The sequence below is a fragment of the Triturus cristatus genome, chromosome 5_2 (assembly GCF_964204655.1).
Source record: "Triturus cristatus chromosome 5_2, aTriCri1.1, whole genome shotgun sequence".
Classification (NCBI taxonomy): domain Eukaryota; kingdom Metazoa; phylum Chordata; class Amphibia; order Caudata; family Salamandridae; genus Triturus; species Triturus cristatus.
Window position 1 is genome coordinate 737,168,776 of NC_140588.1, and position 72,089 is coordinate 737,240,864.

A 72,089-nucleotide genomic window follows, 5' to 3' on the forward strand; every position below is an offset into this window, starting at 1 on the left:
AAGTGATCAGCAGATAGGCAACCAGGCTGCTTAATTTAGACCTGGGTTGAAGTCTGCATTTTGTATCACTAGAGAGAGTGAGAGAAGCAGTTCAGTTGCGGTCTCCCGAATATTATGTTCTCACACAGAGCAACTGCTGGTATCTGTTTCCAAAATTGTTCAACAGATTTCCAAAATCAAATATTTAATCCTATGCAACAGATGTTATTCTAATGCATAACCATTGTAGATGTTAGGATATCCAAAGATATTGGAGAAGACGCCTCACTCACTAATAGTGACATGCTTCATGATTGGCGTCTTTCCACACCCAGGTAAGATGGTACTACCTGGGCGGACTCAACCAAAAGATGTTATGGGAGTTCTTATATCAATTTTTTCTGGTCATGCAGGGAACCAGGTAGGTGATATATTTAAAAATACCTACAGGTATACCCCAACGCTTTGCTTTATTCGTAGGGTACCTGGGGTATGAAATAAAATCTTAGGGGCCGATTCACAGAACAAACTTAAGACAAAATTCTAAACTTAGTACCATTTTGGTATTCACAGAATGCACTTACTACTTCTGGTATTCACAGAATGAACTTACTAATTTTGCGATTCACAGAATAAACTTACTACTTTTGCTATTCACAGAATGGATTTACGACTACTAAACTTACGTCCGCACTCGGGCCGGAAATTCCGGCCCGGAGGCGGAGCTTCCGGGCCGGAGGCGGGGTTTCCGGGCCGGAGGCGGAGCTTCCGGCCCGGAGGCGGAGATTTTGGCCATGGCTAAATCTCCGCCACTGGCCGGAATCCCACCTTCGGGCCGGAAGCTCCGCCTCCGGCCCGGAAGCCCCGCCTCTGGCCCGGAAGCCCCGCCTCCGGGCCGGAATCTCCGCCTCCGGGCCGGAAGCTCCACCTCCGGGCCGGAATTTCCGGCCCGAGTGCGGACGTAAGTTTAGTAGTCGTAAATCCATTCTGTGAATAGCAAAAGTAGTAAGTTTATTCTGTGAATCGAAAAAGTAGTAAGTTCATTCTGTGAATACCAGAAGTAGTAAGTGCATTCTGTGAATACCAAAATGGTACTAAGTTTAGGATTTTGTCTTAAGTTTGTTCTGTGAATCGGGCCCAGTGTGTTTAATGGGGTTCTTTTGATCTTATTTGGATCAAATGTACCCACTTTAAAGTGCCAACATGTTTCGGCCCTCACCGTGAGCCCTTCCGGGTCTGGGGCCTTCTTCAGGGCTGCAATATCTACTCTTCGGAGTCCCTGGCTTTTATTTGGCAATATATTTAATGCAAACATAAACAAGTATGAGGCCTATTGCACTCACCTATTTTCCTTAAAGTTCCACACGACGGCAGGCAGTGAAGCTTAGGTGGTATTGCGGTGACCGATCTTTGATGAATGTGTGACTACAAGACGGCACCCTGATTCACAAGACCCGCATAGTGCATATTAGCACCACCCAGTAGAAATACTATTGGAACTTTAAGGAAAATAGGTGAGTGTAATAGGCTCACGGTGAGGGCCGAAACATGTTGGCACTTTAAAGTGGGTACATTTGAACCAAATAAGATCAAAAGAACCCCATTAAACACAGATCCAGCAGGAAAAAAATGTAAAGTCTAGTTTGAGGGTGTTAGAGGGGATGACCCAATTGGGGCAAGGGTGGGTCAGGGTCTCGATGGGGGTCTCTCAATGGCTGTCGATGGTGAAGATGACAATGCTGTGATCGACCATCACCAATGAGAGTACCAACAGAATTTATAATCTCACTTTTGACGATTGCTATGAAGAAAATCTTCTTTTTCTTTCAAGGAGATTACTACGTGCAAACCAAAGGTGTAGCCATGGGAGCAGCCTTCGCTCCGGATCTAGCAATAATCTACATGGACCACTTTGAACGGTTGTTCATTTTTAACAATAATCCATTTCCTGGTAAGATTAACTTATGGAAACGGTATATCGACGATATACTTTTGATTTGGAATGGCGACGCCATGGATTTGGCAGTTTTTCATGAATGGCTCAACCAATGCAATCATAACATCCAGTTTACAATACACTCTGATGACAAAGAACTTGCTTTCCTCGACATCAAGATCTACAGCGAGGATAACAAATTACATTCAACACTGTATCGAAAACCTGCTGAACGCAACTCTTTACTCAGATACAATAGCCACCATCCACGCGGTCTAAGGGACAATCTACCTTTTGGTCAGTTTTTGAGGATCCGCAGAAACTGCACTAAAAAAGATGACTACCTTGCCGAATCTGAGGATCTCAGCAACCGACTGCTAACAAGGGGATACCCGAGGAGATTGGTCAAGAAAGCACGTAAGAGGGCATGGTTCAACCCCCGAGAAACCCTTTCAACGCCCAAGGCGAAACAAGACGTGGCATTGCAGAGAATGATCTGTGTTACCACCTTCTCTACAAGAAGCAATGCAATTAAGAAAGTGATAAATCAACATTGGAATCTGGTGGCTGAAGACATCGACCAACCCAACCCACCTATGCACTCCTTCAGGAAAGCTAGAAGCGTGAAGGATTATGTAGTCCACTCTTTCCTGGAAATGGCAACAACACCCACTATCCAAGAACTTTGGAATCTGCCACCAGTGATTGGACATTTCAAGTGTGGTCATTGTAAGGCCTGCGAAACAACTGACACGACAAAAAATTTCTCCTACAAAGAACACTCGATCACTCTCAGTTCATTCACCAACTGTAACTCAGTGAATGTAATCTATGGTATTGGCTGCCCCTGTGGGTTACTCTACATCGGACAAACACAACAGAAAGTCAAGTCCAGAATTCTGCAACACCACAGCAGAATCCCGTGTAATGTGGTTGGCGCCCCCCTGGTTGAACATTGTGCTCTAAAAAATCACAAGCCTGATGACCTCAAATGGCTGGTACTGGAAAAGGTCAGGGTGGGACCCAGAGGTGGTAATCTGTCAGCCATTCTAAATGTGAGAGAATCTAAATGGATGATACGCATGGACACTGTAGCTAATGGACTGAACGAATTCGATGGTAGCAACGCACAATTAGCGGTCCTTCGAACCTAACCTTTATGCAATTCTTCTGGACAGGATACACTCCCCCTTTCTTGTTCCTTGATCCAACCTTTTGCAACTTCACTTTTGGAATCACGGATATACACCAATGTGCACTGATTTTCAGTGTCAAGCTTTGCCACATTTTAATGGTCTGCACATATATGTCCTGTTTTCATGCTATGATGTACAATTATGCTTTCTCCTAACATAAGTGTGGAATGGTTTTATATAATTGTAGAATTTTGTTCCTATTGTGGACCCATTTAATCTGACCATTTGCAACGACAGCAACCTACGTATTTCCACTCATGTAACATCAGAATACTTTTTTCCAATGAATTGTTTCAATATGTTTTGCGTCAAAATGTAATTATCGAAAGATATTTTGTAGCATTTGATTACTCGTCTTTAATGTTTTCCTTATGTATACGCTGGACAATGTAGCACTTTAATTCGTCTTCCTAATCAAGTGACCTAAAATGTTTAGCGTCAAAATGTGACCACCCAATGACAATTTGTAATTTTTGATTATCTGTCTTTAATGTTTTTTATGTCTATACGCTGGGCTCAACATGTGGTAATTCATACATACAATGTCTAATAGAAACACTGGTTAGCGTCACAGTGTGAACATCCAAGGATTTCCGCAATATATACTTGGCCAATGCCTTCCCCCATTTGACATTTCATTAATCAACATGTAGAGGCACTCCTAATTAACAGGTATCGTTGATTCCGTACTGAATCTTTTCCGTTAACAACATAACCATAGTCTTTCCTCTATCACTTCACCCAACCGGCATCTAGCGCCAGCACGGTAACGGAGATCACGTGCTGACCTCGCGTCTCCCGGCATAAATATACGGGTGTTTGGCACGTTTCTCTCTCCACTTGAGAAGAGGGAGTAGAGATCCAGGGTAAGCGCATCCTTGAAGCTTTACATGCTATGCACGCTGGACCTCTAAGTAACTATGTGCATGAGACTATTGTCCGTAACCCCTCCAATTGTTCCGTCTTGTCCCATAGCAAGTGCCCCTCCATTGCACTTAGACTGCGTTTCCTTACAGGTTCCAAGGTGTCTTTTGGCACACATCCAAGATTCAGTTTTCCTTAGCCTAACGCATTTGAGCACTACTTTAGATCTTACCTGATTTACATATGCGTTTTTTAAACCTCATCTTCGCAGGGTCCTCTTTACCGATTCCATATTCTCCTCTCTCATTTTCTAGATTCATTCCCCGACGGTGAACTAGCGGTGATTTTACCCCGAGCAGTTAACCTGTCTTAAGTAACATTGATTACGGCTCCGTTAGTGCTGATTTTTGAGAGCTCTAGGACCTAACTTGACAGAGAAGTTCTCTCTGCGGTAGAGTAAGTTACTCGCTTACTTTTGGAGCGACCTTATTTAAAACTTTTTTCCGTTCTGTCCAATAATTTACTCCATTTCATTTTAAGGTGGCCATCACTCTCTCCGCCCTTGCCGTTACCACTGAGGAGGCTGGAACACCCCTCTCCCTTTGACGAACCTGTGGCGTCTAAGAGTCCTGTCCTGTGACAGACATGGTAACTTCCTTAGACAATCATAATTTATTTATTTCCCCCCCCCGTGAATAGAGACTGATTAGCCTTATACTCGTTCTATTTTGTTTTCTTCAGGTGCCCACTCCCTTTCCACACGCACCCCAGTCCTGATGAAGACCCCACCCCGTAAGGTCATATTGAGCACCTACAACAAACAAGGGGTCGAAACGTCGACTTAACAACATTGCCAATATTATCACCAGTACATGATGCACTGTGATCTTTTGTATATATGGCATTTTTCGGAACTGTTGATATTGTAATTTATGATTTGATCTGTATATAATACGCGGCAGTGATTTAATTATGCCGACCAATTTGATTGTGTTCTAGTGGATTTATCATTGTTTTCACTTCCTTTCAAATCTCACACCCAATCACTAACCCCCTCACCCCTCCTTTTCTGGGCACTTTTATTACTTAAAAATTGTTGCCTAAACTATGGAACTCAGTAAAATGTTTACGCTAGTTCAATGTGATTAAATGACATTTGAACTTCTTTCAGTTATTTGGTCAATTGTTTTTCAATGCTTTATTTTGAATGATTTGTATGCTGGGACCATTTCCTCCATAGTGATCGTTCCGGGTCAGCTCGGTGGTGTCGGAGAATTTGACTCTGTTGAAGGTGGATAAAATGGGGTGCTGAGTGTGTCCTGCTCTGTGCGTAGAGGTGGAGACCAGTTGTGATAGGCCGGTGATGCTCATGTTCTTGAGAAGCATAATGTAGTTGGTGTCATCAAGATCTTCTATGTTGAGTTCAGGTCCCCGAGGAGGATGTACTGGTTGGAAGAGTGGAATGGATGGCCAGGTGAGTGATGAAGTTTGGGATGGAGCTACAGAAGCTGGGGTGGGGGCTGGGAGGTCTGTAGATGAGGGTACCTCTAATGGTGGTAATGGCGTCAAGCTTGATCTGGAAGTTGGGGTGTTCCATGATAGGTTTAGTGTTGTCATCGGAGGTGGTGCAGTTGAGGGAGTCCTTGAGGATAATAGTGATGCCCCCTGTGTCTGTCGGGGAGGGGTCGCAGTGGATCAGCGTGTATCTTGGAGGTGTCACCGGGGCGGTGTCGGGTGCCTATGCGGGGGTGAGCCAGGTTTCGGTTAGGTACATCACATTGGGGTTGAGAGTGGTTATGGTGTCCCAGATGTCCATCGTGTGCTTGCAGAGGGATCTCAGGATAAGGAGGGTGCAGTGGTTCTGGGGCTTGACGCTGGGTGTTTGATAGGTGGTGCTCATGGGGGTGCTCAGCTCACACCACAGGAGAAGCGACAGTGGTGGCAGGTGAAGGGCCCTTCAATGGTACATGGAGAGGCCGCATTGCAGTTGGTGTCAGGGGTCTTGAGTTTGAGGTTTAGGATCTGGTCGGAGGAGTACAGGGGACAGGCTGTAGATCCAGGGGTCCTGGTTCTGGGCAGGGTCTAGGTGTGGACAGGCGCAAATGTGCTTGCCTTTGGAGTGCCTCTGGCACACCAGCGGTGCACCTGTGCTGCAGTCTGCATTAAGTAGCCCTCAGTCCGGGCGGCTGGAGGGCAGGGCGGGAAGCGGTGAACTGGTGAGAACCAGTGAAGAATAGGGGAGGAAAAAGGTGGCCAGAGGCAAGGGGAGCAGACGTGCTCAGAAAAAGAAAAACCCAGGAATAAACAGAATACTGAATTAACACAACAAATGCCCAACCCACAATAGGCAGAATAATTAACCCACCCAAGAAATTACGTCAGTACAGGCAATCAGAAGGTAGTCAGGCCAGCGGGAGCTCGAACCGGTGCGCTGTGTGACTGGATGACCAGGAGCAGTTCCTCTCAGATGCAGCAGCGGGGAAGTGTTGACCAGGAGCTAAGGAAGATTTTGGGCTAATCACTGGGGCTGCGCTGCTGCCTCCATTAAGTAGTCCATCACTCCGGGCAGTGGGAAGGCAGGACAGGAAGCAGTGAGAACTGGCAGGGGACAGGTGAGGGAAAGAGCAGGCAGCAGTGAGGTGAACAGGCGTGCCTAGAAAAAAATACTTATGAATAAACAAAGAAGGGAATAGTACAGCACTCACTGATATAACATAGCCAATGACCGAAATACAGATAATAACCCACCCACAATAGGCTCAAGAATTAACCCACAACAAATTGTGCAGTGCAGGCAATCAGAAGGGACTCAGGGCTTTGGGAGCTCGAACAGGTGCACTGAGCAGCTGGAGAACCTTGAGCAGTTCCTCTCTGCTGCAGCAGTGGGGGGAGTTGCGACTAGGAGCTTAGGAAGATCAGCTGAGCTGCTTGATAGTAACATAAAAGATTTGGGATGTCAAAGTCACCCTTGGAAGGGGGGCTGTAGCTCATCTCCTTCCTCATACATGAACAACCGTCAGCCCACACAGAGCAATTTATCTTGTGCTCTAAGAGTTGGAGGGTCCCAGCAGGTGGTTCCATGGGCAGGGCCTGAAAGAGAAATAATATTTTGGGTAAAATAGACAATTTCAAGGCGACCACTCTTCCTAGACAAAAAAGATGAAAGGTTGCTTTCTGTTTAGGTCCCAATTATTTTATTGAGAGAGAATCCTATAATTAAGCGAAGTAGTCATCTGGGCCGTGGACATCAAATGTACTCCCAGATATGGTATAGTTACATGTGAGGGCTCTTTGTGTCTCTGGCATGAAGGAGAGATTAAGGGCCTGTGATTTATGTACATTCACCTGAAAGCCCTCCACCTATCAGAATACCTTCAGTTTGGAAAAAAAAGGGTGAGAGGGTGGTTCCTCCAAGGCCACTAAGATGTCACCCGCATTCAGGCTGATAGTATGTTCCTCACAGCCAAAGAGAATCCCCTTCATATCAGGATGATCACAGATTCTTTTGACTAGGGGCTCCATTGGGCACCCCTGGTGTGTGCCTCTGCAGATAGAAAATAGAGTGCAGGACTGTCTGTTCACTCAGATAGTTGCAACTGGATGGTCATAATTGCTAAGGATCCAGGAACAAAAACAGCCACCTAGGCCAAAATGTCTAAGAATGGCTTCTAGGTATGGCCAATGGACCCGATCAAACTCTTTGTTGGCATCCACTGCCAAAAGCATTCGATCCCGGGCCAAGCGGTGAGCCTTAGCAATGAGGTATAAGATCCATTTCGTGTTTTCACTGCATTGACAGTGGGACACAAAACCCACCTGGTCGGGAGCAATGAGGCCCAGTAGAAGTGGGCCCAAGTGTGCTGCTAGAATGCCGGTAAAGAGCTTAAGGTCAACCCTAAGAAGCGATATCGGCCTATAGGACGCACATCACCGTTTGTCCTTATTGGGCTTTGGGATGACAACAATGGACGCAGTAAGCATTGAAGGTGGAATAGAGGCTGGGTCTTTAATGGCATTAAACAGTCTGGTGAGAAAAGGTGCTAGGGTCATGCAGAACATTTTATAGAAAAGCGTAGGGAAGCCGTCAGGGCTTGGAGATATTAGAGGTTTCTGCTTAGCGATAATCTAAATAACCTTTTCAACCCCGATAAGGTGGTCCAGATAAGATGCCTGTTCTGGAGCTAACCACGGTGTGTGGGCGCCTTGAAGATATTCCTTGAGCTTGTCTGTGGGTAGGTCTTGCCTAGTGTATAACTCCTTATAGAACTCTCGGAAGGTAGCAGCGATTAGGGGATCATCAGTTTGATCCTGACCTTTTGTGCCTTGAATAACCTGAACTCCAGCATCCTGTCTATGCACCTGTAATCTATTAGTCCGAAGGCACCCACATTTATATTTGCCGAGGGAGAGTTGATAGTCTGCAGAGTCAGGATGTACGCACCAAAGGTCACTGAGTGGGCTAATCTTCCAACCCTAATTTCAGCTTTTTTAGGGCCTATTTTCCCTTGAAAGCAGCTGGATACCAGGATGACTACTCATGCAGTTTTTTAGGGTTGGAGGAAAAGAATTGGTGTACAAAGGCTCTAGAGAGCAGTCTATGACAATCACCTGGAAGTAGATGAGTTTCTTGCAGAAGGCATTTGTGGGCATCTGACAGGAGACAGGAGAGAATGGCCCTGCATTTGATGGGATTATTAAGGCCCTTTACATTAGGTGTAAGAATCCGCAGCTTATGGTGAATAGGGATGGGTCAAAATAAGGCCGCCACTGGAGAGGCAATGAGCCTGGAGACACATCTCACCTCATAGAGTATAAAGGGAATTACATGGGATATGACATGGCACTGGAATGAGAATGCTATTGGTAGGTTCCCCCCAAAAAAACTAACATAACTAGGTAACAATATAAACAACCATCAAAACATTGTTTGATAAAGTTAGTGTCCAGAGTCTCAGACCCAACTGCAGAAGTAGATGGAAGAGTGTGTAATGGCCTGAGAGCCCTGCAACCCTGTCCAGCACCCACCTAAAATAAAGAAATGTAGAGACACAGCCAGGATCATGACATGGGAACACCAGCAGATTCTCCTGTTAATAACTCCAGAGCCACCTGCCATTCTTAAGCTATTGTCTCTGGGTCAGAACGAAGCTACGTGGTTCATGTTCTGGTACTTCTCTTACTAGGGTCCCTGGGTCCCCCCTTTTCTCGTCGGTTGATCTGGGATTGTTCTGGGGGAGGGACATCTTCAATGCACAGGCGCTGACAGCCCTCCTCCAGTAATCAGAGCTGGTGTAGTTTACTGTTCAGGCAGAATACAAGCTTTAAGGAGTATGATATACCTTGCAGATAGGAGGTGATAAGGCAAAAGGCTCTGCACTTCTCGAGGGTTGAAGCAGTGAGATCTTGATAAAGTGTTGGCTGGAATCCCTGGTAGTATATTAAGTGTCTGTCCCGGGCTGCTCTAAGAATGCGGTCCTTTAATGGAAAGTCATGGACACACGTCAAGATGTTAACTGGAGGTGCAGAGTCGGGTCTATTGAGGCCAACCCTCTGTGTTCTGTCAAGTTTAATGTCAATCTCAGTTGAAGCCTCCGGGATCAATAAAAATTAGTCCTGTAACAAATAGCATGATATCTGACCCATCAGCTCCAATGGGAACTCCTTTGATGCAAATGTTATTGTGACATGGATACAAATACAAAGACCAGAGGTGCACCACATATAAACAAAAAACATATAAGCACATGAATATTTTGTAACTAATAACAGTAATTCTTGAACAGCCCAGTGGTGTTCTTCATTTATTAGTGCTTCATATAAATGTTCATAAAACCAGCCAACGTGTTTCGTCCAATAGACAATTGACATCTTCAGGGCTGAAAATCACTAGTATCAAATGATTCCAGTTCTGTAATTAGTTAAAATGGACAGTGTTTTCTACACGTAAGCCATTTCTGATGCTGCATCTGTGTGTAAAATATTATTGGATGCGGACTACACAAGCAAGGTTTTCAGGAATCCGTCCATGTATAGATCTCAAAATATCAAAATTCTATATCCATTTCAATAAGGGGAATATCCACCCTATATCTGGTACCGGCATCCCTGAAGATTCTCTGGATGAGTTCCTACTCCAGCGCTCAAGCCAGAAGTGTTTCTGGAGTCCAGATTCACCGCTCTACCCAACTAAGTAACCTGAATACCAGAAGAGTTCTTGATCCAGGACTCAAACTAGAAGGGATTATTGATTCCTGATCAAGGGCTCTATTTTAGGGAGTAACCTCCCGGATTCCGAACGTGCTAAAAAAATCCAATTGTTTTTGCCTTGCTGCAGACTCTAACCAACTTCAGTAAGTGTAGCTAAGAGGATATAATTGGAAAGTTTGTTTTATTATGATTGACAGGAGACTGGAAAGGTTATTGCGACATCATTGATTTTCCAAATCTTTGGCATGCACTTGTAGGTCTAGGTGTTGATTTCGGAGTCAGAGAACCTCCTGCTGCATCTGTTTTATCACCTCATCACAACTTGCTTTGTGGTCCTCTAAAGACTAAACTCTCTCACCCTGGCTATCGGTGTACTGGCAGACCTCCTTAAGGTCATTGGAGAGATCTTGTTTGAAGGTCTGCAGGCCATCCCGGAGGGACACAAAGAGAGCTTCCAGGAACGGGCGAGTAACTGGAGCATCTGCTTAACCAGCATCCGGTGAGGAATCTAATCCCAGGGACGAGGAGGATCCTTCAGTTTGTGAGTCAGAGGGCTTAGTGAGCATATCTTTCAGTGTGTGGCCCTAGTCTTCGAGTCCGTGAGGGCACACTTTTCAGAGGTGAAAGAAGGGATCCACTGGACTGGAATCACAGGGGGCGTACCCTGAGGATGTAGTTCTGCTGGGGAAGAGTGAGTAGCAAGTAGAATGCACCATCTCATTGACTTGCTTGCTGTAAAGTTATGCAGGGTCACTTTAAAGCCCCCTGATGTTAGGTACCCCGTGGAGTTTAACAAACGTCACTCATGCTGAAAATTGGCATCAAGCTGGCATGTTCGGAGGAGAGTGTTGTATCACAGCTATGCACGAGAGAAAGAACCACCTGAGGCCATTCCAACAGGGAGACCCAAGTGGAAGATATTGCCAATCATGGGATTTGGTCCAGCAAGGTGCGGAGTGCTGGACATAAGACCCGTTTAACAGTTGAGGGCAAGTGCACAGCTGTGTGGTGGAGCACACAGGCTTGTAGCACTCCGGTCCATCACCAGTATCCCTTCAATGTTGAGCGGGGTGTGCCAGGTCAGGCTCAGTGAATATGACCACTTGGTAGAGCCAGGGGGGCATCAAGGAGGCAAGAGCCAAGTCCGAAGCAGCAACAGGTCTGGGAAAAGCAGTCGACCCTGCAACACTTCAACATTGATGGAGGGTTGCCCTTAATCACTTGCAAAGTCCATGAACCAGTATGGGGGCCCCTAAGGCTGCCTAGCCTAGCAGCTGCAAGAAGGCTCAATAGGGCCCGGCTGCAGTCCAATGACCAATATCAGGCCATGTTAGACCATCCTTAGCCTGGGGCCGGGCTGCAGCTGGGAGCCATCGAGGGCCCAGACCAGATGTAGAAGGATGCAAGCTCACTGCCACAGCTTCGGATTAAAAGTTTGAAAATTTAAGCAAGTGGGTCTGTTAACACGTACTTCACTCCTTGCAGGGAAGGGATACCTCTGGGCAAGGGAGACAGGGCTGAGGGCCAACTCACTGCGTTTTGGTCCCCGAGCTGGCTCCACAGCAAGAGTCAACCACTCATGCCTCCGCATCACTGAAGTCAAGCAGAGAAGGGGCTACTGACCTCAGCCCTTTCTGACATGAAAGTAAATCTGGGTGGTGAACTCCGCTCCGTGAATTCATCTTCTTTAAGCACTTCTTCCTTTGCCATATTTCTAGCCAACCACACACTCCAAATCATTCCCTGAAACGAAAAATGATTGGTAATTTTGATGATGAATCTAATTGATAATATTCATTTGACTCTTTTGGGAGATTAAAATACGTGCTTTGAGTATTGTAAAATTTCATTGAGGAAGCTGGCTGTAGAGACCTTTATACCCACAGAAGAAAATCGGATATGATTAACTTGCCCTTAACAGATCAGGTTTAATTACCTTCTAAGTTAAATTCCCTTCACCTCCAAAGTTGCTTAAACCCCGGTAAGATATACTAAATCTGACACGATCTTGCAACAATAGTTCTGTAGATACTATAGGACCAGTCTTAGCTCCTCAGAAAATTTGACAGGGTCCAATCTCACAGTGCTCCTTGATGACTCTAAGGATAATCTGTCAACGAACTTGAATGTTATTCCCCCACCGTGAAGATTAATATTTACTTATTAAAAGTGGTGGAAGAAATGGCAATCTCAAAATTATTTATCAGGTGGCATAAATACTATAACTGAAATGCAAACAAGCAGGCAAAGATAGATCGGAGTTTATACACTTTAATTAAATAAAGCAAAATCACTGTGTTATGCAGACGAAATGTTCACCTAATAGTCACATACCACTGCAACAATATCAGATCCTTCAGCTGAGTTCTGTGATCATTGTCTAACATCTTTCATTCAAAGATTGTCTCAGTAAGAGATTCTGAACTTCAATATCCAAAATCCTGTGGCAAACTTTATGGAGGTGGTTACCTGTGGCATTGGCTTGTTACCATAGTTTTACAAAAAAAAGTGTTAACATCATTATTTAAGTGTAGTCATTCCTCGGGATTTTAACAACTCTTCACCAGTTAAGATATTTCCAGTACTTTTTCCTTATAGTGGGAGACAATTTGCTGAGAGTTGTCAATGGCAAACATACTCTGGAGTGGTTTCTACCAAACTCAAAGTGGCTGTGATCAAACCCCTAATAAATAAATTGCTACTGGACACATTTATTTAGGATAATTATATGCCTATTTCACAACCTATGTATTCTTTAAAACGTCCAGTGCAGAATTAATGAACCAATCTCAAGAGTTTATTGAAACAAACAGTACACTATTTTGTCTGCAAGCTTAGTTTTGCCTATCAAATTTAACCAAAAGAGCAGTGGTGGCAAACTTGAACAATCTGAGAATGTAGAGCCATCGGTGTGCTGTCACTGCCCAAATCCTTCCGGTCTTGTTGGTAGTGTTTAACAAGTTGTCCATCAGTTTCTGCTTAGCAGATATCACTGAGTTACCATTAGTGACAAACCCAGGCTGACTAACAATATTTCTAGCTGAAGAATGAGCCCTTTCCCTTCACAAGTCATTAAGTATAACTCTTGTCCGTGCCGTTCCTTAGGGTTCAAATCCATTCCGTCTTTTTACCATTTATATTTCCACCTTGTCTTACTTAGTGCAGTAATTTGGATTGCTTTTTTTATATGTATGCAGATGACACCCAGGTCAACCTGAAGGCATGGAGAGAACTAGGTGCCAATGTACACCAATTTTAAATCATGTCTTCAGCCTTAGAACATGTGTATGTGTCATAATAGACTCATACTAAGTGGTAGCTGTAAGAAAGCTTGTTTGGGGGATGCCAGAGGGGATCACTGACATAATATCGATGACAACCTACCAGAATATCGTGGCAAGAATATTGATGTCCAGAATATCGACATCCTATCTACAACATGGTAAGTACAAAAATATCGAGAAAAAAAATATCGTTGTTTAAAATATCAAAGTTAAAAATATAGTTTTTAAAACTATTGATAAATACGGAAAAAAATACTATTAACTTAGAAATAAATTATTTTAATCTATTTATAAATGTGAAAGTTTATAAATATGAAATTTAATAAAAACATAAACATACATATTTACAATTTAATATATATATATTTACTTTAAAATAATTAATAAATAATATTTTTATTTAATTATAACATATTAGAAATATATCAAAAAATAAAATGAAACTTATAGACACAAACACCTGTAACATAAATATTATAAATAAAAAAAATTATATAATAATTTTAATATACAAAATATTAATTACATTTTAAATAATAATTTAGTACAAAAGTAGGGAAAGTGTTGGATAGCGAAGGGGTAAAAATTACTATTCCCACTCCAGTAAGTGCAACAGTAAAGAAAGTGTTGGATAGCGGGAAGGTAAAAATTACTATTGCCACTCTAGTGAGTGCAACAGTAGGGAAAGTGTTGGATAGCGGGTGGGTAAAAATGACTATTTCCACTCCAGCGAGTGCAACAGTAGGGAAAGTGTTGGATAGCGGGTAGGTAAAAATTACTATTCCTACTCCAATGAGTGCAACAATAGGGAAAGTGTTGGATAGCGGGGAGGTAAAAATGAATATTCCCACTCCAACGAGTGTAACAGTAGGGAAAGTGTTGGATAGCAGAGGGGTAAAAATTACTATTCCCACTCCAGTGATTGCAACAGTAGGGAAAGTGTTGAATAGCAGGGGGGGGGGTAAAAATTACTATTCCCACTCCAGCGATTGCAACAGTAGGGAAAGTGTTGGATAGCGGGGGGGGGGGGTGAAAAGTTACTATTCCCACTCCAGTGAGTGCAAAAGTAGAGAAAGTGTTGGATAGCAGAGGGGAATAATTTACTATTCCCACTTCAGCAAATGCAACAGTAGGGAAAGTGTTGGATAGCGGAGGGGGATAATTTAGTATTCCCACTCTAGCAAAATAATTAACATTAACTAACAAATAATTAATTATTTAAAATAATTTACCTCCCACCATATTCCCCTATAAACGACAACACCAATATTGTAAAACATGACAAAAGTAACATAATTAATTGGCAACTAATTAATTAACTAATAGCATTTAACAAGCAAATAAAAAATATCACTAGTAAATTAGTTCACATAATTAACACTATAAAATAACTTTAAATTAATATTATATAAAAAAATAATACAAATGTTATTAAAATTAAATTACTTCCCACCCTACTCCCCTATCAACGCACACACTCTTTAAAAAAAGACACAACACAATTATTAATTAATTAATAATTGTTAATAGCCAACTAATAAATAATTAATAATAAAGTAATAACCACATTTAACAATATAAAATATTAAAAACATAAATATTAATTAATGAAAAACATACATTAATTAATTATAATTACATTACTTCCCACGCCATTCCCCTATAAACCCACAACCCACTCCTACAAAATGAGACAATTAACATATTTAACAATTAATTAATAATTATTAATTAACCAATTAATAAACCCTTAATATTAAATTAATTACGACAATTAATAACGTATATTATTAAATACATAAATATTAATTTATAAAAGATATCAATTAATTATTAATAATTAAATGACTTCCCACCCTATTCCCCTATAAACTCACAACCCACTATGGAATAAAACTCAAAATGTAATTAAAAAAAGAATTAATAACTTCTAAAAATTATTAATAAAAGTATTATAATTAAATTACTTCGCATCCTATTCCCCTATAAACCCGCAAACAGCTACGGAACTAAAATGCAAAATTTAATAAAAACATGATTAATAACATTAAAATTCTTAATACATTTATTATAATTGAATTATTTCCCACCCTATTCCCCTATAAACCCACAACCCGCTACGGAACTAAAAAGCAAAATGTTGTTAACATTTTTTTTATTACTTATAAAAATTTAACACATATATTAAAATACAAAAGCAATACTTACACAAAAATATAGAACACATACATTTAAATTAAATACTAACATACATAACACTAACTAAAAAAACAATATTTTTAACATCGATATTTAAAAAAACGATATTACTTACCTTCAACTCGATATTCTAGTTGACTATATTCTGACTGTCGATATTCTGGCATGACGATATTTCAACATCGATATTCTGGTAGGTCGATAATTTAAACTCGATATTTTGTCTGTTTACCGCCAGAAGAACCAGATCTTACTGGACCCCAATTGTATTTATTTGGGGTGTTTACCTCTGGTCGTTTGATGGCCCAGAACTCTGGAACGTTCAAATAGGTGCCAAGAACGGATGAGGCCAAGGTATCCCACTCGGGTAGCTTCTTGGAATTGTGGCTAATCAGGTTCCTCCCGGAGGACCAGCTGTTCAACTTGAAAGAGCTCATTGGGCCTGTTTCACGACCACTCTCTGGGGCCCTGCCATGTGCTAATTTTGCACGTGTTCCTAACTACCAGGACAGAGACTTGATTCTGGGAACTGCATGGGCCCTGCGAGAGACATGTGCAACGTTAAAACTCCTAATTTTCCTGGGCTATACTAGAATAATCCAGACCCAGAGAAAGTTTTTTGAATCAGGCATGCAGAAGTTACATGCCATGGACATTAAATACATGCTTCTGGTTCCAGCTGAGTGGGAAATGATCTTTCAGGGCCAAACTTTGTTCTTCAACGACCCCGACAGGGTGTGGAAATGGCTCGAGGAGTGCCCTCCTATATGCCGACTATGGCAATCACAAACGACCACGGAGTAGACAGAGAGTCTAGTGCCTAGGTGTGCTGGTAGACCCAGCTAGAGGAGACACGGGTGCTTCAGTGGGGGGCTCGACGAAGAAAACCTGGGCGCAACATAGAAGCTCCTTTTCTGTCATGGGCCCAAAACCTAGGAGAATCGGAGGGTGAGGGAGATGGCTCACAGTAAGAACCGAACAGTGGATTATCCACACCCGAACTCTCCAGAGACCAGTCTGATGAACAGTCACAGACACAATAGACACTTATGATGTTTAACCTGTTCCTTTCTCTCTTTCTCTACTATTGAGAACTTATTTTTGGGCAAATGATGATTCTAGATGGGAAGTGCAGAAAGGGAGGAGTTGGGGGTAGTTAGTATTCTGGTGGTTTACTTCCGTTATGTTTCTTTTTCTTCTGTACACAAGGCACAAATCACCTCTCATTATTAGAGATCAACAACTCACATCCCCTAAAGTGATGCAACCTCTCTGATGGGCCCACAACTTAAGGTTTTAACCTGGATTGTTAATGGTCTGCTGGACAAGATCAAGAGGTGTACAGTCCTCAGATACATTAAAAGGATGACCCCTACCATTCTTCTCCTCTAGGAGACCCATTTTGGGTACCAATTGCCCCTTCCTCATCCGATATGGCTACAGTAAGGTATTCCATGCTGGATTCACAAAAAATGCTGGCGGAGTGGTGGTCCTGCGGCACCACACCTGCCTGTTAGCCATCACAAAATCCCACTTAGACCCACGGACTAGGAATGCGCTCCTGGAGGGTACCCTGAGAGTAACGCCCATGGGTTTTAGGCAGTATTTATGCATCCCAGGCTTTTATTGCTGCCACACTCAAGGACTTGTCAGCCGTGATACTTCATACGTATCCAGGCACAAAAATTTTAGGTGGGTACTTGAATACCATCATGAATGGATCCATGGATACCACTTCCATGGCCCTCTCCCCTAGGACCTTATCACTCAGTAGATGGACAACTTCCTTGGGGCCAGTGGACGTGTGGCAAACATGGCACCCTAATGAAACCACACTTACACACCGCTCTGCATCACATGAAACCCACTCTAGACTCAACTACTTTGTCATATATTTTGGCTGTCCAATAAGTGTGAAGGCCCTTGTGTGGTTCTGGCGATACGAATGGCAATGGGCCAAAATACATACAAGTCACTGGAAATCGCTGAGACCTCTGCAGGATACTATCATGCTCTCTATGTCTGCAGACCCCGGACACCAATTGAAATTCCCTGCCCAATAGCAGCAGCTCTTCCTGTCTGCTCACTCTCCCAGGTCCAGTGAGAAGAGGTAGATGAACCATTTACACTGGAGAAGTTACAGGCAGCTTTTATGGCCATCCCTAAAGAGAAAACCCCGGGTCCAACCATATTTTCAGCCGAGTTCTATCATAACATCTCCTCTCTCCTTCCACCCCATCTATTATTCCTCGTTCTGCATAGAGTCTCTGCTACACAATCTTAGAAATGCCACTATGACCACCATACTTAAATCAGGCAAACAGTCAATGCTCTTCTCTTCATATAGGCCCATCCCTTCTTAAACCAGGAGTCCAAACTCTGGCCAAAGTGCTGGAACAGAAAGCTCACTAACATCATGTGGTAATGTGTGTTTATTCATTCAAACATTGGGCCATGCAGACCAAAATAGCTTCATGCCTGGCAGAAGCATGTGTCACTTCCTGTCTAAACTGCATGTAGCCCTCTCCCACTTAGATGAACAGCTGAGCACGGCAGCCCTGTTTTTAGTCGACTATGAAACAGCATTCAACCCAGTGGGTTGTCTCTTCTTATTTCAAATATTACGACAAATTCATTTTGGCCCCAATTTCCTTGACCTGGAAAAAAACCCTGTATGACTTCCTGAGCCTGAGAATACCTGGAAATGGGTCACCACTCTCCTCCCACTCCCCTATTCAGCGGGGAAATCGACAGGACTGCCCACTACTGTCACTCCATGGTGATAGAACCACATGCGAGTTGGATCAGGAGATGCCCAGTTTTGGGGCTTCTGCTGGTCTCTGCATGACAAAGATTGGGTGGCATTATATGGGGATGACATATTACTGTACATATACAATCCCACCAGATGACTCTGACCTGTTTCATTCAGATACTGGACATTTACTGTGCCCTGCTTTATCCAGATGCTTAACATTTACAGTTACATCGCAGGGTTACAGGTCAACTGGGAAAGATCCCAGTATATACACCTGAGAGGCCCAGTCCCATCGTCTTTACTGGGAGATAGATTGAGGGTCACACGGAGACCTTTCAAATATCTGTGTATCACCATCACTAGTAAAGGAAAGCAGCAATAGCCGGGCAAAAGGAATGGTCTCAGCAATCCGTGAAAAGGACCCGGATGTGGGGACCTACAGGGGTATTAACTCCTTGCCTGACCTTAAGATGGCCGCCAGGGGAGACTTTCACCACGAGGAGCTCCGACCTTGGAATCTGTCCCTTCACACCTCTCCGCCTAGTTCCTTGTGTTCCTGTTCCATGGTATCCCACCCCCCAACCCCCTTGCGCTACTCTGACACTCTCTGAGTACACCAGTTCACTATCCTGACAACAGAGTCAGAGCATTATGTCCGACGCCCGGTGGAGCTGCTTGGTTCAGCTATTGAGGAGATCAGCCCTGGTTTATCACCTTGGCCGTCACCTACCCAGCCGGATATTGGGCACAGGTTCTCCCCATCTCCCTCTTTCTCCCTTCCCCTCCCATGACAAATTTTCTGTAACTCTGCCCTTTTTCTTTGGTTACTAAGTTTTGATTGCTTTTAACAAATGTAACATGTTAGCCTGTAACTCTGATCCTAATTGTGTAACCTATGTAAAATGTGTAACTTGCAACTCGCTGTTCCTTATGTAAAGCGCTCTGATACCTACGGGTCTAGCCAGCGCTATATAAAACTCAAGATAAATAAATAAATCACTAGTGACCCACAGACACCCTTGGAGTTAAACATTGCTTCCATTCTGGAATGCACATGTATGGATCTGTATTCCTGGGTTGGCCTCCCTTTGAATCTTCCACAGTGAATAGCACTGTATAAGCCTTTAATCCGCTCTCATTTTGTCTATGTGCTAGAGAGCTACCCATACATACTTCCCCCAAAGTTACTCCTGGACCTGCAGGCTACATCAACAAGATTTTACTAGGCGGGCAGGGCACCCAGAGTATCCTACACTAAGGGGCCGATTCCGATCTCGGTCGGAAGGGCACCGAATCGGGTTCGGACGGAAAAACAACGAGCCGTACGTGTGTATTCCGGCTGACTCGTACAGCTGTACGAGCGAGCAAGTACAATGCGAGCTACATGAAATCCACCGGCCGAGTCGTTTCCGGGTCCGAACCGCTCCATACGTCCCGGTCGGAAGCTAACCGTGGCGTGCAATGGATGCAATTTACAACCGAGCCAGTACGATGCACGCGTCGGACAACCTGTGAGAGCTGGACTGTCCGGCTCGCAAAAGCTCCCGGAGTCTGACTTTGGGGGTCCGCGTCGGAGCCCCTGACACCCGCAGCCCTATGACTCAGACACAGGGGGAGACCTATGGGTCTCCCCAACACAGGCATGTAAGGTGCGGGTGGCACTGACGCGTACCCACTGTAGGGGGTGCACTTGTTCGAGACGTACCCATTCAGTCAATGGGAGTCCATGTACGCGTCGTACGACCGGCTCCCATTGACTTCTATGGGAGTCCGACCGAACTGAGTCCGACAGCATACGTGCTCATCGTACTCGCTCGGTCGGACTGTAGGGGTCCGGCTCGGTCGGAAAACACTCCGGATCCGACTCGGTCGGAGTGCTTTCCGACCCGGATCGGAATCTCCCCTAAATGTGTACAGCACACTGATACAAAAGATGCAGAGGTGCGTCCGATCTTCACCTTTATTACTGGGCAGCTGTTGGAAGGTGGTTTATTAGTAGGTGTAGGTAGGTACCTACCATTAGTAATAGGGCCACAATCATAATATAAGGTCCAGTCAAGGTCTCAATAAATTATTCCTTTACTCGTACCTTGGTAGCTGGTTGCGAGCAGGCAGGTTTAACTTAGGAGACAGGTGTGTAAAGCATTTAAAAACAGCAATACATTAAATAAGTAAGACACAACACACAATAAAAATCCAACACCAATTTATAACAATAGGAATTTGATTTAAAGCCCACCAAAATGACTAAAACTCACTGTAGGGAACAGGATATATGGATTTTAAAGAATAAACACTTTCTAGTGCCTAAAAGCCAAAAACACCACTTTGGGACATCTGGTCGTGCTTGACCGGGACAAAGTCAAAGTTTCAGGCTGACCTCAATTAAGTGTTTGTCGGATACAGTGAGTAGTAAGGCTTGGTCAAGTTTTTACCTTCCGACTCAGTCAGCTTTTTGTAGCCTTTTCTCTCAACGTCGACCAAGGCTTCTCGTCCGGCCGGCTTTGGGTTTGATGATGGTGGCTTGGTTCATCAGGTTGCCTCGGTGAACTCCTGGAAGTCTCGCCAATGACAAAATGCTCCTTAGCTTAAGCGGGACAAATTTGTATTCAGGCTGGGTCGCATCTCAAAGTCGCCGGCATGACTCTTAATGACGGGTTGGTCAACTTATGAAGATTGTTCATCCAAATGCTCCAAATGATCTCAAACTTCTGGAGATGCCTCCAGAAGGTTCTTATGGGGTTCCAAAGTGTCCAGAGCACCAATCCAAGGTTCCAGATTCTCAGAGTTGCTCCTTGGGATGTTAGGACTACAGTTTCAAAAATGCACCTGGCCAAATCCTTAAGGTGGAATTATTTTAACCTGTTGCTTTCAGATAGTCCACTCCTTAAACTTTCAGAGCAAGACACAGTCCTTCTATTGATGTAGTTCCAAAATGTGCAGCAGGTGCAATCATTCAGAGTGAAGTCATCTTGCTGCAGGCCAGGGTACCAGCAGGGAGTCCTCATTCTTCTTGTTTCTTTAGGCAGGGATTCGAGTTTCTGGGGCAGTTCTCCCATATTTATACAGGCTTCTAGGGTGATACAATGGGGACACCCCTGACCAGTGGGGTGCAGGGTGCCACCCTCACATATGACAACTTCCTCCAAAGTATGGCATATTCCTGTCTTCTCCTAGAGTGTAGGGTCTGGCTAACCTAACCTACTGGTGCAGCTAACTTTCCCTAACACTCCCCTTTCAGCCCCTCTGCTAATTCAATTGCGGGGGCCTCCATCTGGCTGGGGGTGTAGGAAGCGGAGGAGGGTTCTATGCCCTGCCCTAAGTGTGTCTCCCTCTTTGAGAACCAGTTTGGCTTCCCAGCCCCTTCCTGCCTTTTGCCCTGCCACTGCAGATCTCCTCCCGCCATACGTCTCTTTGTTTCCTTTCAGGCAATTTCACACCTCATCATAGCAACTTGGCTCAGCCTGTCAAAGGCTGGCCAATCAGGAGAGGCCATTCTAGATCTGGACTTGGCATATCAGAAAGCTAATTCTCTAACTTTTTTGTCATAGTTATAATAAATGTAACCTTAACAAGTTGTTTATCTTATCAATCTTTTATTTAGACACTTTGAAGTGCCTTTTTAGCTCACTCCTGTCAACAATTAGACTTTATTAAAGTTTAATAAAGCCTTCCTATGTTAGCCTATGGAGCTAATGTACTACAATGGGGACAAAGGAATTTGGCAGTTTTTCCCTCACCAGGGCATATAACACATATTTTATAATCTTTCTTTCTATAGTTACAAGGACCCCTAACCCTCGGTCACCTAGATGAGACCTTAGGGGTGACGAAGATATAACAATAGGTTAGTTTAAGACTTTTGAAGTACCTTTAATTCCAAAGTCAAATTTGCATAGAATTTTACATTAAAATCAGCATGCAAAGTAGGGCTGTCTTTAAAATGACAGCTGGCAACACAGCAGTGTACAATTACGTGTATTAATTCTACTAGGCCTCTAAACCTAAATGCCCTATCATATACTAGGGGCTTACAGTTAGATTATCATACCAATTGTAATTACACCTAATTACCATATACTCTTTGCACAGAGCACTGGCCTTGGGTCTGGTTAGCAGGACACAGGGCACAGTCAGTAACTACCAGTATCATTAAAAAAATGGGGGTGATCAGGGAAAAAGGGATTACTTTCTCACATCTGCACATATGCTGCTCCTGAATGACTGGTTACTTGAGGACTGCCAGGACTCCTCTTGGTGTCTGGAGTTATTTACGCTTGAGCAGTGGGGTGTCCATAACCTCCTATATGGAAAGCGCCCTCCTACTGCCCTTCCACAGATCTCTACAATCCCCTCTCAGTGTTGGTGACCAGCCCTAGTACACTTTAAAAGGCTGGCGAAGCTTACAGCTCAGCTCCCCCTGTGGGAGGGAACGTGGCTTAGACAGGTAGCTCTATAAAAGGGCTTCTGGGGATCTCAACATTGAGTGAACTGTGGGACATGGACCACATTGTTTCTTTTAACAACCTCAAATCGGAGTATGACCTCCATAACTCGCAATTCTTCAAATACCTTCAGGTATGTCATGCTCTTGGGGCCTACTGAGAGACACTGTAGGGGGTCCCTGAATTTAATCCTCTGGAGACAAAACTGAAGATGAGCCTACCAGGGATCTCCGGTCTATGTAGGTCCCTAATACTCAATGCCCCAGTTCCCTTTTTAAAGCTCTTAATAAGTTGGACAGAGGATCTGGGGGAACTTGATGATGACAATTAGCGAAAGATGAAAATGGCCTAGAGAGTCTTGGCCCATCCCCTCCAATCTCAGGCTTATACAATTCCATTACTTCGATCAGTGTATTATAGTCCAGATAGGATATGAAGAATGGGATGATAGGAATTGCCATGTTGCACTCGATGTGGCGATCCTGGTGGGTCCTTCTTTCACGTCATATGGTATTGCCCTGTCATCACTGCTGGAGCAGAGTTTTCTGTTGAAAATCTATTGGGTTTTTAAGCTCTGGTTTGTCTATTTGTCGATAATTAAAAATATTAATTCATAACTATTAATTATTTGTTTTGTGTAAATGTTCTGATTAACCAATACGAACTAATAAGAGAAAACTACACGTGGGGATGCGTTCATGTTGCTTACTAATAATGTGCATGTTTTATTAAATGAATGTTGCTGAGTGCTGTTTATTTTAAAGCACAAAACGCTTTTGAATTGTCGTGTACTAATGCTTTTCTTGTGTTGCAAAGGCTAGATAATTACATACACATAAGGGTATTAGTGGGGTTAACACTGTTTAATCACTATGCTGTGGTAACGTTGTTTTTGTCTCTTTTAATTAAGATGGTACGGTTTGGCCTAGTAGAAAATGGCTGCCGTTTAAAGCCTGTATTCAAGTAGTCGAATTTTGATGAGAAGGCCTTGCTGAACATGGTCGAGAGTCATCTGACCACAGTCTTCGCCTGGTTTAAAATTTTCCGTGAGGACAGCAGCTCTGGGCGAACATCCAAGTGTCCTTGGAAGACAAAGGAGCCACAATGAACTTTGTGATTGTAGCGTTGGTTCCGAGGAAATATGAATACGAAAGAAACATTTGTAAACCTAGGGTTTCCTTCTTCCGTCTTTTTATTTTTGTGATTTTTCTGAGCGGAGATTTTCCGAATGTAGCGATGCTACATCCTTTCCTTCTCGCTTTGCTCAGCGGTTCAGCGGACGTTTTAAACATTTTATGTTTCTTTATTTTGGAATATTCGTTATAAATATTGTTAGCCTAGAGAGGGTCTAAGGCCACTTCTTCCCAAAACTTGCGTTGGTGAGGATCGATGCTGTGAGGACGGCGACTCGGGAGACTTCTACTGAGAGACTTGTCCTGACCCATTCATGACATTTAGCTAGAATAGGTAATTATGAGAATAATGATTTACTTTGATTGATTTCCTTTGACTAATTTTAGATAAAGTACCTTAATTTTGAATACAGTGTTGGTGGTTATTTCTTGTCAATTATTGAATACTCTATTTTGATTATTGTTGTATAGATTGTTTAGATCATGACTCAGGACAGTAACAATTAGGTCTTATCGACCTCAGTGTAGATGCAGGGTGTTTAGGAGTTTTTCTTCCCACAGGTTCAGTGCTGATAGAGTATTGGAGCGTATGTTAGTAAAATGGGCCCAAGAAAATGATGAGTGTATGTGCGTGTATCTGTGAAATTACTCTATCCGTGGAAGTAGGGAGAATTTGTACACCCCGATCTGCACCAATTTCCTGGTAGCAGAATTTGATGGTTATTGATGATTGTCTTGATCTGATTAGATTGCTTGTACATTGGCTTATTGATTATTGATTATTGATTGATGTTGGTATATGTACTAATACTATATGTTGGAGTCGTCGTGTTGAGTTATATGTAGTGCTTCTGGAACTTGGGAGCTAGTAGCAGTTCCGTAGTAGGGCAGAGGGAAGTATATACTGCTCTCGGGAAAGACGGGATTGTTGGTCCTGTATGTATGCAGGAAAAACGTGTGACAATTGAAGTTGCGCGTCACATTGTCAGGGTTCGGAATCAGTGACATTGTCGTATGTTACTATTAGAAATATATTTCGGGTATAAAAGGAGTGCGTATGGTAGCGAAGGTTATCTGTGAAACTCTGGTCTTAAAGTCCCAGGGATCCGTAAGGTTCACCGTTAAAGCTTATCGCGGGAGAGGTAATAGGTATTCTCTGAGCTTGTTTGAAGGACTGGGCAGAGGTAAGCTGCTTGGTTAACGTGTGTTATAATTCTGTAGCGGGACAGACTGTTCGCTGTTCTCGGGAAGGCAGGATTCTGAGTGTATGTACTATATTTTTCTTGTATGATTGTGCGTGAATGTATGAGCATTTAGTTGATTGTAAAACTCTTTGGACAAGTCCTAGAGGAAACAGTTAATGAATGCATGATAGAAGGGCAGAGTAGAGGGATGTGCTACTGTGTCAACGAGAGTATTAATTCCGTACTGAAACAGAAGTGAGTGAAAGACGGGATTCTTGTGAAATAGATTTTTCTTTACTATTCTATGGTTAGCGAAGCAGACAATGGAGATGTTTATATGTTGTAACTAATAGATTTTGTAGAATTTGACACGAAGTCTACTGAGAAGTTTTTGTAAAGGAGGGGTAGACGAGTGACAGGAGACAGGAGAGTGGAGCGACTGCAGCGACTGCTGACGTCAAACAGACCGCGCTCTGATTGGATATTGGATCAGAATAGAGCCGCGCAAGGATTGGAAAGAGTCACTCTGTACTCTTGTGACGTAGACGCTCCAGGATTGGTGCGTTAGTGTGAGTAGCGCTGTTATTGGATGAAAAATCGTATTGTACACTTGTAATACGGAAGGGATTAGAAAGTTTTGGTAAACGTTAAAATGTATTACCAAGAAGAGAAAAAGAAAAAATCTTTGTTTGGAAAAATAAAGCGCTGGTTTGACAAGGATAAAGATGTTAAAACAAGAGAAGGTGAATTGTTACCTCCAACGAAAACACCTGCATCCTTCATGGCTGCGAGATATGGGTATCATACCTGTATATGGTTGGAGAATTGGGTTAGGTATACTAAGGAAGATGGTGTCCTAGCATTCCCAGAACATGGTTCATTTAATCTGGCCGTGTTGAGAAATTTACGGGAAAAGATTTTGTGTCTTGACCCAAGACCAAGGCCGACACAGTTTGAGGCTTTAGTGGAATGGGAAGAGGAAGTACATGAGCGAGAAAAACAGAGGTCTGGAGGAAATTACAGATACATGTTTGGAAGGAGGCATGATCGTGAAACTCATCATGATCGAATGAAGAGATGGCGAGATGCTAGCATGTCAGAGGGATTATATCCTATGAGAACAGTTGACAAGAGAGAAGAAAGGAAGGGTGCGGAAAGGGTTCCTGAGGCAGAAGTGAGAAGATATGGAGTTAATGAGTATGAGGATGAGGTCTTGAATGATATGATTTACAAGAGACCACCTCCATATAGACCAGAACCAGAAGAGAGCACACCAGTTGTTTCTCCGATAAGAGATACATTGCGTATCATTGAGACAGAAAATGTGACACCTGAGTTAAGAAGTGGTAATCCTTTCAGTGAGAGAGAGAATCGATGTGGTGACGAGAATACGAGAGAATTAGCCAGAACTACATCAGAACTGACTGAAAAGATTAGAGAACTGACAAAGACTCTGGAAGCTGTTACGGTGCCTGTAACCATAGGTCCAGTTATGCCTGTTTTTGATAAGCAGAGGACGAGTGAAAATGGTTTGGTGATTCCATATGTTGGGAATAAGATAACAAGTTTAGCTGGTCCCTCAGGAGATTCAGGAAGAAGGACAGAAAGTAGTGATCTGAGACAATCCAGACATGACACATGTAGTGAAGGATTAGAGGTACAGTCTAATTCGAGATTGGATGCTAGTGAAGCTAGTTGTTCAGGGATGCCGATTTTAGAACCGCAGAAGAAAGTGGTTCCAGTAAGAAAGACTACTGAGATAACAGCTGAAGATTTGAATGATTGGATGAAAGTCCTTCAAAAGAGGGATAAAGATTCACAGGCAATTGATGTGGCCAGGTTACGTGTAGAATTAGAAGAGCTTGTTGCAGGGACAGTTCCTACAGAAATTCTAAAAAATCATCATGATGGTGAACTGTTATTTATGTGCAAAAACATCACCTGGAGAGCAAGAAATACACATGACAGGTTAAGAGCAGTAGCGAATGAACAGGGAGTTGACATTGATAAGGTGAAAGCTCTGCAGAAGTCTTACAGGATGGATTTCACGGATAAAGACATTGAAAATCTGAATGGTACTGGTAGAACAGGACAGATTAAGGAAATGGTTGCATTGTTGCGAAGATGTGGTGATGTAGAGAAGTGGAAGGATAGGTGGTACAAGAAAAGAGAAGAATCAGGAGATAGGACTTATTCAGCATTTCCCGTGAGAGAAAAAGAGAAAACAGTGGATGCTTATCCCATGAGAGAAATACCTGGAGGAGGATATGTACATGTTCCATGGACCAGACAGGATATTTTACCATTTACGAATGATTTCCCTCGACTGAGAGAAAAGCCCGTCGAGTGGTATAGGCAGGTAGATAGGTTTGTGAAATTGTCAAAAGTGCTGTGGATGGACCTGAATAGTTTGTTTGATATAATTGTTCCAGCAGACTTGTGGACTGGGTGTAAAATAGTTGTAAGTTGGCCTACTGAGGAATATCCAAGAGATCAGAGAACAGGAGCACCAGATCCAGAGGTAATGAGAAAGTATGATCAGGTGATGGTATACCTGAAAAGTAAAGTACCTCCAAAAGAGACAGACTGGGTTAAAATAGATCGAACACAACAGGAAGCAAAAGAATCAGTTCATGCTTTTTATGAGAGGCTGATACTGGCTTTTAAACAATTCAGCGGGATGAGCACCTGGGTGACAAAGATTTGAGTCATTTTGTATACAGATTTGTATATGGCCTGAGACCTGAGATTAGTGAGAGAATTCGTGAGCATACAGTGGACTGGCAGAGTAAGAAAATAGATGAGATTCTGAGACATGCAAAATACTTCAGTGATGAAATTGAAGCGAAACAGAGAAAGCTGAAAGAAAAAGCAATGTGGGCACAAGTGAAAGTTGCGGAAAGACAGGAAGCACAGTTGGTGGAACAGGCGAATAATCCAGGAAATAATGCAGGGAATAGGCCCAGGTATGCAGGGAAAGGAAAGGGGAATCTTGAGGAAGCCAAAAAGAAATTCCCGTGTCACAACTGTGGCCAACTGGGACATTGGAGATCTGAATGTACCAATCCACCATTAGCGAATAATGAGGGTAAAACCTTAAATCAACAGGTGCAGAACGAAGGGAATAATCAACAGCAGCAACAACAGAAGGTTGTGAGACAGCAGAGTCAAGAGCCAAAACCGCCCTTGCCGCAGAATAGAGGGTCACAAAAGTACAATCAGGATTCAGGATTCTACAATGATGAGCAGGTAAACAAACAAAGGCGTTCCAACCAGGTACAGCAGTAATTGTTAAAGAATGAAGGGAGTGAGTCTGAAGGTGATTATTGACGGTGCCGAAGAGAGGAGGAAGAGTGCATACTTGGTGCAACTCTAGAAATAGACCAGGCAGGACCATTTGTAGATGGGAAAATAAATGAAGAAAGTGTTACTTTTTTAGTGGACACAGGTGCAACAAGATCGACTGTCAGGTCAACAGATATTAGAAATCTTCCTCTCTTGGATGAAGCAATCCAAGTAGTTGGTGTAGCCAATACACAAATCAAGACACGTCTTACTGAACCAGTAAGAGTACAAATAGGGAAATTTTCAGACATGCACAGATTTATTGTCTGTGACACTAGTCCAGTGAACTTGTTAGGCAGGGATCTGCTTTGTAAGATGAACTGTACAATTTTTTGTACACCAGATGGAATAGCTTTTGAGACACCAGATGAGGATGTTTTGTACCGAATGACTCTAGGAAATAGAGAGAGTGAAATGGTCGGTGCATTTGCTGTGTTTGATCCGGAGGATTTGCCTCAAGAGCTGAGAGACACAGTAAAAAGGACAGTTTGGGATTTTACTGGAGAGGATGTGGGATTGATGAATAATGTAGATCCTGTGAAAATTTCAGTGAAAGAGGGAATTACTTATCCTAACATTCCTCAGTACAAAATGACACCAGAAATAATTGAAGGAATAACTCCTATTATTGAGATAATGATTCAGCAGGGAGTTTTGAGAGAACTACTGAGTAGCCCATGTAACTCACCGATAATGGGGCTAAAAAAGCCTAATGGGAAGTTCAGAATTGTACAAGATTTGAGAAAAGTTAATCAAATTGTGGTGGCATGTTGTCCTATTGTGCCAAATCCGTCAGTGATTTTGTATCAGATTCCACATGATGCTGAGTGGTACACAGTGATTGATTTGTGTCATGCTTTCTTTTCAATTCCATTGCATCATGACAGCCAGCCGATTTTTGCATTTAGGTTTGGCCAGCGTATTTTAGCATGGTGTCGTATCCCACAGGGGTATACAGAGAGTCCTTCGATATTCAATCAGTTATTGAAAAAATCATTGGAGAGCTTGATTATGCCTGAAAACTCAGTACTAGTGCAGTATATTGATGACCTACTTGTGGCATCAAAGACACGTGAAGCTTGTGAAGTAGATACTATAGCTTTACTGAATCATCTGGCAGATGGAGGGTTAAAAGTATCTCCAGCCAAATTGCAATTTTGCAAGAAAGAGGTGCATTATCTTGGACACAATATTGAAAAAGGTCTGAGAAAGGTGACTGATGACAGGATCAAAATCATCAGGGGAATGAAGGCCCCAACGACCCAGAGGGAAGTGAGAATGTTCCTGGGGATGGTGGGTTATTGTCGTCAGTGGATTAGTAACTTTTCTCTGATAGCAAGACCATTGATTAAGCTGACAAAAAGTGAGGTAAAAGACCCATTGGAACTAGATGGAGAACAAATGGCAGCATTTGAGGAGTTGAAGAGCAGAATGTGTGAAGCCCCTGCTTTGGGTATGCCAGACTATGAAAAGGAGTTTGAGTTGTACTGTAGTGAGAGAAATGGATGTGCACTTTCAGTGTTAATTCAAAAACATGGACAACTGAGGAGGCCTATTGCGTACTTCTCATCGACACTTGACCCTGTAGCTGTAGGTTTACCAGGTTGTTTGAAATCTGTAGCTGCAACATGCAGAAGTCTGGAACAGAGTGAGGGAATCATAATGGGATATCCTGTAAGGGTATTCGTACCTCATAATGTGGCAATTCTTTTGACAAGAAGCAGAACCCAGTACATGTCACATAGTCGGCTGACTAAATATGAGAAAGTCATTCTGGGAGCATCAAATGTGACTCTTGAGAGATGTGTGAATGTGAATCCAGCGACATTGTTGCCGGATATTGAAAATGTGGGAGTGAAGACAGAAGATGATCACAATTGTTTGGATGTGCTTGATTACTGTACGAAACCGAGACCAGACATAAGGGATCTTCCATTTCTTGAGAGTGATCATGTGTTGTTTGTGGATGGATCATGTCTGAGGAATGATGAGGGTGTGCTGAGTGCGGCATATGCAGTGTGCAAGGTTTCAGAGGTTATGGAAGCATCACCATTGAAAGGAGTGAAATCGGCACAAGTTGCTGAATTGGTGGCATTGACAAAAGCTTGCAAAATTGGAGAGAATCTGAGAGTGACTGTGATAACTGATAGTCAGTATGGATTTGGAGTTGTGCATGATTTTGGCCAGCTTTGGCTGCAGAGAGGTTTCTTGACGTCGAGTGGGACTCCAATAAAGAATGCTGAAGTAATTGGGAAATTACTTGAGGCGATACAGCTGCCTAAAGAGTTAGCAGTTGTGAAATGTGCTGCTCATGGACAAGGAGATGATTTTGTGACAGTTGGCAACAGGTTTGCTAACGACATTGCACAATATTGCGCGAAAAATAATCACTCGATTAATAGGGAACGAGAAGGTGAAATGTCTTTTTGTTCTGTGATGTTTACTAATGTTCTAGAAACATGGGATGAAGTGAAACAGTTGCAGGATGAGGCAGGAAAGGAAGAAAAGAAAGACTGGATCAAGGCAGGTTGTGCCCCAAGAGAAACAGACCATGTTTGGGTCTATAGAGATGGCAGACCAGTCATGCCTAACTCTATGCTGTCGACAATGGCAAGGATGTATCATGGCCAGGGACATTTGGGAAGGGATGCTATGATCAGGTCTTTTAAGCAGACTTGGTACAATGCAAAGTTCAGGACAATTGCAGAGAGCATCTGTCAAAGATGTTTGATTTGCCAGCAATTTAACACTGGGAAAAAGACAGTGGTGAGTCTGGGAACGATAGGCAGAGAAGATGGTCCTTTCACGAGAATGCAGATTGATTTCATTGAAATGCCCCAAGTGAACAGACTGAGGTATGTTCTAGTGGTAGTCTGTTTGTTCTCAAGATGGGTGGAGGCCTATCCGACTAGGAGAAATGATGGAATAACAGTGGCAAAGTTACTGTTAAGAGAGTTGATTCCTAGGTACGGGTTTCCAGTAACAATTGAGTCTGATAGAGGTGGACACTTCTATAATGAACTCATGAGTTTGATTTGTGAATCATTGAGCATACAGCAGAAGCTACATTGTGCATACAGGCCAGAGGCTTCTGGTGTCGTGGAGCAGATGAACGGCACGATCAAGAACAGGATTGGTAAGATGTGTTTAGCCACTGGAATGAAATGGCCTGATGTCTTGACTCTAGTGCTAATGACTATTAGATCTACTCCAGATAGAACTACTGGTTTAAGTCCACATGAGATTTTGATGGGACGTGCAATGCGTCATGCATTTGTACCTGTCAATAAGTTGATGACAATAACTGATGACATGATTTTGGATTACTGTAAAGGCCTGGCTGACGCAGTTCATTCTGTGTTTCACCAGATTGGAGAAGAAGCTACCACACTTGAGAAGAAGCAAGCTCATGATCTGAGTCCAGGGGACTGGGTGAGAATCAAAGTACACAGAAGAAGAAATTGCTTGGTTCCAAGGTGGGGAAGGCCAAGACAAGTCATTCTGACTACGACGACTGCAGTGAAGTCTGCTGGTGTGAAAAACTGGGTATATGCAAGTCATACTCTGAGAGTTCCAAACCCAAAGGATGGGACTGGTAAGGAGTATTTTGAAGAGTCAGATTCCAGTGATGATGAAGACACAGAACCAGTGAAAAAGAATCGAAGTTCAGAAAAAGAATCAGAAAAAGCTTCAAGAGGACCATTGAAAGTCTCAGAAGGGAGATCAGATTCTGTTAGAGAGCCTGAAGTTCCAAGAAGCAGTGGAGGGAAAAGAAGAGAAAAGAGCAATTCCACAGAGATTACTCCTGAATCAGAAGAGGAGATTGAAGAACCACTTGAGATTATACCTGAAGAAGCAGGGTCAGAGGAAGATAGAGAGGGACAGATTGCAGAAGACCCCCGAGGAGGTGTAGGGAACATTCTTGACAAGTTAGGTGAAGGGACAAGTAGACAGCAAGAAGATTGCGTGTCGGAGACCCGAGGAGGGACAGAAGTAGGGAAGTCTCAAACAGTGGTGAAAAAGACTGTGGAGCGAAAGAAAACTGCTGAAGAACAAGAGGCATTTGAAACAGAATCAGATGAAAGTGAGAATGAGAAATCAGAAGGTCGAGTTCTGAGAAAGAGAACTTGGATTGGAGAAAGAAATAATACAGAAACAAGACCGAAAAAGGTTATAAGAGGAGATCTTTGGCCTAACAACAGAATAAAGAAGCTGAGATACAGACTGATAAGAGCAAATACCTCAAAAGCTGAACAAGTGAATGAGGTGTCGAGTCAGAATCCAGCAAAAGGTGAAAAGAAAAAAGAGTCAAAAGAACCAGAGGAGATCAAGAGGATAAGAAAACCTAACCAGAAGTATAGGTCGCCGGAATGGACGTACGTGGCACTGTCTGAACGTGAAGAGGCAGAAAGTCAAGGAAATCCAGAGGAGACCGTACGAGAAGTGGTTGAGGAAGATACGGGTGAAATCCTGAAAGTAATCTTGACTGATATTGGAGAAAAGTCGGATACTGAGGATATTGTTGGAGATCTAATAAAATTTGATGTTGAAGAAGATGAAGTAAAGAGTGATGAGTATCCAAATTGAGTGAACAGAAGAAATCACTTGGAGAAAGTGAAAAGAAGAAAACTGAAAATTAGTTGTTTGAAGTAACCCAGAGTTCTAGAAACTCAAGTAGTGGAGTAGTAGAGGCTAAGTCAAAAGACACGGTCAAAGTAGTAAAATGGCTAACATAGAGAATAACCAAAGTAGATGTGCCTTCCTAAGAAGATGGTGTAAAATGTGCTGCTGCTGTACTGGATTATTAATGCTACTATGGGGTGTTTTAGCTTTATTAGTTACTTTTAGAGTTACAATAGGTACATTTGAGATGCATACAGAGAATGTGACCAATGAAGAGAAGAGTTCACAAAAAGTAGTTCCAACTAGAATTAGTAATACTTACATACATAGAGATAGGTCAATTAATGATTTTTCTAGTAATGTTTGTTCAAAATTGTTATACGAATATGTGAAGACAATGGAAGTTAGGGATTGCTACGTTTGTATGCAATTATCTGCATCCGTTTCAGAGGGTGTTTTTTATTTGTTAGGGAAAATAGATTATGAGATGTCTAACAAAGATAACATTTTTGGGCAATTGCCAATGAACAAAAAGCTGAATACAGCTAAAGAAGCTAACATTTTTGGAGAGATTTTTATTGAAAAAGAAGAATTGACATTAGATTATATTTTTAAGAATAATTTAACTTGCAGTCTGAAGGAAGAGGAGAAAGCTTTCCTAAACATGGTGGAGGAAAGGAGAATGAGCATGCATGAGAAAGCACGGAAATATAAAATGAGTGAGACAATTTGGGACATTGAGATGGGAAAAGAATTGAGAAATGGGGCTAGTCCAACTTTAGCTCTAGATGCACCACAGAAGGGTAAGCTGTGCATTACAAGAAAGAAATCCCAATATGATACATATTTTGTTGGGACTAGTGAGTGTCATGATACATACTTCATTGCAACAGGATGGGGTTTCAAGGGAGGAGAAGATCCAATTTTCCCAGGAGTGTATTATGTTTGTGGGAACAAGGCTTATTACAGGTTGCCTGACCATTGGTATGGCACGTGTTATGTGGGCCTGGTCTTTCCAAAGATCTTTCATATAGATAGAATAGAAGATGTAGAACATATTAATTTACTAACGCGTTTTAAGAGAGAAACTTGGTCTGAAATAGTGGGTGACATTTTTGGAGCTTTAATTCCAGCAGTGGGAATTTCTTTGAATGCTTATGGAATTCGGAAACTGTCAACAGTGGTGGATCGCTTATCGACAAATACCGCTGGAGGGTTTCTTTTGGTGAATACGGAATTGATTGCCGTACGAGCCATGTCTATGCAAAATCGACTTGCCCTTGATATTCTATTGGCTAAAGAGGGTGGAGTCTGTGGAATGCTGAAAGTTCAACATTGTTGCACTTACATTCCAGACGAAAGTAAAGACCTGAAGGTCTATATCAAAAATATTACTGATTTGCATGAAGAATTTGTACCACTGGAAGCTGAGAGTATTTGTACTAAAATAGCTAATAAAATAGTTGCTGTTAAGAGTTTTATTGCAAAAATAGGTAGTACTATTATAGGTAAGATATTGTTTCCTTTGACCTGTATGATTGTTGCTTTATTGATATTAAGATTGGTGTGTTTGTGTTGTAAAAACAGGGGAGGGAAAAAGAAATTAATCAAAAGAAATAATGAAAAGAGAAATAAGAGGTTGAAAAGAGAACCACAAGAAATAGAATTAGAAGAATTGAGGGAGAGTGTTTACTTGGAAACAAAGAGGGATGATGAAAGGGTGTCTAGTGTGTAGTGTTGTGTAAGGAGAAAAAGACATTTCCAGTTTCTCCGAAAATGGGACTAAATTTACTAAATTTTTTTTTTTGGGTTGTTTATTTGGTGATAATATCACCAAAGGGGGGATTGCTGGAGCAGAGTTTTCTGTTGAAAATCTATTGGGTTTTTAAGCTCTGGTTTGTCTATTTGTCGATAATTAAAAATATTAATTCATAACTATTAATTATTTGTTTTGTGTAAATGTTCTGATTAACCAATACGAACTAATAAGAGAAAACTACACGTGGGGATGCGTTCATGTTGCTTACTAATAATGTGCATGTTTTATTAAATGAATGTTGCTGAGTGCTGTTTATTTTAAAGCACAAAACGCTTTTGAATTGTCGTGTACTAATGCTTTTCTTGTGTTGCAAAGGCTAGATAATTACATACACATAAGGGTATTAGTGGGGTTAACACTGTTTAATCACTATGCTGTGGTAACGTTGTTTTTGTCTCTTTTAATTAAGATGGTACGGTTTGGCCTAGTAAAAAATGGCTGCCGTTTAAAGCCTGTATTCAAGTAGTCGGATTTTGATGAGAAGGCCTTGCTGAACATGGTCGAGAGTCATCTGACCACAGTCTTCGCCTGGTTTAAAATTTTCCGTGAGGACAGCAGCTCTGGGCGAACATCCAAGTGTCCTTGGAAGACAAAGGAGCCACAATGAACTTTGTGATTGTAGCGTTGGTTCCGAGGAAATATGAATACGAAAGAAACATTTGTAAACCTAGGGTTTCCTTCTTCCGTCTTTTTATTTTTGTGATTTTTCTGAGCGGAGATTTTCCAAATGTAGCGATGCTACATCCTTTCCTTCTCGCTTTGCTCAGCGGTTCAGCGGACGTTTTAAACATTTTATGTTTCTTTATTTTGTAATATTCGTTATAAATATTGTTAGCCTAGAGAGGGTCTAAGGCCACTTCTTCCCAAAACTTGCGTTGGTGAGGATCGATGCTGTGAGGACGGCGACTCGGGAGACTTCTACTGAGAGACTTGTCCTGACCCATTCATGACATTTAGCTAGAATAGGTAATTATGAGAATAATGATTTACTTTGATTGATTTCCTTTGACTAATTTTAGATAAAGTACCTTAATTTTGAATACAGTGTTGGTGGTTATTTCTTGTCAATTATTGAATACTCTATTTTGATTATTGTTGTATAGATTGTTTAGATCATGACTCAGGACAGTAACAATTAGGTCTTATCGACCTCAGTGTAGATGCAGGGTGTTTAGGAGTTTTTCTTCCCACAGGTTCAGTGCTGATAGAGTATTGGAGCGTATGTTAGTAAAATGGGCCCAAGTGTATGATGAGTGTATGTGCGTGTATCTGTGAAATTACTCTATCCGTGGAAGTAGGGAGAATTTGTACACCCCGATCTGCACCATCACGACCTACTGAATCTCAAATCATGATCAGATTATACAGTCACAACAACCCTCTGCAGAGCAGAGCAGAGCTCCAGGGTGGCTTTCCTAGGAATCATGAAGGAATGGGTCAACAATACGTACCATAGAATGCTAGAAGGTATTGGATACTTATCAGCCATTGCCATGAACTGAAGGTCCCTGGACCATCCCTCCATATCCATGTGGTGCTGGGAAATGAACTTCTGCGGCAATGCCAAAAAAGAAATATAGAAATGGTTAATTGGTGGGGCTGTGTCAAAAAAACACCTGTACTGTGGTATGCTTATTAACCTCATTTAGACTTAAGCAGAAGTAAATGGTCAGTTCATATGCTTGCAAATCTCAGAAGATGTATTGACATGTGCAAGTCCACCCTATGTTATGCTGAGTCTATTTTTGTGGATTATATTGTAAACCTTGGGAATAAAGAGATGGAAGGCAAGTTTTTTGTGAAGTGATATCAATCAATCACTCAAACAACATTTGTAAAGTGCAACACTGTCACCCTTAGGGGTATCTGTGCACTGTGTCTCCCTCAAAGAGCCAGGCCTTGAATTTTTCCTTAAATCTGCCAGTGAGGGGGCAGGATAAAGCTGGAGGGGAAGATTGTTCCACTCCTTTGCAGCGATGGAGAAGAAGGAGCTGCCACTGCTGCTGCTGCAACAGATGTGGGTGGTGTGTGAGGGTGAGTAAAGAGGAGTGCAGGTGCCTAGGGGTTTGGTGGAAGTTCAGTCAGTGGTTGATGTAGGCAGTTTCAAGGTCGTGGAGGGCTTTGTAGGTGTGTGTGTAGATCTGGAACTGGCATCTCTTAGGGAGGTCCAGGATGAATCTGGCTGCAGCGTTCTGTATGGTCTGGAGTCTTCTGAGGAGCTGGGTGGAGATGCCGGTAAAGACGGCATTGCTGTACTTGAGGAGGCTGCTGACAAGGGCCTGCATGACAGTCTTTCTGGTGTTGGTTGGGATCCATCTGAAGGTTTCTGCAGAGCATGCGGAGAGTATGGAAGTAGGAGCAGGCGACTGTGTTGATTTATCATTTCATGGTCAGTTGGCTGTCGAGGATGATGCTGAGGTTAAATACATGGTTCATAAGTGTGGGTGTAGGACCGAGTTCTGAAGGCCACCAGCTGTGGTCCCAAGCGGAGGCGTTTTTCCTGAAGATCAGAACTTCAGTTTTTTCGGAGTCTAGTTGGAGGCAGTTGTCTCTCATCCATTTGGCAACGTTGGTACTGGCATTGCAGAAGTTGGTTTTGGCATTGGAGGCGTCCTCAGTTAACGAGAAGATCAGTTGAGTGTCGTCTGTATAGTATATTATGTTAGATCCATGGGATGTGATGAAATCTGCGAGGGAGGTCATGTAGATATTGAACAGGGTGGAGTTGAGTGATGATCCTTGTGGTACATCGCTTGTGATGTTTTTTGGGTGCAGAGATGAAGGGCTGCAGTCTGATGCTGTGTGTGTGTCCTGTAAGGAAGGAGGCGATCCACTTGAAGGCGCCTTGCTGTATGCCTATGTTGTAGAGTCTGTTGATGAGGGTGTTGTGGGAGACGATGTTGAACACCAGGGAGAGATTGAGGAGAATCAGCACCACAGTTTCTCCACTGTCGAGGAGTGCTATGACCTCATCTGTGCTGACAATCAATGCGGTCTCAGTTCTGTGATTGGCATGGAATCCTGATTGTGACTCATCCAGTAGAACGTAGTGGTAAGAGTTCATTGTTAGGGCAGCGATCAGGTTGGTGGCTTTGGTCACAGAATGTTGCCCGAGGTTCCTGGGGTCTGCAGGTAAGGGTGCCTCTTATTGTGTTTTTTGCGTCGGTTTGCAGTAAGAAGTTGAAGTATTCTATTACAGGTGTGGGGTCGTTGTTGGTGATGATGCATCTGATGGTTTCCTTGAAGATGATGGCGATGCCTCTCCCTTGTTTGTCTTGGTTTATCATCTTGTAGACTTCGGGAGTGGCTGCGGTGATATTAGGGTTTGAGCCACATTTCCGTGATGAAGGCAATGTCCGCGGAGAGGGTGGTGCTGGTGTCCCAGACTTCTGTGGCATGTTTGCAGAGTGAGTGGACATTGAGCAGGATGTTGTGGATTAGTTGTGGGGTGTTCTTGGTTTTGTGTGCAGGAGTGGTGTGGGATCTTTCGTAGTTTATATCACAGGAGAAGTGGCTGTGTCGACAGGTGAAGGGTGATTTTGTGGTGCATGGGGAGATGGAGACGCAGCTGTTGTTTCGGTGCCCAGAGTCCAGGTCCAGGAGTTCCTTGGTGGTGTAACGTCTGGTGGGGGTGGGGCCAGTGGTCCTGGTGCTGGGCGTTGTCCAACCAGCGGTGCATTGGTGGTGCACTCGCTGCGCAATTCAGCTGTGTGGCTGTGTGGCAGACTCCATTAGTAGTTCAGGTACTAGGTCCTATGTTCTGGGCAGGGTCCTGTAACTGGCAGCGCAGGTATAGGAGCAGCAATCAGCACAGCAGCAGGGATAGCAGGCAGCTCAGGAACAGCAGGCAGCGCTGGGACCACAGGCAGCACAGGGACAGGGATAGCATGCAGAGTAGGGACAGCAGGCAATGCAGGGACAGCAGGCAGCGCAGTGACAGCAGGCAGCACAGAGACAGCAGGCAGCACAGGGACAGCAGGCAGTGCAGGGAAAGGGACAGCAGGCAGCGCAGGGACAGCAAGCAAGCAGTGCAGGGACAGCAAGCAGTGCAGGGACAGCATGCAGTGCAGGAACAGAAGCAGGCAGCGCAGGTAAAGCAGGCATCACAGGGACAGCTGGCAGCGCAGGTAGAGCAGGCCATGCAGGTGCAGGGACAGCAAGCAGCACAGTGACAGCAGGCATCACAGGGACAACCTCCTCTGGGCTCTGATGGATGGGGCTTCCCATGGCCCGGGCCTTGCCTAGGCACCGCCCACAAATCAGGATCCAAGTGGATCTTTATTGGTGCTGGAAGGCGTGGAAATGCTCTACCAGCTGGCCCCACCTCCGGGACTTCTGTGAAATGGAGTTGTGGTCTCATCTTGTGATGGGAGTCAGCACAGTGATGTAGATGTCTAGAACGGACTAGGAGAAACTTCCTGGAGGCAAGGCTGGAGAGTGGCTTCCCATAAAGTGGGAAAAACGGGGATCTTTATTATGGCCCTGAGAGGTGTGAAACTCTGCGCAACCAGCTGGCTCTGCCTCTGGGGCTGTTGGGAAATGGAGTCCTGGTCTTTTCCATTGGTGGGAGGGATACGAAGCACTCTCTGCACTCTCAGCATAGTGATTCAGGCAGTAGGACCAGGAGGGGAGACATCTCCTGGAGGGAAGGGTGGGGAGCGGCTAGATAAAGAGTGTGATTGCAGAATATCATTGTCAAGATATTGTCTGCTCTGACATAAATATAGTGTCTAAAATATTGTGCACAAAAATATTGCCATATTAGAGTTAGTAAGCGGAAAACAACCCCAATGGGATGATGTTTTATATCTTGAAAGAGTGTAATTTACCTTCTTGTTCTTCCTTTTTATTTGTTGCATCAGTCCAATAGTTCCCAAAAGGAACACATGGAGGACTACCAGGGACTGAGCTTCGGTGACGAAGCAGCAGCCGAGATCTTGAGAGCACCATCCCTGTTAGGGGCAGATGGCAGCGTAGCATCTAGCAGCCACTCAGAGGATTGGGCTTCATTAACTAACTTGAAACATGAATGGCTTAAGATCACTTTACATGGGGCAATGATGACAGAGTACCTTAGAGCTAACATCGCTCCGAATGGCCTTATTGTTAACAATGTCCCACGGTTATTCCTTAAGGACACCCTTTTCAAAAAAGAATGGTCCCTAGTTGCATGGAAATGCACTAGGGACTGGCTGATTCTCATAATTAATACAGCAAAGAGAATCGCGGACGCCCTCTTGATCAGGATCCAAACAGCGGAAGGGGCGATTAAAGTCATTGTTCAGACGGCAGCTTACAAGAGTAAGTTAGCTGAAATAAATGCGGAAATAGCAGACAATCGTGAATATCTAATGAAGCAAAAAATTTCCAAACTTCAGAAGGACATTCAAAAATTTTCCACTGAGAAAGTATACCCGTATTTAAAAACAGATTACATTGCTACTGGCACTGGTTATTCCTCAGATGAAGGTTCTACCTCATCACGCAGGGGATCCTCTACCAACAGTGATTCCAGCACTGGAAGTTGGAACAACCGACATCAAAGACCCTTTCATAATCAGGGATATGTACCCTATAATTTACCACCATATCAGGGACCCCCCTTCTGGCAATTTCCCTTATACCAACAAGGCCCCCCCCCCTTCTTCCAACCTGGGGTTGAACAACCACCTTTTTTAGGCAGAGGCTGGGGCAGAGGAAGAGGGCGCAGAAGAGGACAGAAAAGAGTCCAATGGCAAGACCAGCCGACACGATCGGTGGAAACCAGGAGCCAGACAAGGGGGAAGAAAAACTGATAATCAACCTCTCGACAAGAACTTTAACCACTACAGAAGAAAGGGTCCTACAAAAGGGTCTTGGTTTTGTCCCAACTCCCAAGAGTGACAGGTTTCGAGACCTATGTGAGATACAAGGTTTTTTCAGAAAAATCCGCTTACAGGCCTTTTTTCAGAACCAAACACCAGCATCTAACAATGACTCAGGTCTTCATAGACCTTCTACATTCACACCAAACAACAGTATGGTTCCCAATGAAGTATTGACTTTTGAGAAAGCAGTACTGCAAGACCTCAACAACAGGACTTTCTCAACCCCGTTTCATAATCTGACCCGTGAGGAAGAAATAACCATCAAAAATCTGGCTAATGATTCCAGCATTACCATAAAACAGGCTGACAAGGGTGGGGCCATCGTCATCATGTCTACCACAGACTACAATGTAGAATGTAATAGGCAATTAAGTGATAGGAAGTTTTATACTCCAATTGGAGAAGATCCCACCCCCAGATTGAGCAGAATAATCTCCACAATGGTTTTCACTGCTGAAACACAAGGGTGGATTACCAAAAAAGAAGCTGAGTTTCTCATAACTAAGGAACCAATTACTCCTTACTTTTATTGCCTACCAAAGATTCACAAAAATACTACTCCGGTCCCTGGACGACCCATTGTATCAGGGATCGGTTCAATTTTGGAACCACTGTCGAAGTTTGTAGACCACTTTATCCAACCACTGGTCAGGCAAACACCATCCTTTATCAAGGACACCACGGATATGCTCCGTCTACTAGAGAGTGCCCAACATCCAGAATCAGTCGACCTCCTGGTCACACTGGATGTTGAGGCATTATACACTAATATTCCACAGAGAGCTACCCTGGATGTGATTGAAGATGCCTTGTCCAACAGCGAATGGCACTCGCAGACACCAGTAGCCTTCGTACTAGAGTGTGCTACTCTAGCATTGACAGAAAACTTCTTCGAGTTCAATTCTCAACTTTACCACCAAACACAGGGTACATCGATGGGCAGCACATTCGCGCCGAGCCTGGCATGCATGTACATGTCAGCGTTCGAAGACAGGGAGATTTTTCACACCAGAAACCCATACCTACAAAATATTGGGATGTGGAAAAGATTTATTGATGACATCTTCATCCTTTGGAAAGGGGACAGAGCAAAGTGTGTTGAGTTTTGTTCATGGATCAATACCCTGAACCCTTACTTGAGATTTACCAATACTAGCTCTTCCTCAACAATCCCCTTCCTTGACCTCACAATCAGATTAGAGGGTGATAACATCTCTACAACCCTCTACCGCAAACCAACCGATAGGAATAGTCTCCTACTTTTTAGTAGTCATCATCCTAAAACTTTGAGACAGAACTTACCTTTCGGACAGTTCCTTCGTATCCGAAGAAACTGTAGTAACCTTTCTGATTATAAGAATGAATCACACACACTAAAACAAGATCTCCTAAAGCGTGAATATCCCAAAAAGATCATTGACACTGCTCGTAAAAGAGCTTTATTCAACAACCGTGACAACTTGCTGGAAGACAGGGTCAAAGTACCCGACCCAGCGATGACCTGTGTTACTACATTTACCCCTGATTCACATCGAATAAGAAAAATTATTCGTAAACATTGGAACATCTTGAACATAGGCACACTTGATTTACCTATCCCTCGTTTTGCCTTTAAACGCACAAATAACATCAAAGATATCCTCATCCACACTAGGCCGAGAAAACCAGCTTCCATTCGCCAAAGTACCTTATGGGGTCTTCCCCCGGTTACAGGCCACTATCCTTGCGGGTCGTGCTCTGTCTGCCACCTTACGAAAGTGACAAAAACATTGGATTTTCCTAATGGGGTCACATGGACCTTAAATGCACACACCAACTGTAATTCCTCTAACTGCATCTACTTGCTGCGATGCAAATGCGATTTACTCTACATTGGCATGACCACGAGACAGGTGAAAACACGCATAATGGAACATAGAAGCAATTTTAGATGCATGAAGAATAACACCAAGATGACCACACATTTCAAAGACACACAACATTCACCAGAGTCTTTTGAATGGGGTGTATTAGAAACCCATCCCGGAATAACTAAACATGCTTTATTCCGCATTGAACAATGATGGGTTCTAAGATTGGCCACTGACAAAACTGGGTTAAATGAAAATATACCGTGGAGCCTTCTGACCTAAAACACTCGTGATGAGGTAACATTATGAATAGGTTTCTTGTTCTGAATTTAACCTCCTTTTACTGACAAATAATGTACAATGGTTTCTGAAGTCTACCACCTGGTCCAACCCGTTCCTCCAGTAACCCCCTCTGATAATTCCAGCACATAAGAATTACACCCATGTATTATCATAGGTGTTTGCTATGACCATCGGGACATTTTTCCGGGGATGGTCTTTGTTTTATGTTTGCTGCTCTGTTCCATATATGATTTATGACACATTTTTATTCCGAGATGTATCTCTTCTCAATAACAACATAGAAAAGATTAAATACAAATGTTGAGACCGTGCTAGGGGTCGCTTACAGTTGTGTCACTCCACGGTGTCGGTATCTCCATACACTATTAGGTGCTTACGAGCAGCACACCATAGGCATCACGAGCCTTTGGTTACTCATTCCTTTCTAATCCGCCTCCTTTCCAAACCCCCACCTACCCGAGCCTTTTTTCGAGCAACTTGGCTGTATGCTTGGGAGTGTGTGGCGAGTCCGGGGCTTCGTCTCGTTTGGTTGCTAAGGCAACACTGCTTTTCCCATTCCAAGATGGCGCATCCTCGTAAAGGGAACTGTAGTCCCTTTTTCAATGAATGACCCGGAAGTCCTTCTTCCACTGCACGCTTGTTCCGCTATATCACACGCCCACCTGTAGCATACTCGTGTGAATCCTGGACCAGCGACGTGGGGTAGGTCTACCGCCACCTCCGTTTTTAGGAAACCGTGAGTAACGGATTTAATTTTGTCATTCTCCTTTCATTGTTTATGTGTGCCGCGTCCTCCCACACACTTAGGACCACTTTGTCTAGGATCGGTGCACCACTTTATGGTACCGACTCTGCAATGGTTGACAGTAACTTCGCCCAATACCAATACCTTGTCGTACTGTCAACTACGCGAGTCTCTGCTCATATGGATAGGTTGACTGCACCGCCAATATGCGTTTGGCTCTGAGATGGAGACGCGACCTGGTATCCCCGTGTGAGGTAATGGCGGGCTATGTTTACGACCCTGTCCTCACCTCGTGGGGCGGTGGGCTGAACTGTAGCCAGCCAAGGCACCACGAGACGCCTACTTGTGTCCATTATCATTATTTTCTTACCTTAGTTTGTGTGCCCTACAATGGAGACGTGGCACAACCTTGTTTTGTCTACAGTTATCCCATATGACACTGTGGGTTGCTGTTTCTCTTGTGACCTCGGGCGTTTGGCGCCGGACTCTGCGCACTGTCCTTGTGTATCAATCATGTTTCTCTTAATTTCGTTCCCCTTGTTATTAGGACACTACAACTTAGTGTCTCCACTAGCTGGATCTGAAACACCACTGCCTTGACCCTAATGGGTGAGTGAAATTCCTTGTGTGCTTCTCTGGCTGCATTTATTTTAGTTGTTTTAACTCACTGTATGACAGACACGTTATCAAGCATGTTATGAGCCTCTAAGAGCATGAGCTTTGTATCAATTTCACGTTGCATGTCTTGTCAATATTGAGTGAATAATCCATTGATTTGTATTGATGAATTTGTCAATCCCTTTTTTGCAGGTTATGTTTTTTGAGTTACAGGTACCACACTTTCTTTGAGTGCTGTAAGGGTGGTCAATAGTATACTTTACCACAGACCACCACCACTTAAGTGTAGGTAGTTATTCTGGTCCTGATGAATTGCCGTCTAAATTGACTACAAGGCAAGAAACATGTCGACCATCTGACAGACGCTATCATCCAGCATCCTTGCAGTTGGTTATAGCGTTGGTTTGTCGTATTATTTTTAATTAGGGTGGGGGCCACGTTCATTAAAATACTTCTGAGTGGACCACCTCCCCTATTTTAGATTTTTTCATACACACATCACTATCACCTACACCAATTTTAGGGCCCTCACTTGCACTTCACCAATCGGCTTCTGGAAAAAAGATCTCCGTCAGGAAGGCCCCTAATTGGGTGCCGATCAGGGATTGCAGCGCCGCCCCGATAAGGAGCAGACCCGATGATGAAGCATGACACCTAGCTGGCTGGGTGTGTGAGGGTCTTATTCCAACTAGGAGAAGTTTCTTCTCCCCTTTTACACTCTAATACTCACTAGAGTCTACTCTACATCAACATAACCTTTGTATTAGGAAATGCATACCTTCTTTGTTAGAGATGATATTTTATAAACCATACTTAGGGCACAATATTCATGTCCAGGCATGTTTGTGAGGCTCGGTGACATAAAGCGTTCTAGAGGGATAAGTGGGAAACACAGAATGGCTATACATGAAGGTGGAGAGGTCTGGTCAGATTTATAGGTTATAGAATATGTATAACCTTATCATACACTTATTAGAATTTAGGGGCTTATTATGATGTTGGTCGGAGTTGCCTCCGACCGACACTGTCTCGGACTCTGGACCGACCAACCTGAGGTCGCCGGTTTCAACCGCCTAATTACGATGCGACCAAACACTGTTCGGTCCATACCCACTGTTCTCTATGGGAGCTTGTGCCACGGTCATAGAGAAATGGGGGTGTGAGTAAAACCTCATGGTGCCTGCCCCACAGTACAGGGTTTTAAGGGGGGGACCCTAGGTACCTCCTCGACCCCCGCCCATAGACCGCGAATGCAATGGGCCCCCCAAAGTCACTTTCTGACACCCTTTCTGTGTCGGCACGGAAAGGTTGGGGGAAACTGACATTGTAATCCTGATGGCGGAAACGCCGTCCATAGGGGATTGCGGTGCGGTTCCAACCGGCTGGAAGACTCAGAGAGCTGGTCAGAATCTAGTCAGAATGACTGGCTGGTTTACCTTCTGACAGCCGACATCGTAATCGAGTGGTCGTACCACAAACCGACCGAGTCTGTCGGAAAGCCTCCAACATCGTAATTGGCCCCATAGTGTCCAAATTTGGGCACATTGCAGAATCGACAACATAGTGATAATAAATAAATCAAACAAGTTAACGGACAAATTGACGATCTGAAGCCTAAACCAACCCCCATTGAGTCAAAATCCATATTTAAAATTCAAAGATAGGGCAAAACTGACAAGTTATCAAACCAACTTTCTGTACCCCCCGCGAACTCAGAAATAAGCTATCTTCACACCCAGACCAATCCTTCAATACCCTGCAGTTCAGAGAAGAACTCAAAGTGCACATTTACAACAACACCAGGACCCAAACCAGCTGATTGTTTGTGGAAATTCCCAAACATTAACTATGATCTTGACTCCACAACACCTCATGTAACCAAACCAAGAGCCACATGGCCTGAAACAATGTAAGACTCTCCCCAAGAACATCATTTGATAGTCCCTCTGGGTATTTTAGATTTTTATTCATCTTTTTCCCCGATTACACACTTCTACGTATATTTCTTTCATAACCTTTACATATAGAAATACTGTAATATTGTAATTTCTATGTGCTATGATTATGTGCTCTAGGTATAATGACTCTACTTAGTATGCACAGCATACCTCTGCTCCCTGAGACTAGAGCTACCCTATCAAAAACTCTTATAAAAAAATACTATGTTGAAAGTAGCTTTGATCAGTGCGAATGTCACTGTTACATATTTATTAGCCACTCTTACTAATGGTCGTGTTGTTGATGGTGAATAGACTTTATGAGTGTTGTTTGATGAATGCAGACTCAGACTCAGATAGAAAATAAGCTGTGGCAGTAAATTAAAAGCGACAATTTTCCAATCTGATTGATGTTCTGCTAGCTTTTGTCCACAGCAGTGTCACAGTTTGCTGTGTATGTCCTGATTGTTTGAATTTATGATAGCCCTGTATTATTGGCCATCTCTCAAGCTGATTGATTGATTTGTGTTTTGGTATGGTCGTGGTGGTATTTTTGGATCTGTTTGGTTTTTAAATAGATTTTACTTCGAATTGTTTGCTTTTTGCACCTTGGATGTTTTTGGCCGCTAGTATTGCTCTGTTATATTTCCTATGACACTCAGGAGTATATTTACTAAACGTTTTTTGCCATGTTTGCTTCACAAACGTGATGCAGAATGAAGCAAAAAACTATTGTTTCTGATATACTTTCCAAGGCAAAGCTTGTTTTCCACTGGAAATTCACTTGACAGTAGCACAAAGCAGCGCCAGGGGTGCGTTCCATGGGTGGTGTGTGAGCATTGCCACGCAGTCACACAATTTTTTTTATGCTAAAACATATCTACTAAAAAAAGTTGACAGGGTTTTATATAAAACAATAATGCCCTTTTGAAAAAGGTACTATCAAGGGGAATTACCAACTTCGGAGAGCCAGTGATACGGCAGGCAGCCGGGCAACAAACAAAGGTTTGCGCCACTCGTCCAGGGGTTGGCCAAGGGTGAGGGTTAGCTGTTTGGGCACTGCAGTGCTGCGGGGTCATAGACACACCCTTTAAAAGGAGCTGAGATGTGGAGGGCAGGTCTCTTGGCTCCTGCTCGCCACAGAAGTCACAGAACTCTTGTATTTGCTCTACCCACACCGCGGGAGCACAAACTCCCCCACCTCCAACAAGGAGGCTGCAGTCTGGACGGCCAACGGCCTTCAATCATGCCCAGCCCTCTGGGAGCCACACAAGCTGGAAGTTGCTATCTCCAGCCACAATTCCCAGTGCACGGGGTGCAGGGGGAGTGAATGGGTATGGTTGTTTGGAATAGTGCTCATGTATGCCCCCTCCATTTTTTCCTTTCCTGGAACTGATTCAAGATTGGCAAAGTTGTTGTGGTTTGTTTAATGTAAGGAAGAACACTTTTTTCTCTCTAGCGTCGAATGTATATTGTGAATTGTTTTTTGTATTTGGCATATTTATTCAGGTTAGGCGGGTGAGGTCATGATTGGTGTGGACAGTTAGGATACCTTTAAAACATGCTCTTATGCCAAAAAAACATCAGTGTCACTGGACCCTCCATGGGGTGCTGACAGCAAGTCGAAAAGAGGTTGCAGTGACGCAGTGGGTTGGGGATGGGCGTTGACATGCAGACCTTACCTGTCAACCACCTGCTCAGGCACAGTTGGTAAGAGCTAGCACCGGCCCTTGGGGGACAAGGGAATTGAGTGTAGGGGGTGCCCGAGGTGGGTATCCTAAGGGCAGCCACACCCCCTGCACAAGAGCTCCCAGTATGGTACGGGTAGGGAAATGGAACCAGTTGTGATCTCACTCAGAATGATAATGTTAGTGGGTTGCACAGGAACAAACTAGTTATGGTTAGAAGACTCCCATGTACTCGAGTCTCTGTTAAGGCTAGGTCTCACTTGTAAACAACATGTAAACAATATGGTTACTGTGTAAAAGTTTTGATATCTAAAAATGTTTTGTGTGTGTATGAAATAAATACGGCCGGGGGTCTTATGACCCCTAAGCCAAAAAGAGCTGGTATCGGGTTGTGTCATTTGACATTGATGGGTTTTTGGCAGGGAAGGGTAAGTATCACTGGGACATCGGCAACCCCATGGCCATAATGCTTTTATTTCTCCTTTCTTTTCCGACTTTGCATGTGTGCTGCACTGTACAGCACACATACAAAGCAGAAAATGTTTTAAAGTCACTGTAAGCATGGTATTTTGTACCGGAGGAGTATGCTTCCAGTACAAAACCTATACTAGACTCATGCAGACACTTTTGCATTATGGTCCAAAGGTGTGGGCATGGTGCTCAGGAGCCTGAATGTGCGCCTGTGCTAGGGAGAAAGGAGAGTGCCATATTTCTGTTTATATGGCGCTGTCCTGCTCTCTTCTCATGCAAAACAGCACTGTATGCTTGGCTTCTGTGCTGCATTGTGTGAGAATTTAGCAGCAGCGGCTGGTACAGAATGAGGGTGGCAGAGCGAGGGGATGGGGGGAATGTGAAAATAAAAAATAAAAATCCCACTTACCTGCTCTGCAGCATCCTCTCTCCTCAGGAAGCACCCAGGCTCCCCTAAGTGAATCATGACGCTGATGTCACCATGAGGGGTAGGGTGACGCACCTCTGTCCTTGGGTTTCACATATTTCTGATTGTGACTTGTAAGATCTGTTTTATGATCCCTGGTAAATCAATGGGGTTATTTACTAAAGATTGTTTTTGGGCGCTTTTGCACCACTGTGCCATTTTGTGCTGCGTCTGCAGACTTTTATAATGCAAAGCAATGCTTTGCGTCACTTAGCAACACTTTGTGCAATGCACAAACCGTTATTAAAGATCCCGCAAGTTGAAACCCGGGCCTGGGGGGGCACAGACGGACCCAATGGGGGCCCGGGTCAACTGCTGCCCAGAGGCGGGTGGCCCTTCCCCCTGCTGCGAGAAACCCGCGAAAAAGGGGACGAACCGGATTGATCACCCCCGAAGTAGCCGCTGTCCCCCAAATCAGGGAATGAGGCAGAAAGAGGCTGGGGGGTTTAGAAGGGGCACGGGGCCCTGAGCCAAAGACGGAATACCTGGTGCTGTGGATCATCGCTGCAGTCGACAGAGAACATCATGGGAAGCTCGCTCTTCAGCTTCAGGAAATCTGTGGAGCGAAATCCATCCAGGACCCAAGGAGGAAAAGACAAGGACTCGGCTGGAACTGGCTGGAAGTGGCGAGAGCTGGTACCGCCGCCAAGGGAGCCTGGCACGCCAGAGCCACATCAGCGAGTCCTCCTTGAGAACCGATTGCCGGAAAATCCGGAGGTGAAGGGGGGCATCCCATGCTGAAGTATTGGCTGGTGGCAGAAGCAGATATCAAGGCTAGCAGCAGCGGTGTGGTGCCCACGACAAAGGGAGTATCAGTGCCGGTGTAACTACGCGGAAGCAGAGCTCGAAGAGCGGGGCAGGTTGGAGATTTCCCCTCCCCCCTTGTTTAAAGACACAAGCACTTCGCTTGTTTGTGTTGAGGAGTTACTGGTTCACAGGGCAATGGCTGGGAGATGCGGGGCAGCTGGAAGGGACAAATGTCTGCCAGTATGCTTCAGTGAGACACAAGGGGGCAGCGAGGCCACCCAGAAGGGAGAGAAGAGGCCACGGGTGGATTCTGGGCCTGAACTAGATAAAGACCTGGAGGCATTGCTGGATGAAGCCAGGGCTTTGGTGGCCCTCAAAGGAAAATCATGGATGGATGAGCATATTGGGGGGCCTACAAGAAGAAAGGAAAGCAAATGCAGGTGTCGGCACCCACACCATCCCCCAAGCGACCGGGTGGTAAGGGGCATGCAGCCAAAACAGAGGCCCCAGAGAAGCCAAGCAAAACTGGAAAAAAGGGAGCACCACACCAGCCCAATGCAGTCCCTGGGCAAAAGGCAAAGAGCACCGGCTTCAGGAGAAGAGTCCTGGGCAAAGGCAGTACGGCCTCACCACCAGAGGTACTATCTGGATCTGACACAGAAGGGAGCAGCAGCCGCTATGAGGGGTCTGTGGCCAGTACAGAGGCCCCTCGAGAATCATGCAGCGGGCGGAGCTTCACGGCAAATAGCGATATCGATAAGCACCATGCACAAAGCGATGGGGGGCAACATAGAAAACAGCGAGCTGGTCCAGTGAAGGGAAGGCCAGGGCAAATAGTGAATTTTGGGAAACAGCTAGGGGTAAACAATCTAGCAATGCGGGGACCTTGACCCCTCCAGCATTCTTGGCTAGCAAGCCAGGGAGGGAGATCATCAAGATTTCCAGGGTGAGGCATGGGGACAGAGGCAGGCACACCCAGCAGCATGGGTGCCCTGGTGGCAATGGCCTGGGTCGGGATCCCCATTTGGGGGGACCCCAATGGAATGCAGATAATGATCGCGGGGACCAGGTGCCAGAGTACAGAGCAAAAAAGAAAAGTTAACCTAAAGCAATAACAGGTGGGAGATGGGAGAGCATACAATGGGAGAAAAGGAATGAGGGGGGACTGAGGAGTCCCCACAAGGGTGAAGGGAGGCATCGCAGTGAAGCATCCCGGTGAAAATCAGAGCAGGGCAGGGCCAGGACCAGGGGGAAAACCAGCTAGTGAATACATACGCCCCTCCCCGGGGGACCCGCCCACCACCACCGCAAAACTCCTAGGCCTGGCGAACCTCGTCCCGCTAGTGGTGAAAGAAAGGATTTGGAGGAAGGAGTATATAGATATTTTCTCGTTGCTGGAGGTGCGCCAAGCAGGCTATAACCTCACAATGCAAGACAAGAAAGATGAGGACAGGAGGGACAGACGCAAGCCCAGGGTAGACAGGACCTTAGAAAACTGGTTAAGGGCATTCAGGACGCTGGCATACGTGCTCATAGAAAAGTTTCCCCAAAGTGCAGCAGCGTTCATTTTATATGAGCAAAAGGTACATGATGAACAGCAAAAATACCAGGGTGACGCATGGTTGAAGTATGATGAGGGCTTTAGGGAAAAGATGCAGACATGGCCAGGGATGGAGTGGGACTGCCGGGACATGGAGGATTTCACGACTCACACGGTGGCAGCCAGGGAAGGTCTCAACACGCGGGAATCCAATTTTCGTCCCTATGGGTTCAAAGGTAAATACGAAGGTTAGGGACAGAATTTCAAGGGAAAAAGCCATTATGGTAACAAGACAGTAAAATCCTGTGTGGCGACATGTTGGAAATACGGCAAAGACGACTGTAAATGGGGGAATGCCTGCAGGTTTAAGCACAGCTGTGGGACTTGAGGGGGGAACCACCCTACCGTACAGTGCAGATAGTCGCAAGGGTCAGGTGCCGGCAGAGACAAAGGCAACACAAAGAAATAATGGACAGGGTGTAAAAACATGAAGGGAGGGAGGGGCAGACATGGGACTGTTACTGGCCACTCCCATAAAAACAGGTTACTGATTTCATTACTAAGTCATTACCTCAAAAAGGCTGACAGACAACAATTAGCGGAAGGTTTTTACGGTGAGCTTTCCCATCCCCTACAAGGGACCGTTTCACAAGGCAGACGCAACCTGAAGTCAATACAAGACAACCTGGAAGCGGCAAGGCATAAGGTGGACAAGGAAGTCCAGCTGGGTAGATTAGCCAGCCCATTTCCTTCCCCCTCCCACTACAAAACTTGATGGTTTCCCCGATGGGCGTGGTACCAAAAAAGGAAGCAGGCAAGTTCAGGTTGATACACCACCTGTCACACCCCCACTGGGATTCCATCAATGATTGGTTAGATCAAGGGAGCTGCTCAGTGGCATACGCATCAGTGAACAATGCACTAGAACTGATTAGACAAGCAGGAAAGGGGGCACTATTGGTCAGTGGCGGCTGGTGACATTTGAAAGTGGTGCGGCGTAAAATTATTGTCATATTGCACGGCAGCGAGCGAGCGAGCTCAAACAACCTAAGGTGGGTTCGGGGAGGTTTTACCCCCGAAATTTTTTGAAAAAAGAGTGTACAAATGGTGCATTTTCAAGCAAATGAGAAAGCAAGAAGGTTATAAATGTACTTCTACAACATACAGGCAAAATGATCTTCAGGTATAACCTTTGTGACTCGAGAAAACAACCGCCGTCATTGCTACCATAAAGATATTTTTTCTGACATTTAACTATGATCAAGCTGGCCAAAATCTACTTACTTGATTCAAAATGTATATTAAGATAATAATTGTTTATAAAGCGCCTTGTTGGTTCTGTAAATAAAAACAGGTTTTGTTTCTGTGAACCTGAGAAGGAACCTTACTCGGTGTCAGTAGAAGAGTGACTTCCTACCCTTATATTTGCATCACATATGTCTTTGATTGACACTGCAATGCCCACTGAGCACACAAACTCTCTGCATAGGCCCCCTCTCTAGCTTAGATACAGGGTAAAACATACAACCCTGTTTATTCCCAAGCACGGATGGAAGCAAATAGAACTCAATGTGCAACAGGATGTAACAGCACTTGTAATGATTCAGGGACAAGACACTTATGAATGTTTATTGCTTGTCCCCATGTATATGTTGTTTTTTGGGATCAGCCTGATGTGCGTGCCTAGCTGCATTGTTGGTAGTGTGCGGTTTAACTGTTTTGTGCACTTTTATGGAGGATACAGATGTGTCTATTGTGTGTTTTACCCTTGTGTGCCGTGTGTGTACTTGTTACATGCGAGTTGCCATTTGTGTTATCACAGCTAGACGTTTGTTGTCCACCCCCAAGCATGCCTGTAGTGTAGTGTTTCCTGTGAAGTTCTGCATGTCTGTTGCCAGGTTGGTGTGCGTGAACTAGGACAGTACCAGAGCTCCGGGCAGGTCTGAGCATGAAAATATAAATATAACTCATTGAAAAGGAAGAAACGAAACCAGCACATCACAGGAGGGAGGGGAATGTGCACATCTCTCCGTGCAGACACAGGTGTGCCAGGACCACCAATCACCCCAGATATGACACCCTGCTCTGCCACAGCACCCCAGACCTTATGTGCAGCGCCACTACAATTCCAGACCAGTGGTGAGACTCGCACAGGCAGGCCTGCCAGTGCACCTCAACCCTTCCAGGCTGATGTACAACTAACTGCGCCGCTGCTGTTCAGCATGACTGCAAATAATTATTTTAAAAGTACTATGACGCAGCGGGCACTAATGCGCTTAATGGGTTGGGTGGTAAGGCAACAAACAGAGGAAGGGAAAGAGCCATCTGCACGACCAGAACCTGCACTCCGCGGCTCTCGTGCCATGCGTGCCACCCACGTGCCCAGAGCACAGATTGTGGGCAGAGAAGCCCGTCTGTAACAAAACACCAACAACCTTGAATATTTGCACCGTGAAGACGAACGGAGCGGCCTCTGGAAACCTACTGCTCCCCACTCACTGAGATGATCTCATGCAGCCTGAAGGCTGCTGACAAACAGATCGGTTTTTGAAGGGAAGTGAGGAAAAAACTAGAAACTGAAATTCACCCTGATCAGTGAGTGGGCACCGAAACCAAAAACAAAGTGTGGCAGAATTTGTAATATCTGTTCTTGTCTACTGGCGCGCAGTGGTGTTAAATATTATCAAGTCGTCGAAAATGTGACATTAATGATAAGAGGCTCAAACGTGCTGGCAGTCGCGGCTCGGGTGGGGTGGGGTGGGGGGGTGTCGCGCGTGTCGGGTGGGGTGGGGGGGTGTCGCGTGGGGGTGGGGGTTTTTAAATAATAAAATCCTACCTGTCCTGAGCAAGTCCGGGTCCGTCCGCGCCGTCTCGGGTCCGTTACTTCTTGCGCCGCCGCCACTACACACTCACTCACTGGAACAGCCCATCAGGGCTGGCATTGCAACTTTGCAAGACGCCTCTCAGCCAATCCTGGTGCTGGAGCAGCACCAGGATTGGCTTAGAGCAGGCTTACGCTCCGCCCGCCTACCCATTAGGAGACCGAGGTTTGAGCCTTGGCTCAAACCTCGCTCTCCTAATGGGCATGCACCAGCCTTTGGAAACACTAGTGCGCATGACTGGGTATGGTGCTAAAATCGCCCTCCGTCCCAACTCATGCACACTTGTGTGCTGCTGGCTGCCTGTCAGTCAACATGACGCCAGACCGCCCACCCCCTTCAGACTCTGAAGGGGGTGGGCGGTCCAACGTCATACTGACTGAGTTCTCCCTAAGCGTCTCTGAACTTAAGTAAACTGAGAGTTTACTTAAGTTCAGAGTTCAGACTAGAGACGCCGAGGAAGCTGCGGGCGGGGGGCGCGGGCGGGGGGGCAATGCCCAAACGCCCCCAATGGACGGACCGCCACTGCTTTTGGTGAAGACAGACATAGAGTCAGCCTTCCGCCTTTTGCAAGTACACCCAGACAGTTACCACTTCCTTGTTTTTCAGCTAGACTGAGACTATTATTACAACAAATGTCTGCCATTGGGCTGTTCCATATACTGTCTGTATTATGAGGCCTTTAGCAGGTTTTTGGACTGGGATCTTAGGACACGTCCCCCGGCAGGGGGGAGGGTCCACAACTTGGATGACTTCCTATTCATCGGTAGGGCAGGAACAGGGGCGTGTGCAAACCTCCTCCACCTTTTTATGGGCTTTACACAAGAATTGGGGGCCCCATTCGCACAAGAGAAAACTAAGGGCCCGACCACCAAACTGTCCTTCCTCGGGATAGAACGATGGCTTGGACATGCAAACTACCGCCAGCAAAGGTGGTGGAGCTACACCAAATCATTGGGTGGCTAAGGCAGCAAAAGAAGGCAACGCTAGGTGAGATACAGCAACCGCTGGGGAAATTGAACTTCGCCACAACAGTGGTCCCTGCGGGGCACCCTTTTTCCAGACGCCTGGCCTGGCTGACTAAGGGCATGAAACAGAAACACCACAGGGTTCTAATAACACAGGGAGTGAAAGAGGACCTGGGGGGGGAACGATCTGGCAGCCTTGGCGAGGAGAGGCCTCCTGGAAAACAATTTCACAGGCCTCGCAGCTCTAGCAAAATTACTCCGCCAGGCTGAGATAATCTTTTCAGAAATCATAGTGCGCAAGGCATGGAGGGAGGCCATAGACCAGGGAGAGGTTGAGAAATCCAGACGTAAGTTAAACATTACCAGGACGAAGATATGCAGGGCCGATAGCTGGGGTTTCGTAAGAAATGGCTTCATCAACTTTAGATCCTCGGGTTATCACTTGGAAGACAGGGTACTCCTGATAGGGGTGGGCATGGACATGTTCATACTTAACATTGTGAGGTCCTAGAACAAATGGGTTTCTCTTGAAAGCAAATCGGGCAGGGAGGAATGGGGGAGCTCCTTCCGATCGGGGAACCATAGGTAGCGTGGTGGAAGAAACCCAGAAAAGTACACAAAATAGAAAATTACTAGAGGTAGATGGGCGGCTCACACAGTTTCCTTGGGATGCCTCACGGCAGAGGCACTGAGGGAGCAAATGACAGCACACAGCCACAGGCAGAGTAGATAAGATGCTTGCTCAGGATCCTTGGGATGCCACACGGCAGGGGCACTGAGGAGCAGGAGAGTGGCCAACAAAGGTTCCATGGCAAGCGGAATGGCACTTGCAGCCCAGGCAGGTCCTAACGGACGCCCACAGAAATCGGTAGCAAGGGAAGCCTAGAACCACAAACACAGAGGCCTAGCAAAGGGGCATCTTGAACAAAGACTGTGCAGTCTGGAAATGAACAACTGCAAGTAATGTTACAAGGACAATGAGGGTATACCACGACATGGATGTTTAAGAATGACCAAATAAATTGCCAAATGTACAACCATGTTATGTTTAAATAAACTGCGACCTTTCTATACCCCAAATCATGTTGTCACTTGAAAGAATAAGGGAGAAAGGGACGCAGTTTGAGGACACAGGGAGGGGGAGGAAGGCTCACCCCTGGGAGGGGTTTGGGTGGGGGTAATCTGTATTTTAGTTCACGAGTGATGCTGGACTGTTCACCAATTAATTCAGTGCATTGTTGTCTCTTTGAAAGGGCTGGGAAAACTCTCTGTAATTTAGGCACATCCTTCATTCACAGTAAAGGTGCATTCTTTGATAACATAACAGGTGTATTTGTAAAGCGCACGATTACCCGAAGGTGTCCTGGGGCTGAATGACAGATGTTTAATGTTACCCCACTCAATGGTACTCATTTTATCGACCTCAAATGGATGAAAGGTTGAGTGGACCCACCAGGATTTGAACCTGTGACCATGAGGACGAACACAGGCCCCTGTAGTGGCTGCTTTAGTCCACTGGGCCACCAGACCTGGCTTATACTACAGAAAATCACAAGACCCAGCTGATACTACAGAAAATCATCATAAATGTGGCACTAAATCAGTAAAAACAAATGTGCCGAAGGTCGCCCTTATTATGGCTTAAAACTCCTCCTATAAAGGCAGCTGAAGATGCGAGCTCACAGTCTCCTCTCCTGCTCGTACCCAAAAATTGCAAAGTCAAACAGCTAAAGCAGACATTCGTTTATAATAAAATAAGGGACATTTAAGAAAAAATGCATTTCCTCCTAGTATGTAATGCCATTACCATGAATTATGTAGTAGCTAATTGTGTAATGTCCGGGTATAATGGCGGTTGGATGTAATTAGATGAAACGGCAAGCTCATTACTGCAGACTTGTAAATATATTACAGTACAGCCGGATGCTATCAAGATATTGAAAATAGCTGATGGTATTTTCCAGAAATATTTTCTTCTTTTTAAATCAATAATTGTATCAAAAGTGTTATGGGGAAAAAACAGTCAGCAAAATAAAACAAAACCAAATATTTTGTTACACTTTTTATATAAAGCACCATGGCATTCGTAAATATATCTAAGCATTTGTCTTTGCTGCCTACCTGAAAACAAGCATTGCCACAAAGCCAATTTCCCCTTTTTATAGTGTACATCATAAATGTGTTACATGTAATGCGCACAGCATGACGCTCCTTAAAGAGGTTGAAACATTCATCCCTGATCAAAACAATAGTACAGGGGTTTGTCATATCAAGACTCGATTACGGAAACGCCAACCTCACAGGCACCCCTAAAACGCACGCAGCACCCGTGAAGGCCAATCAGTGCAGCCAAGACTCGTACAGGGGTGAGATGCTCCGATCACATGTTCCCTCTACTCGTCATGTTGTTTATGTGGCTGTCGATAAAATCCCGCTGTATCTTCAAAACGGTTTGCATTACCCACGCAGCAATGCACTTCAGTTCTCCAAAATACCTCGCCAGAAATACTAGATCCGATGGCCAGCACTCCCTACGCAGCTCGGACTTGTTGCTACTAGAGACTTCCAGATTCAAAAAGGAAAGATCTTACACTCGTTCATTAACCGCGAATGGCCCAAGAGCCTTCGAGAGGAAAGTCAAAGCAATTCTGCTGGCAAAACACATCCTACCCAATCAGTACCTCACATGTCCGAAGACTACATTAAGAATCTCAACCTGGGGGACTTGAAACAGAAAACATCAGAGACATTCAGGTTAACAGAAAATAGGCAAAGGAGTGGGGTACCTGCTACCTAGCTCCCCCAAGTACGGATACACTTGGGGGCAGATTTACAATAACTGGCGCATCCCTGCATATCAGCAGGGATGCGCCAGTTATTGTGCGTCACGGCTCCGCCACCATGGATGCGCCGCATTTACAATGCGGCGCACCATGGGGCAAAAACGGGCAGATGCGTGACGCATCTGTGCCGCAAAGGCGGCGCATTGCTGGAGTTGCGTAGCAAGCGTGACGCAGCTCCAGCAAGGCTCTGGGGTGCCCTATCGTTACAATGCTGCGTCAAACTTTACGCCTGCTTCAAGCAGGCGCAGGGTTTTGACGCAGCATGGGCTCAAAAGTGACTGAGTGAAATCTTGCAGATTTCACCCAGCCACTTTTAGGAGGCGGTCCTTCGACGGAACGCCCCCCCCCTGCGCCAAAACGCCTACTTCTGGCGCAGGGCTTTACAACGTGATGCATCTCCCAGATGCATCACGTTGTAAATACCCCGCAGCCTGGCGCTGGTTTTGCGCCGCCGCTGCATCACAAAAGTGACGCACGGCGGCGTAAAAGAGGCGCAAGGCACTTGTAAATCTGCCCCTATGTGCGTTATGTAATAACTATGTTATCCTTGTGCTCCCTATAATACATCGTAATATTATGTCTTTGTATGATTGTACAGCGCTCTGATCACCCCCTTGGTCGTGTACACACTTAAGAAAACTCTCGGAGGGAGGAGCCTAGCGCTTGACCAAGATGGCCGCGTGAGCTCTGAGCTCCCGAGACCCTCGCGCCCTCCGTCGACTATCCTGTCTCTAATCCTGTCTGTATGCATGGCATCGTGTAGATGACCTGTCAGGGAGGCGATTGATGCTACCCGCGGTCGGATCGCCCACCGGGAACCGGAGTTATGCATGGCGGAAGATTGCGGCCTATCTCCGAGGGATGCCAGGGGCTAGAGTTGGCAGGATGCCCGACTTCTAGTTGAACAACAACGGCCAGGCGAGGTGTGAACTGTCGGATGGAGGTCCCCGTCCTTTCACTTTCGCTTTCTCTCCCTTTGTCTGCCCTGCCCCTGGAGAGCTCTTGGTGGCTTTATTATCCTTTGGACGCTCTACATGCTACTCTGGCGGCCCATTGCAGAACTGATTACTCCTGATTCCTCTCGTTGAGAGAGGGCCGTATTATCTGAACCGACCTGCTTGGTACCAACCATGTCGGGCAAAGCAGAGGTGGATCGGCTGAAGCCTAAGTCTACCAGGCGGGGAGCCTATACTCAAGTCAATAATATGGACCGCTATGCTCTGCAGAAGGGATCACCGAGTGGGTCGAGCCAGTCGCCGGATACCCAGAAGGAGGCCTCGCCCTTGGCCCCGGAGCTCTCGCTGCAGGATGTCATGGGCGCGCTCGAAGGGATGCAGACTTCGATTGGGAGACAGTTTGATGCCCTGGCGCATAAGGTGGATGCCATCTTGGTGGATGTTAACCTGATCCGTGCGGACTTGGGCAAAACGAATGAACGGGTTAAAACCCTGGACCTCAAGACCACGGGCCTCGCCGATGATGTCACGGAACTGCAGACCGAGGTTCGTAAGCTGAGGACCGAGAGTGATCTCGCCGCCCGCCGGCTGGAGGACTTTGAGAGCCGGGCCAGGCGCAACAACGTGCGCGTTATTGGGGTCCCGGAGTCCTCGGATGAGGCTTCGGTTGACCTGCTCGTCGAGGACTTGGTGCTTAACCATCTGCAGCCTAAGGGTCTTGGGAAGTTCTTTGCGGTTGAAAGGGCCCATAGAGTGCCGGGTGGGAGGCCCAAGGTGGGAGCCCCACCGAGGCCGATTGTCGCCCGGCTCTTTCATTTTCGAGATCGGGACGCTATCCTGCAAGCATCGAGGGTGACGGGCCCGGTCCCCTTCCAGAACGCGTCGGTGAATTTCTATCCGGACTTCACCCAGCAGGTGCAGAGGCAGAGACAGGGCTTTCTGGGGGTGAAGAGGCGACTTCGGGAGAGGGATCTGAAGTATGCCATGCTCTTCCCTGCCAGACTACGTGTGGTGTACGAAGATCGGACATTCTTCTTTGAGTCTCCTGTCATGGCCGATGAATGGCTGGACGCTTTGCCCCGGCGGCGGACGGGAGAGGACACTGCCGCGGATGGGGACAGTGGCCGGGATGGGCAAGGCTGATTTTTCGGAGCCGGTCTGACTCGATTTGACTTTATTTGATGACTTGATTAGAGTGCAGTAAATGCAGAGGGTTGCGGGAGGACGAGGGGAGCTCTTTCCTCCCTTAGGGTGCCTTTTGTAGATTTTGGGTTTTGTAGGGCGACAGGCACACTGCAAGTTGGGGGGGCTTTGTAAGCTGCAGCAGGGGTGCAGGGTGGGGGGGATGGTTGGGATTTTGGGGTTGTTGTTGGGGGGTCTGTTTCTGCAAGGCGTAGTGATCATCTTCGGTATTGTCCCATGGTGGCTCTTCGGGGGGGGGTGGGCCTCTTTGTGTTTGGGGATGGGGGGTAGAGGTTTAAGTGTTATTAGCTGGAATGTTAATGGTTTGGGGGATCGCATTAAGCGCGGGATAGTTTTGCAACACTTGAAACGGTCAATGCCAGATGTTGCCCTACTGCAGGAGACACACCTTATAGGTAACACGTGCTATGCTCTTAATAGGAAGGGTTATAAATTCATAGCTCATTCGGGATTTTCCTCCGGGTCCTGGGGCTGAATGACAGATGTTTAATGTTACCCCACTCAATGGTACTCATTTTATCGACCTCAAATGGATGAAAGGTTGAGTGGACCCACCAGGATTTGAACCTGTGACCATGAGGACGAACACAGGCCCCTGTAGTGGCTGCTTTAGTCCACTGGGCCACCAGACCTGGCTTATACTACAGAAAATCACAAGACCCAGCTGATACTACAGAAAATCATCATAAATGTGGCACTAAATCAGTAAAAACAAATGTGCCGAAGGTCGCCCTTATTATGGCTTAAAACTCCTCCTATAAAGGCAGCTGAAGATGCGAGCTCACAGTCTCCTCTCCTGCTCGTACCCAAAAATTGCAAAGTCAAACAGCTAAAGCAGACATTCGTTTATAATAAAATAAGGGACATTTAAGAAAAAATGCATTTCCTCCTAGTATGTAATGCCATTACCATGAATTATGTAGTAGCTAATTGTGTAATGTCCGGGTATAATGGCGGTTGGATGTAATTAGATGAAACAGCAAGCTCATTACTGCAGACTTGTAAATATATTACAGTACAGCCGGATGCTATCAAGATATTGAAAATAGCTGATGGTATTTTCCAGAAATATTTTCTTCTTTTTAAATCAATAATTGTATCAAAAGTGTTATGGGGAAAAAACAGTCAGCAAAATAAAACAAAACCAAATATTTTGTTACACTTTTTATATAAAGCACCATGGCATTCGTAAATATATCTAAGCATTTGTCTTTGCTGCCTACCTGAAAACAAGCATTGCCACAAAGCCAATTTCCCCTTTTTATAGTGTACATCATAAATGTGTTACATGTAATGCGCACAGCATGACGCTCCTTAAAGAGGTTGAAACATTCATCCCTGATCAAAACAATAGTACAGGGGTTTGTCATATCAAGACTCGATTACGGAAACGCCAACCTCACAGGCACCCCTAAAACGCACGCAGCACCCGTGAAGGCCAATCAGTGCAGCCAAGACTCGTACAGGGGTGAGATGCTCCGATCACATGTTCCCTCTACTCGTCATGTTGTTTATGTGGCTGTCGATAAAATCCCGCTGTATCTTCAAAACGGTTTGCATTACCCACGCAGCAATGCACTTCAGTTCTCCAAAATACCTCGCCAGAAATACTAGATCCGATGGCCAGCACTCCCTACGCAGCTCGGACTTGTTGCTACTAGAGACTTCCAGATTCAAAAAGGAAAGATCTTACACTCGTTCATTAACCGCGAATGGCCCAAGAGCCTTCGAGAGGAAAGTCAAAGCAATTCTGCTGGCAAAACACATCCTACCCAATCAGTACCTCACATGTCCGAAGACTACATTAAGAATCTCAACCTGGGGGACTTGAAACAGAAAACATCAGAGACATTCAGGTTAACAGAAAATAGGCAAAGGAGTGGGGTACCTGCTACCTAGCTCCCCCAAGTACGGATACACTTGGGGGCAGATTTACAATAACTGGCGCATCCCTGCATATCAGCAGGGATGCGCCAGTTATTGTGCGTCACGGCTCCGCCACCATGGATGCGCCGCATTTACAATGCGGCGCACCATGGGGCAAAAACGGGCAGATGCGTGACGCATCTGTGCCGCAAAGGCGGCGCATTGCTGGAGTTGCGTAGCAAGCGTGACGCAGCTCCAGCAAGGCTCTGGGGTGCCCTATCGTTACAATGCTGCGTCAAACTTTACGCCTGCTTCAAGCAGGCGCAGGGTTTTGACGCAGCATGGGCTCAAAAGTGACTGAGTGAAATCTTGCAGATTTCACCCAGCCACTTTTAGGAGGCGGTCCTTCGACGGAACGCCCCCCCCCTGCGCCAAAACGCCTACTTCTGGCGCAGGGCTTTACAACGTGATGCATCTCCCAGATGCATCACGTTGTAAATACCCCGCAGCCTGGCGCTGGTTTTGCGCCGCCGCTGCATCACAAAAGTGACGCACGGCGGCGTAAAAGAGGCGCAAGGCACTTGTAAATCTGCCCCTATGTGCGTTATGTAATAACTATGTTATCCTTGTGCTCCCTATAATACATCGTAATATTATGTCTTTGTATGATTGTACAGCGCTCTGATCACCCCCTTGGTCGTGTACACACTTAAGAAAACTCTCGGAGGGAGGAGCCTAGCGCTTGACCAAGATGGCCGCGTGAGCTCTGAGCTCCCGAGACCCTCGCGCCCTCCGTCGACTATCCTGTCTCTAATCCTGTCTGTATGCATGGCATCGTGTAGATGACCTGTCAGGGAGGCGATTGATGCTACCCGCGGTCGGATCGCCCACCGGGAACCGGAGTTATGCATGGCGGAAGATTGCGGCCTATCTCCGAGGGATGCCAGGGGCTAGAGTTGGCAGGATGCCCGACTTCTAGTTGAACAACAACGGCCAGGCGAGGTGTGAACTGTCGGATGGAGGTCCCCGTCCTTTCACTTTCGCTTTCTCTCCCTTTGTCTGCCCTGCCCCTGGAGAGCTCTTGGTGGCTTTATTATCCTTTGGACGCTCTACATGCTACTCTGGCGGCCCATTGCAGAACTGATTACTCCTGATTCCTCTCGTTGAGAGAGGGCCGTATTATCTGAACCGACCTGCTTGGTACCAACCATGTCGGGCAAAGCAGAGGTGGATCGGCTGAAGCCTAAGTCTACCAGGCGGGGAGCCTATACTCAAGTCAATAATATGGACCGCTATGCTCTGCAGAAGGGATCACCGAGTGGGTCGAGCCAGTCGCCGGATACCCAGAAGGAGGCCTCGCCCTTGGCCCCGGAGCTCTCGCTGCAGGATGTCATGGGCGCGCTCGAAGGGATGCAGACTTCGATTGGGAGACAGTTTGATGCCCTGGCGCATAAGGTGGATGCCATCTTGGTGGATGTTAACCTGATCCGTGCGGACTTGGGCAAAACGAATGAACGGGTTAAAACCCTGGACCTCAAGACCACGGGCCTCGCCGATGATGTCACGGAACTGCAGACCGAGGTTCGTAAGCTGAGGACCGAGAGTGATCTCGCCGCCCGCCGGCTGGAGGACTTTGAGAGCCGGGCCAGGCGCAACAACGTGCGCGTTATTGGGGTCCCGGAGTCCTCGGATGAGGCTTCGGTTGACCTGCTCGTCGAGGACTTGGTGCTTAACCATCTGCAGCCTAAGGGTCTTGGGAAGTTCTTTGCGGTTGAAAGGGCCCATAGAGTGCCGGGTGGGAGGCCCAAGGTGGGAGCCCCACCGAGGCCGATTGTCGCCCGGCTCTTTCATTTTCGAGATCGGGACGCTATCCTGCAAGCATCGAGGGTGACGGGCCCGGTCCCCTTCCAGAACGCGTCGGTGAATTTCTATCCGGACTTCACCCAGCAGGTGCAGAGGCAGAGACAGGGCTTTCTGGGGGTGAAGAGGCGACTTCGGGAGAGGGATCTGAAGTATGCCATGCTCTTCCCTGCCAGACTACGTGTGGTGTACGAAGATCGGACATTCTTCTTTGAGTCTCCTGTCATGGCCGATGAATGGCTGGACGCTTTGCCCCGGCGGCGGACGGGAGAGGACACTGCCGCGGATGGGGACAGTGGCCGGGATGGGCAAGGCTGATTTTTCGGAGCCGGTCTGACTCGATTTGACTTTATTTGATGACTTGATTAGAGTGCAGTAAATGCAGAGGGTTGCGGGAGGACGAGGGGAGCTCTTTCCTCCCTTAGGGTGCCTTTTGTAGATTTTGGGTTTTGTAGGGCGACAGGCACACTGCAAGTTGGGGGGGCTTTGTAAGCTGCAGCAGGGGTGCAGGGTGGGGGGGATGGTTGGGATTTTGGGGTTGTTGTTGGGGGGTCTGTTTCTGCAAGGCGTAGTGATCATCTTCGGTATTGTCCCATGGTGGCTCTTCGGGGGGGGGTGGGCCTCTTTGTGTTTGGGGATGGGGGGTAGAGGTTTAAGTGTTATTAGCTGGAATGTTAATGGTTTGGGGGATCGCATTAAGCGCGGGATAGTTTTGCAACACTTGAAACGGTCAATGCCAGATGTTGCCCTACTGCAGGAGACACACCTTATAGGTAACACGTGCTATGCTCTTAATAGGAAGGGTTATAAATTCATAGCTCATTCGGGATTTTCCTCCGGGTCTAGGGGTGTGGGCATCCTTGTCAGGGCCTCGTTACCATTTGGGGTGGACTCCACCGTTGTTGACGATAGGGGGAGGTTTGTGGCGGTGGCGGGGAGGTGGGAAGGTAGAACTTTGGTTTTAGTTTCGGTTTATGTCCCTCCAGCCCTGCAGGCCTCCACGTTTGTAGATCTGGGTAGGGCATTGCTGGATCTCCCGGGGGGTATGTTAGTGGTAGGGGGGGACTTCAATGCTGTCGGCTCTGTGCTGCTGGATAGGTACCCGCCCAGAGACACAGGGGGGGCTCAGAAGTGGCTTCCAGACTTCCTAGACACACTCGGCCTGATAGACTGCTGGAGGCTCCGACACCCCACACAGCGTCAATACACCTTCCACTCCGGGGCGCATGGTAGCCTTTCTAGGATTGACTATCTGCTCACTTTGGCTGTGCACGCCCCTTTGGTGTCTGAGGCCAGGCACATGGCGCGTGGCATATCGGACCATTCGCCAGTGTGGGTCAGGCTGGATGTCGGCCGAGAGGGAGGGGGAAGGGTGGCTCCTATTAACCCTTGGTACTTTCGAGATTCCAAGATGCGCAGCGCACTGGTGAAGACAGTAGATAATTTTTTCAAGGATAATCAGGGGTCCGTGGACTCGGCAGTGTCGCTCTGGGAAGCATTTAAGACCGTGCTGCGAGGGGAGGCCCTCTCACTTGTAGTGGCGGCCAAGCGGCGGAGAGATGGCGAGGTTATGCAGGTGGAGGAGGAGATCGTGGCTTTGGAGGGAGCGCTAGAGGAGGAGGTAACAGCGGCCTCACTGCATGAGCTGAGCTTGAAGCAAGCCGAGTATAAGGACCTTGTGACAAATGCCGCTAAGACCCTCAGTAGGGAACAGCAGGGCCGCCTGTATGATGTTGGTGACAAGGCCGGGAAGCTCCTAGCTTGGCTGGATAAAAAAGAACGGGTTAATAGAGTAGTGCCGGAGCTGACGGGAGAGGGGGGAGAGGTGATTGTGGAACCTGAGGGGATTGTCCAATGTTTCTCGGACTATTTCCGTAAGGTTTATGCCTCAGTGTCGGATAGGCCGCCCGAGGACTCGCGTGACCTCTTGCGGGATATCGCTCTGCCCTGTCTTTCTGATGTAGATAGAGATGATCTTGATGGAGACTTAACGGTCGATGAGGTGGCGGGAGCTATTCGCGCGCTGAACTCGGGCAAGGCCTCGGGCCCGAATGGCTTGCCGATTGACCTGTATAAACTGTTCCCGGATAGGGTAGCCCCTCACCTGCGCGCCATGTTCGTGGAGGCGCGGGGGAGTGGGACCCTCCCGTTGGACCAGAGGCTGGCGACAATTGTTGTGATACATAAAGATGGTAAACCCCGAGATAAGTGTGCCTCATATAGGCCCATATCACTCCTCAACGCCGAGCCGAAGATCCTGGCTAAAATCCTGGCGGGCAGATTGGTCAGGGTACTTGGAGACTTGATTCACCCTGATCAATCCGGTTTTATTCCGCATCGCAACACCGCGTTGAACCTTCGGCGCCTTCATGGGGTGATCGCCAGGGCTGGCACGCTGCGAGAACCGGCTATTGTGGCGTCTCTTGATGCCACGATGGCCTTCGATACGGTGGAATGGGAGTATTTGTGGGCTGTGCTAGCCAAGTTCGGCTTTGGCCCTGGTTTTGTGAGCTGGGTGAGGTTGCTGTATGAGGGACCCCTTGCGAGTGTGGTGGTAAATGGCCGGGCATCGTCTCCGTTCCGGCTTGGGAGGGGGACTCGGCAGGGCTGCCCCCTGTCGCCTCTGTTGTTCGCCCTTGCTCTTGAACCTCTGGCGGCGTGGATACGCTGGCACCCGGATATACGTGGCCTTCGGTGGTCGCCCGAACACGAGGACCTTATTTCGCTATATGCTGATGACATCTTGTTGTATCTTGCCTCGCCCAAGAACTCACTCATAGTGGTCTGTGACGTTCTTACGTCCTTCAGTAGGAATTCGGGTCTCGTCATCAACTGGAGTAAATCGTATTTATACGTCCTGAGTGGTGAGGTTCCGCCGGTCCCGCGAACTTGTTCGATCCAGATTGCTCAGCAGGGCTTCGTGTATCTGGGGATCTTTATCTCCATGGACCCCGCTTTGCGGTATGAGAGAAACCTGCTCCCCCCCCTGGCGCGCCTGCGGCGGGATGTTGAGGGCTGGCGGGCGCGCTGCCTTGTTCAAAATGATGTCCCTTCCTCGGTTCCTCTACGCATTGCAAAATACTCTAGATTGGGTGCCGGCCAAGTACTTTCGGGAGGTCGAAAGCCTCCAACGGACGTTGTTGTGGGATGGGCGGCCGCGGATAGCGATTGCTAAATTGACGCTTCCATGGTATGACGGGGGTATCGCGCTTCCAGACATCCGACGCTATTACTGGGCCACCCAGTTGTCCGCGATTAACCACGGTTTCTATGGCCCGGCCCTCAGCCCTGGTTATGCCATGGACAGATGGTTGTTGCGCGGTGGGAACTATCTTAGGGCGTTGTACTCGCGGTCCCTCGACTCATCCCTCACGGGGCCCACTGGGGTGGCGGTGCGTGTATGGAAGATGGCGACTGACTCTCTGGGCTGGAAGGATAGGCTCACCCTAGCTGCCCCGTTGTTTGAATCTGAAAGGTTGGGTAGGCTTTGGCATACGAAAGGGTTTGATAAATGGGACTTGATCGGCATCTCCAGGGTTGGAGATATGCTGATTAAGGGTAGGGTGAAGTCCTTTGAAGAGTTGCAGTAGGAGTATGAGTTGGGGGCGTCTGAGTTTTTCCGATATGTTCAGGTGCGTCATGCCCTGCGGTCAGTCCTCGTGGAGGGTGAGAAGGTGCCTGAGTCCTCTCCTTTGGAGGACCGGATCCTTGATGGCCATATGCCGGAGAGCACGATCTCGCTCATCTACAAGAAACTGATAAATGTTCGGGCTGATTTGCTACTGGGGCTGCGGGACCAGTGGACTAGGGACGGACTCGAGTTGGATGATGAGGACTGGCAGTCTGCTGTTTCCTCTCCTAAGGAGGTTGCGATCCCGTCGCGTCTGAGGCTGGTGCAGCTCAAGATCCTGCATCGAGTGTATGTGACGGGGCCGCGACTGGTTCATATGGGATTCTCTGAGGAAGGCCTATGTAGGAGGGGATGCGGTATGGTGGGTACTTTCCTACATATCATCTGGGAATGTGGTGTCATCACGGAATTTTGGAGGCGAGTTCATGCGGTGATGGGGGAGGTGACGGGCATTGCTATGCAGCCGGAAGCGCGGTGTTGTCTCCTGAATGTCTGGGGGCCCACTGACCATGATGAGGCACAGACCCAGTGGGTGACCCTGGGTAACATGGTTGCTAAGAGGGACATCGCGCGCTTGTGGGGTTCCGGGGGGCCCCCCACGTTAACTGCGTGGAAAGAAAATATGGACTGGAGTATGCTCAGGGAGAAGACAGTATACTGCGCCAGAGGCCGCCCTCGGAAGTGGCATGCCATCTGGGGGCGGTGGAATCAATACAGGGGGGGAATATGTCTTGCCCCTGATCTGGATCCCCCCGAGGAACAGCTTTCTTCTTGACCTTCTTTCCAGCTCAGTATGCAGATGTGATGGTTAATTGACTTCTTGGGCCTCTGCTTTTCCCCCCTTTTTCCTCTTATTATAGTACTGTGACTGTTAGACGATTGGGGTCCGGCTCCCCCTGAGGGGCTACCACCGTGGGCATTCAGTGTTGTTGCCTTGCTGGGGTTTGTTGTGTGTTTGTAATTATTAAAAATGGAACCTTCTCACTGCTCCTTCAATGTACTGTGGACGATTCTTTGTACTCTCCTATCGAAGCTGCCGAACCTCCGGGTTGTCGGCTGAAAAGCTGTGTCCAGACTCTTGCAGAAATAAAGGTTTTTAAAAAAAAAAAGAAAACTCTCAGTTAATAAAACAATAAATAACATGTTCGACATTTTGTTCAGAATTGGGATCGCTTCAACTGTGAACTAATAAATACAGATTCACACATTTGTTACCACAATAGAACTGACTTGAAAAAACACTGCATAATACCTCACAGAGTCCATTCTGGCATGACTTTATAAAAGAAAACAAGAGGGGCTCTACTCAAAAGGTCTAGTTAATGTGATTCTCTCTCATCCCATGGATTTAATATTTTGCGCTCTGATTATTGTGAAACAGCATATATTGTGCATTACACTGTAGTGGTCACCACAGAGATGTAGGAGTTTCCATAGGAAAGGAATTTTTTGTTTTCTTAATAACTTTTCTGCTGTTTGACAAATCTGCATGGAATGTTCCAAAAAAGAGTTCATCCACTTTGTTTAATTTGCGGAAAGTTGTGTGTTGATCAGTCAGCCAGCGCAAAGTAAAAGAGGGTGGGCCCCTGAAGTGTAATTTCCCGTTTTAATTTCCATTGGAAAGTTTGCTTTCTGTTACAGAAAAACAGCAGAACGGAATTACACCAAATTTGGCACATAGTTAGAACTTTACTCAGAAAGCATGGTTTTGTGATTTGGTGTAAATCTGGTCAAACATTTTCGTAAAAACAATGGGCATATGTACAAGCCCCTTTCGCCACAGGAACGCCACTTTTTGTGACATTCCCGTGGCGATAGGGGCTGCGCCTTATGTACAAGGCAGCGTTAAGCCGCTTAACTCTGTCTTGTACATAAGGCACCCTTTCACGCTATGCTTAGCGTGAAAGGGGTGTGCAGTGGGTGTTGTGGTGGGTGTTCCACCGCAACACCCATTGTATTTGACGCTGCCCCCTATGTACAAGGGTGGTGTACATAGGAGGCAGCGCCAAAATTAAGACCAGGAAAATCCTGCTCTTAAGATGGCGAAAAGAGGAGAAATGCATTATTTCTCCTCTTTTTTGCTTTTTCCATATGTGCTGCCTTGTGCAGTACACATGGAAAAAGTGAAATGCCATGGTTTGTTCATGTACAGGAAGGTGTTCCTTCCTGTACATAAACAAACCTTTAAAAAAAATGCCATTTTGTAACTTTCATGTGTGCTGCACGAAGCAGCAGACACGAAAGTTACAAAATGACATTTTAGGATTGTTTATGTGCGGGATGGTGCACCTTCCTGTATATAAACACACCTCCCCTGCACACAGACACCCTTGCACTCTGGTGCAAGGGTGCCTGCGTTGGAGCTAAGTTGTGAAACTTAACACCATTGGAGGGGGAAAAGCAAGGTTGCACGACATTCTTGAAAATATGGTGCAGCCTTGCATTTCCGAAGTGGCAGAGCAAGCGTTAAGCCCAGGAGGCTAACGACACGCTCCACCACTTCGTCGTACATGTAGCCCAATGTTTAAAGAGAGGCTTGGGTTGGGCATGAACGGGTTAACCCTCCAAAAAAGTTGGAGATATCTAGATGATTGGTACCATCGAGCTCCATTTGTGCCACAAAAATGGAAAATAGCCACTTTTTATTGGCCACAAGAGATTGTTCTCCTGTCTGCCATTTCAGTATTGTAGGACTGGTTCTATGGTACCAAAATGGTTTGATTGGCTGGTGGAAACATCTGAGAAAATGTTGTGGCTACAATTAGAGGACTCAGGGACTCCGTCTCGGGGTCCAGAAAAAAAAATAAAGAAGATATAAAGGGCAAGCTGAACACAACCTGACACCTAGGTCTGTATGGAGGGGAGGTCCCAAAGGGACTCTTCCCTAAATTAAATTAAAAAATAGATTAATTAATGATTGCTGGAACTGTGGTACACAGCAAGGCCCCCGTATGGTACCGCACAGGACCTTCAGGTGACCTCCCGCTGCACTCAGCCTTTCGATGGCTGAAGGTTGATCAAAGATGTCATTTGAGTAGTCATTAGTGATGTCATATATGATGTCATTTAATATGTCATGAGGGAGGTAATTTTTGAGGTCATAAGCTGTGCATTAAAGGGCACAAATTATAGTTAGTTCGCTAAATTGTAACTGAAGAATTTCAGTGATTCTTCAATTTTTAAACTTTAGTTCTTATCTCATTTCAACACCTAACCATAACATCACATTAACCTTTGTTATTTTGAGTGGAGCGCGGCGTAAGGCAGGGTTGTGTCCTGGCCCCGTTTCTATTTAACCTATATACTAATGGCTTGGAAAAAGCCATGCTTTTAGGGGCACAGGACCTCCCCACTATAAACAACTGCCCTATACCGGCTCTACTCTATGCGGATGACGCTGTAATTCTAGCACGTACCCCAATCGAATTACAGCGTGCTCTCACGAAATATCATACCTTCATGGCTGACCTTGACCTGAAGATTAACATTAAAAAAACATTTGTAATGTCTGTCGGGTCAAGGAACAGGAACAGAAAGACCTTTTTTGTAGATAACCAAAAATTGGAGAGCACCTTCACGTATCCATATTTGGGCATTGTATTCGATCATAAATGTTCTTGGAAAAGTGCTATCGAGTCTAGAAAACTCACCTTCGCAAGAACAACAGCCGCCTTGGTCAACTTTGCCAACAAATTAGGCAGACGACCCACGATTGAACTCTTGGAGATCTATAGGGCAAAATGCATTGGCAGTGTTATATACGGGGCTGGTGTCTGGGGCTATGCCAAGGTCGACGAGGTTCAAAGGGTGGAAAACAGTTTCCTAAGATTTCTTTTGGCAGTCCCGCGGACCACCTCTACCTATGTTTGCCATCTAGAACTAGGTCTGCCATACCTAACAGATCTGATCAGGATTCAACCCCTATTATTATGGCACCGCATATGGTCATCTAATGCCACTACTTTCTCCCAAGGGTTTATCGAGGACTGTATTGCCTTAGACAGTGCACATAAGATCGAATGGATCTCTTACATAAAGAGATTCTTCGGCGACTTCGGTATGCCACAGTTTTTTCATTCTCCCACCCTAATAGCCGAAATATCGAGGAAACAATTTAAAAAACTATGTCTCACCCACTTAGAATCTCTGAGGCTGACCAGTGAGCTTCATAAACCTACTGTGCAATACTCATTACTGGTTCATACGACTTTGGCAATCCAGCCCTATTTAACCTTTAACATCACGGACTATGAGAGATTACTCCTAACAAAATTCAGACTAAATATTTTCCATCATTTGGTCACTTTTCCCAAACCTAACACTTGGGAAAAACCTTTACAACTCTGCCCTTGTGATATGAGTTCTCCTCAATCCATGATACATACAATATTGTTTTGCAAATTCTTTCAGGAATTGAGGAAACAGTGGCTCATCCCGATCTTAAAAATCTGGGGCTTGCGCAGGTGTCGTCCTGCCTTTCTTGCTCTCCAATTTTTGGATGCTGAACTATTTGGCAAACCGATAGCCATATTCTTGAAATTAGCTGTTAGACACAGGCAGAATTTGTAGTTAGTCTAGTTATCTTTACTATCATAATATTTCTGGCATCCCGAATATTCTTATAGTGATTGTACAATATTTTTTTGGTACCGCACTCTTTTATCTGGCATTAATCAAAT

The 72,089-nt window shown here is 45.6% G+C and overlaps 1 long non-coding RNA gene across 2 annotated transcripts; it reads right to left on the reverse strand.

Moving 5' to 3' along the window:
* Positions 1–3,631: 3,631 nt before the first annotated feature.
* Positions 3,632–49,702, reverse strand: LOC146829202 (uncharacterized). Of its 2 annotated transcripts, none has more exons than XR_014961934.1 (3): positions 49,403–49,702; positions 36,424–36,524; positions 3,632–7,065 (listed from the first exon to the last, which is right to left on the reverse strand). It is a non-coding gene; the product is annotated as an uncharacterized LOC146829202 (long non-coding RNA). The 2 variants fall into 2 exon arrangements; XR_014961933.1 differs by lacking the exon at positions 3,632–7,065 and adding an exon at positions 9,941–11,925.
* Positions 49,703–72,089: the final 22,387 nt, after the last annotated feature.